Genomic DNA, 72,089 nt, shown 5'->3' with positions numbered 1-72,089 from the left:
TTCATTGTACCATATTTCATAAGCACAAAGACACAGTTTTTTTATTTTCTTTAGTTTATATCTTTTTTTATCCCCTTTTTCAATACAGCTCCATCGACCGCTGTCTTTTTAATAAACAGCCATAAGATAAAACTCCCCAAAAATATATATTTTTGTGTCCAGTGAGGTTATTTACAGCCACCCGGCTACAAGTTTAATTCGCAAATGATTGTGCCAGTACATTATGTTCGTTCACAAACGACATGACCGACTAGTTCGGTGAAGGGGTGTATTCACTCAGTGGGTCAGACCAATGATATGCTCCTCTACAGCCTGCGCTCGAATGCTATTGGCTCGTGCAAAAGCCAGTCTTTAAAAGCAGTACAAGCAATACAAATGGAATTTTGGACATTTGGACTTTTTCTAAATAGTTTAATCACTATAACCATTTTCACCACAAATGACAGGTCTTATTTTCTCTATATTTTGTCAAAAGCTGGGCTTAATTTTGACCAAGACAAAGAAAAGGTTTAAGAAAAACCTAAATATCATAAACTGTGCATCAAAGCACAACTTTTCCATCCGTAATTCACGTCATTTTAACTGTATATCTTTTTTACACATTCATACATTGGGGAATAAACTTGTCTCAAGTGCATTTCACCCCTTTCTCTCCTTGAAAGCGATTGACTCACATGCTAAACTTAACAAACGACATGTCTCCTCTCGTTCAGTTGTTCAGCAGATCCTCATTCACGAACAAGATGACTGAGTGAGTCATTCATTTTGTTCGTGAATGAGTTTATCAGTAAATTCAGTATATTCATAAATGAGACATCTCTTCTCAACTGGTTGAGTGAAGGGTGTATTCGTTCAACGGGTCAAACCAATGATATGCTCCTTCACAGATTGGGCTATCTGTTTAAGTGGACAATGGTAGATGGATGGATTGCTTGGGGAAACCTATTTGAAAAGTTAGGGTTTAGGTTAGGTTAGTGTTAGGGTTAATTGCAATTGCATTGGTGCTGTTAATGGTGCAAAAATTAAACACTTTGCCTTAATATAATGAAGTGCTCTGTCAAATATCCCAAGGTGACATATGACAGGTGGCAGGGAGAGGAAAGAACAGGCTCCAGTGCAATACTTGAGGCCAGAAAGCATCTAAGTCTTCAAAAGGTAAAAGGTGATAGATATACATAAGATGTACTTGTGTTCACCAGAAACGTTCATATATTCCTTTCCTTTTTCATCTGCTCAGTCGCTACCATGACCCAGGGCTGCTGCTTAAATTCACAGGGCCTGGGACAATTTTTATTTTTATTTTTTATTTTTTATGGGTGGGCCCTTTCCTCCTCTGGGCCCAATGAATAAGCTGCACCATAGAGATCTTTTATGAGCCCCTCCTTGCACAGGGCCCAGGACAGCATTCTCCATTTTCTCCCCAGCTCTAACCACTCAAAGTATGAAGCATTCAGTTTACATGTACCTAGATAGAATGAAATCTGAAGAAATTTGAAAGGTCTATGCCTGAAAAGGGCTTAATCAAAAACAATGTGAACACATGCATAAAACTCACAGATTTGAAAAGGTTGGTGACCTCTTGCAGGTTTGTTTTAGTAAAGATTTACTTTAGGTACTTGCAATAGGATCTATGTTATCCACAGATGTGATATTCTTTAGTTTCTTTCCCACTGTTTCACTACCCCAGAGCCTGGCGTTCCTGAGAGACGTTTCCTTTTGAAGGTCTGTTCATTGACTTTGATGTCTTTTGATGATATCTGGTCTGTTTATTATGACACTCCCTCTTGAGAGAACAAACAGCTGTTAAAGTGTGATGGACAGGATGAAAAATAGCTCCCTTCACAAACACACTCATGCACACAATGATAAATAGTGTAAAACTTGTAAACAGAATGAAAGCAGCATCATAGCAGTGTACTTTCCAGGTATCAAGACTGCTGTTGTGTCCACAAATGGAAGGAAAGGAAGGAAAATGTCTACATGAGCAATGATACCCTCCGGATGCTTCATTGTGAAAAACAATACTTCCCTGCTTCTGGAACCAAGCTGTGGCTTCAAGCTTTGGTGAACTTTGAGACTTATTGATCAAAAGATTTATATGGCTCATTGGTAGAGGAATCTGACTAGTTTGGCGACAGTCAACAGAAAGTGAAAAGACCTTGGGGAGAATTCACTACGAATGAATTGTGTCCAGTAAAAGTGACGGTTATTTGCATGCACTGACTGCGCTGGTTCAGCGCCTGGTTCACTAAAGGAATTATGCAGATCCGGAAAACACACCCACAAAATTTCTGATGAAAGCAATTTGTATGGTGCAATTCCAATCTTGTGGTCCGGTTCTGAGCACTAAATAGCAGAGGATGCGGCAGACCACCGCAATCTAGCTCACTCTGCCAGGACTGTACAGCATCACGAGTTGCAGCACTATTTCAGCGCTGATTGTGCCAGCTTTAATTAGATTGCGGGTGGTTGGTGAACAAGCCGTAGCTCTTTGTGCTGAAATACCATGTGCAAAGGTGGCACAACTGTTTAGTGTAATTCACTCTGTCATCTTGGTCAAGGCTAATAAGAATATCTGGATAGTGGTCTTGTCTTCCATTAAAGTTAATATTTAAATAAAGTTAAACGTGAGAGGGAATTGCAAATTTTGACACTTGTGCACGTGTGCGCTGTATATCATGCAGTTAGTTGTGTATTCTAAAATTATGCCAATGGATTTGAATTTTTACCTGGCTAAGTGCGCTATATGGGACTCCAAAAGCATTTATGTGTATGATTTACTGACAGTGTTTGCCTGATGTGTTCTAACTATTTATGTGAGTGATATAGGTAAACAGGTTTGTCTTGCTAATAATGGACAGAAAGTAGATGAGATGGTAGAGGGATGCCAGAGGAATTTTCAGCGGAGTGAGCTAAGACAGACTGATCACATTATGAATTTCATTAGCATAACTAGAATCATATGGGTCCCAGTGCAAAAAAACTTGATGGGGCTCCCCGCCACCCAAACCCACCCGTAGCCTACAAGAATAAACTTAAAAATAAAATATATGACATTATAATTTGCTCTATATTGCTATTATATGTCTCAATCAAGTTAATCCTCTTAAGGCACCCTTTCAGAAACTATGAGAAGTGTCTTATAAATGTCTTCCTGGGATTATTAAAATGGAATTTCACAAATGATTAACGCTATTAATTCTGAAAGGCTGCATTTTAAATAAAACCAATTATTCCACTAATCCAGCTGATCATAGGCACATCTTTAGGAACAGATTGATTTAGTATCAGTTTATTTATCACACTATTATCAGCTTTCTCCTGAGTTTCTCTAACAAAATGACAGGTCACCTCATGTTTACCTGACATTACAGACATAGTTTGATTCATCTGAACTTTTATGGTGGAGATGCCTGATATGTGAATTGGTTTCACTGTTGCTTCATGCAGTTTCTCGGCACAATTTTTCTGCTTCTTTCTACCATCATTTAACATACAGTATTATGTATTTGACAGTGTCACTGCATCGGCACTCAGCAGCTGTTTACTCACATAATGCAAGGTTGAAATGGAAGTTTCTCTGTGAGGGAGAAATATGTTCAGGTCTGCAGAAAAAAAATGCAGCGGTAGCCATGAAAGCTGAGGGTTGACGTTCCATTTGGACTAAGTAATGATATCAGATGCACAACACTAGCTCAGTAAGATTTAGCAAAAAACCCTATGGTATCATTTGAAAATGTATAATACAGCTATAAATATGAAGCAGCACTTAGCAAACAACTCACTGTTGCTTAGAAAAATTCAAATCACGGCCCCACAGTGGTCTAAGCTGAAAATGTTGAATGAATGGGCACTTGTGGGCTTCAGTTTCCTAGTGAAATTTCCATAGAGTGGTGCCAAAAGTGAGTTGTTTTTGTAGTTGTAAATTATGTGATACAGTCAACAGGAATGTGTATTTTATTAACCATATGCCCTAACACATACCCCAAACACTAATCCAACTATCATTGGAGTAAACATTTTTGAAGTAAATTTTAGAGTGAAAATGTAACCTCTGAATCACTCTCACCATTGTTTATGGGAATGCAATTATTTCCTAGTGGGACTAGAACTCATGTCTCGGATGTTGATTGTGCAACACTATCAGTAGCGACAGAGGAAAAGTGATCACTGTAGAAATTATGCAGACATTTTGGCAGTATGTTTTTTTTTTTTTTAGGGCGCATGAACTTTTGAAAGCAACATATTGATTTCTCATGTGATCATGTTAGCTAAGAAGACTGTCTATACACAATATTTTATACTTTTGCTATGTGATTAGCTTGAATTAAATTAACATGCTCCTCCCAAACTTTAATCTGGAATAACATCTAATTCTTTGTGTTAAGGGACATGCCTTTTTGGGCGTCATTTATCATTTGTTTCAAAGTTTCCTCCTTATAAATAGTGACAAAGACATCCAACAAGTAACTCAAATGGGTCAACTTTCTTGTTGAAGGGGTCTTCCATGACTTCTGTGCAGAGGCGGACATCCATAAATACCATTTTCCCTTTACACACCATTGCTACTGTCCTTATAAATTACGACTTTGAATTCTCACACACATGGATTTTTTCTCATCAGTATTTAATATGACTACAAAATGTCTGAAATTACATATTTCATTTGTATTGTTTGAGAATTTGGTTGTGCATGCTGCCAAACTCATTGATCATTGATGCAATCCCTCTTGCCCTCTGACTTTCCCTGGTGGTCTTTGTAACAGGGTGGTGACAAGGTTCGCATGTACTCTCCAGTGCAATAAGAGCAGGTCACATGAGCTCTCCATTGTAACACTGACCTGTTGCAGAGAGCAAAATAAGAAGTTATCAGGCTCAAGATATCAAATGTTTTTGGGTAACGTTGCCTCATTCCATTTATACTGCATTCATCAACAAACCGCAGGACTATCAAAACAAAACCAGAAGGCAGTCATACCTTTCACAAACACAAATTACTCAAAGTTAAAGTAACATTCTAATCAAATATAAGAGATGACTGATCTCAGTATGGAGAGGCAGAGCAGGAAGTCCATTCATCCATAGGTAATTACATTACATCATAAGCCTACAAACCGCAAGGCCGCACTTGGTTATGTAACCATCAGTGATCTTTTTCCTGTCTGCATCCACAAATGAGAACCATGCATGCCTCAGGTTTGTCCGCACTCCCATGGATTTCATACAATAATGAATTATGTGGATCAGCATGGGAAGGTGGGTTGTGAAAAGAGGACAGCATTGAAATCCGGGCCAAGGTAAGCATGTACTTGTTGGAGGGCTAATTAATGCTTGCATGTTACAATGCCTCAGAGTGAATTGTTTCAGTCTTGTACAGTGACAGAGAATCCTTGATGATAGAGTGTATTCATTTTGTCTTTAATTTCAGTGTGCTGTTTTGGAAATCTTGTTGGAATAACTTTTCCCAACTGACAGGACTTCTGCAGCATAATTGGATCGGCAGACAGCCATCTCATGTTCGTAGTCGGACCATACCTTCATAATTGATGTACAATTGAACGGGACCAGTGTACCACAAGTTAACAACTGTTTTCTTTACTGGTAGAATGCTCGGAAACAAACAAGCTGGTAAATAAAGCCAAAATCTCAACCACAAGTGCAGAGACCCTCACCAGGACCAAGGCCTTTCTGCAACCACCATCCAACTACACCAATGGCGAATGGTAATTTTAAGTATAAATTCCTGACTCGTGCCAAGAGTCAAGATTGCAGTTGCTCAGAGGACTCATTGCCTGATTGTATGACAGCCAGTCTGGCGGGCATAACAATGACCTGCAACTGCAGAGCTCATCAGGTGGGAGATATTTGTAGGATTTGTTCTTCTCTTCTTTTGTCTGTTTGAACAATTATAGCCTGGACATGACAGAGAGTTGGACGCATGTCCCCTCTGTGTCCCTGGCGTAAGATCCTGCTCCAGCCATGATTAAGTGATGTCTTTTGGAGCCTGTGCTGGTTTAGTTATTTCTTTTGTTTTAGGCTCCAATGAAAATCTCCACCAGAGCAGATGTTGGGTAGGCAAGAGTGAAAGGGAGATGAAGAGAACACGAGGTGACACATTTCTCCCTTGAAACCTCTGAGGGCACATCATGAACTGCTGATTTTCCAACTGCTTAAAACTATTTTATTGGTATTCCTTCTTTGTGCAATCTAAGAAACACTCGCGGGATTGCAGTATAGATCATCAGCGTGCTTTGCAAGACCAATAATAATAATAATAATAATTTTTGTCATTTATTATTTCAGGTTTCCCAAAATGCTTAAACAGTACTGGGGACTCAAAAGCCAAGTGATTTAGATAATTTATTCATTTGTCAATATAAAATGACTCATAAATTTGATGAGTATTAGACTAATAAATTAAGGCTTTGTTGTCATAATATCGCAAATGTTCAAACACTGTAATAAAACAGAATGTACTTGAAAGCGCATCTTAAAATGTTCCCTTAGAGAGAAACTATGCAGTGACGTTTATCGGCAAAACTTATGCATTTGAATTTGGGAGTTGGATTATATAACTTTCCTTTACTCTTTCAGAACCTACTCCCACTGCTTTTGTGAGTCTCTCCATGACATTTGTGTAATGTAACCCATCTTTGTGCTCTTTCCTCCTTGCTCCTTCCTGGCTCTAGAGGTCCTCTACAGAGAATTGCAGTCCACTTCTGGCCTTCAACTCCAACTGCTTTTCTTTTGCTTTAGCTCTCTGCATATTCAAAAACGAGCCATGTGGAATGCAGAGCTACACTTGAAAGTGAAGGGAGGGCTTGGTCAACATGCCACAGGATGGAGAGTCTATGGTCTCATGCAGAAGAAAAAAAATCACTTGATACAAAGCCTGGTCTTAAAAACAGTTGCTACATTTCTCTCCCTTTCTAACCTTTTTTGTGATTTTTCCATGCGATATGTTTCTTTTTACATAGAGACTGAAACTCAATGCCCTCTTTTATCATTTATAGCGTCATTCGCCAACAGGACTGACCTTTTCACAGTACTGAACTTTGCAGTTACTGAAGGCCATTCCATTCTTTCTAAACCATATGAACACACATGATGGTAATTGACAGCGTATGTTCTTGCTTAAGTGCAATATGGAAACTATTCTGTCGCTTAAATGTAATTTTAAATCACAGGTGTCCAAACACATGAATGTACTTTGGATTGTTCTTTCATTCCAATTGATAGGGTCAAACGAATAAAGAGGGGGGAAGGACATTCACAGTTCCAGAAATTACTCCCTTAGAGTACAGTGGGGTGGATGTATTGCCTTCAAGACATAAAGTCTAATTTGCCAAGCATGCAAAAAAAAAAAAAAAAAAAAAGAAGAAAAGAAGAAAAGAAAAGTGGACAACCATAGCGCTCCAGTACTAGGCTGATGAATTTAACTCAATTACTTTTGTTGAAAAGATGTATTTCTTAAAGGGGACATGTCATGAGTTACCTGATTGTCCTTGCTCTTTGAAATAAGTTTAATGTACTCTATACACATATTCTAATGTTCATGCAAAGCTTAACAAGTGTTCTTTTTAGGCCTGCAGAAGACTTTAGTGATGACAAGTTGAAAAAAGCTATAATTCACTGCAGTATTTGTGTGCATAACAATGACATGTTAGGTGGTCTGGAGGAAAGATAGTTTCCAGAGAGAAGGTACAAGAGATTTTGTTTAGTCAAATTAGCCTGTTTTCTTTCAGACTGAGAGATTTGTTCTTATTTGTTCTCATTTTAAACCATGTGTGGACTTTTTGAATCCTTAACCCTAAACCAGATTAGAGTGGAAAATGATTAGCAAAAAATCATTTCATGTCACTTTTTATATAATTTGGACTTCCTGTTTTTTTTAGTTGGTAACATGCATTGGCCAAAATTGAAGTCACATTGTCATAACTCCACAGTCAGCGAAACAGAAGTGTATGAGGACCAAACTGTGAATCAGTTTTCATTGCTTTCACACAAAATGCGTTCAATGACCACATTCTCCAAAATCCATGAACTCTTTTCTCATTCATACTCCACCACCTGTAAAACTAGGGTTATGTGCAGCACGTTTTCAAATGCTAACACACTGTTTCCACAACTGATAAAAACATATTCAAAACAGAATGATGGCAATTGTCATGCATTTCTGCAGTAACCATATTGAAATATATAGAAAATCTTATAGTTAATTCCAAATACAGATGATTGCAATTTCAGCTGAAAGCCTACCCAAGTGTCCTGTTTTAAGTCTCGTTAACAAACAGACAAAAGAGGACAGCTTTGGAATTATTTAGTTTGGAAACATGGATCAAGGAAGACCAGGTTTGTGGGGAAAGAAGAGTGGCAGGGAGAGGGAGAATGTGTGTAGGACAAAGGAGAGGAAGACCAAGAGCAGTGGTCTCTGATGAGATAAGGGCCACAATTATGACCACCATCCACATGACCAGATGACTTTACTGGATGCCATGAATGTGGGGTGTGGAGACACTTCTCCTGAAGGCTGCCAGGGTTGGATTAGACATTCCAGAAGATACTTTCCAAGATGCATCGCCAGAGAAGACATAAGATGTGATGTTGATGAGAACTTGTGACCAAATGCAGGAGAGGGAGAACTAGAACTCTCACAGTACTGTACAGGATGAGTGATTACACTATACATGTTGTTGATGTTGTTTTTGTAATTATTTTGTTTCTTTTTGTTTCAGCTAGTAAATTACTATATGCAAAGATATAGAAGGAATATGCTCTTTTGTTTTTTTAGGTCAGTGTGTTCTGAGTGACAATGTATGCTTTCTGAGTGAGAATTGTTGCCAGTGTTATGGTCGAGCAAGTTTATGTTGAGACATGTATGAAGTGTTTTGGTGGTTTGAGTGAGTTTTAGAAGTGAGATTAGCTGTTTGGCCAAGATGCATGTTGGTAGTGCAGATTGTATGAAAAGTTTTGAAAAAGTGGCTTCAGTATTGACGATACTTGTTAGCAGTTGAAAAAAACTGTAAGTAACCGATAGCTAAAATTTTCATAGATTTTATATATTTTGGATTTTATGAGTTGTATCTCCCAGGATACGTTGCCCTGTTAAGGTGCAAAAAAATTCAAAGTCATCAATATTTTTGTGTTTTATTTGATGCAAGAATTATGAGTTTCTGACTACCCCTCTTATTTTAAAACATATCAGAGAGAGAGAGAGAGAGAGAGAGAGAGAGAGAGAGAAATGTTTAGCTTTAAGGTTGCATGTATGACATGTGTGAGCGTAATAAATGTGTAATAATGTGGATTAACCCTTTTTCTTCCCTTAATCTGGCAACATATTTTAGGGGATACGCACACTTCAAAATGCGTTAAATAAAAGCATGAACAACAAATGACTTAATTTTCTTCTTCCACATCTTAAGACAATGTTCACAATTAATATTAGCAGTTTTATTTTATTTTGTTTTGTTTTTTTACTGAAGAAAAGTAAGATTAATATATAATAATTATCACAAAGTCAGCATGTCCTGCACCATGGGCGGCCATGTTGGTTTTAGGTCAGTCTGACTTAATGATCACAGAAAATTTGAACCAAGTCATGTGACCCACATACTCAAAACAGACCGAACTATGATGAATGATAACAAGATTGGGTGAGAAACTCTTTGTCATACCCCCTATAAGACACTAAAAAGTATGTATCTTGTGCACGTTGCCTGTTTTAGGGTTAAAGCAAGAACTTGCCTTAAACTTTAAGGGTTCTTCCTTGACCCAGTCTGCTTTGTTTCTCTGAGTCCATCTCACACACTGGACTGCATTAAGATGAACAAAGTTTATCCTTCTGTGGGGAAAAAAAACAGTTACATATATAAGATTTATATTTACAGCAGTGGAAAGCTATTTATTTTTACTGGTAGAAGGATTGGTGAACAGTTTACACACCTTTTAGCCATAGTTTTTATTGTGTTTTTAGTTTATACATTCATTTCCTGATTAGAAACCAGAGGTTTAGAGTGTAATTTTGGCATGTTGAGGGACCAGTCTAGCCAGAATGCTGTTGTTCAGGGTGCCTGTTGATTTCCATGTTGTTTGTAATTGCTCAGGTTTTGTTGTGTTGGAGAGCTGGCTTCTTCAAGCCTGTCATCACAGCTTATATAGTCCACTCTTAACGCTTGTCTCTCTGTCTCTGACTACAATCTTCAGCCTCAGTTGACAATGCAAGTAATACTTCAATAGGCGTTCTATGCACTGTAAACAATAAGACTGTAAAATGAAAACACAAAAGTGGATTCAACAATTATGGGCATTAAATATACTTATAAAATAAAATATGGGCATATAAATATGCAATATAACAATGAATGAACAGTTTCTTTAATATTTTAAGATCTTATCACAAGTTCTGCATATGGATATAAGACATTATCAAATACATTTACAAAACTATCACTATTTTTGTCAAAGTTTAGCATTTTTATTTTGGTTTGAGGTTTTTTGAAGTGTCTGTTTTTGCAGTGATGCCATATTATGATTACAAACCATAGTGTTACAAAGAGAAGACTTAGAGTTAAATTTTTGTTACCTATCGTTTATTTCAAACATTCCAATTCAATAAAACAATAGAATAAATTAATAAAAAATTTCAGTAAAACCAACAGCAATAAACAGAAATGAACAGGTATGAACAGTGATAATTAATTTTGTGAACAAACATAAGACTTAGAATAAACATTTGCTCCCATTCCTAAGTGTAAATGTTCTCACAGTGGAAAAAAAATCAATTGTCTAAAACTCAGCCTTTGATCTCTGTGTGTGTACGCATCTGTGTGTGCATGTCTGTGTGTGTGTGTGTGTGTGTGTGTGTGTGTGTGTGTCTGTGTGCGTGTGTGTCTCTGTGTGTGTTGGTGTGCATGCATGTATGTAAGCAAGCATTATTGCCTCACCCTTTCATTTGTGTGTGTGTATGTGTGTGAGTGTGTGTTTGTTCTCCATTCTGGATATGTTATGGTCTCACCCCTTCATTTCTGTGTGTGTTCTGCATTGTGGCTGATTTTATTGGAAATTCTATAAGAAATGCTCTCGTTTATAGTCTCACCTTTTCATTCCTGTGTGTGTGTGTGTGTGTGTGTGTGTGTGTGCGTGTGTATGAAAGAGAGAGAGAGAGCATGTGCATTATGCATTGTGTATATGTTATAGTATCACCCCTTCAGTTCTGTGTGTGTGTGTGTGTTCTGCATTGTGGCTGATTTATTGATTTAATTTGACAAATAATAATAATAATAAAAAATTTAAAAATGCTTGTTTTATCCTCTTACCCATTAATTTCCAATGTGGGGTCATATTTGACCCCGAACATCACGAGTGTGTTTTTTTTTGTTGTTTTTTTTTTTTATCACACCACAACACAACCTCAATCCAGCTTCATTTGTGTGTGTGTGTATGGATAGCAAATGAAGGAAAAGTCACCAAATCTCATCAGTGAGATGAAGGAAACCATGTTTTTTAAAAAGAAGCAAGGTTCAAAAGTGGTCATTTTTGACCCAAAAGCTACATAAGGGTTAAAGCATGACAACTAATATAAGATTCAACAACTCTACCAGAAAACATACCCAAGCATTATGGCATGTAAACCACTTTGCCAAACATTTAAGTTAAAAATCCATCTGGAAACTGATGACCTGCCGCTGCTGTCCTGAACAGCGTGATACATGACACAGTAGTCTGGTCTTCTTCTCTATGCTTACGGACATGACGTAAACATGCAAGGGCGAATGATGTAAGCCTGTGATTTTGCGCCAAATCCGACATGACAGTTCAAAATATAAATAATTAAAGTAGGCTTACCATAGTGAATCATCGCAAGACAAGGACAGCGTTTTGAACATGAATATTTTGTGTACTCAATAATGGACTTTTGTTAATTGTAACCAAATAAATCTTACATAGTGAAGCTTAATATACCTTGTCCTAAAAAACATGGTAAAACTAAAGTACTTTTTGTAAGTGGAGGGAAACATTAATCTAGTGGTTCTGAGGCCAATAGACGCAAAGTGCAGAGCTAGAATATGGCATCACTCATCTGAGGTGACATAGAGAGAGAGAGAGAGAGAGAGAGAGAGAGAGAGAGAGAGAGAGAGAGAGAGGAAGAGAATGCTTTACTGAATGTATCTTGTTTTTCTCTCTTATATGATCAATGTGCTATTGGAGTATGAGCACTGGCTTACTGTAAACAAATCATTTGCTCTGACAGGTTTGATGAGTTTGTGTTGAAAATCAAATAACTGTTTGTACCATTTCACCATTGGAGAGAAAAGCACTGTGTTTGAACACTCACTCATGTTTTGGAAATACTGACTCGTATTTTCATTATTCATTTTTCTTTCTGTTGACATGCCTTTCCTGCTGAGTTGAGACTTGACAAATCACATGGAATGCTGTGGAGGAAATACCCCAATTCTCTCCATGTCAGGATTCCCTAAATGAACTTGGTGGAGAGATGGCCTCCATGGAGAAGGTGCTTGGCTCCCAAGAAAGCAGAAGTAAGTAATCTAAGTAAAGTTAGCAAGCAAGCTTAGTAGAAGAAGTAATTAAAGAAAGTTAAGTAAATAAGTAAGCTACAGTAATTACAGGATTACAGGATGTGTTCTCTCCCCACTACTCCATGTACACAAATGACTGTACCGCCAAGGACCCCTCTGTCAAGCTTCTGAAATTTGCATGCAACACTACTGTCATCGGCCTCATCCAAGATGACGATGAGTCTGTATACAGAAGTTGAGGTTGAACGTCTGGTTTACTGGTGCATTCAACCTGGAGCTGAACACGCTCAAAACAGTGGAGATGATAGTGGACTTTAGGAGGAACACCTCAACATTGGGGTCACCATTCTGAACAGTACTGTGGCAGCAGTGGAGTCATTCAGGTTCCTGGGCACTACTATCTCACTTGACCTGAAGTGGGAGACCCACATTGACTCCGTTGTGCAAAAGGCCCAGCAGAGGTTGTACTTCCTTTGCCAGCTGACGAAGTTCAACCTGCCACAGGCGCTGCTGATACAGTTCTACTCAGCAGTCTTGAGTCTATCCTCTGCACTTCAATAACTGTCTGATTTGGTTCAACTATGAAATCAGATATCAGAAGACTACAAAGGACAGTTTGGACTGCTGAGAGGATTATTGGTTGCCCCCTGCCCTCCCTTCAAGAACTGTACACTTCCAGAGTGAGGAAAAGGGCTGGAAAATTAATTCTGGACCCCACTCACCCAGCCCATTACCTTTTGAACAGTTGTCTTCTGGACGGTGCTACAGAGCACTGAGCACCAGAACTGTCAGTCACAGGAACAGTTATTTTCCCTCACGCTATCCATCTTATGAACAGTTAAAATTGCCCCATTGAGCAATAATAATGTGCAATACACAGCTTAGTCTATTTATATTATCCAATATACCCTACCGCTTCTCCCATACATTCCCTTGCATCTGTATATAACAGATTTGTAATTGTACATAAGTGCGTGTGTGTATATATATATATATATATATATATATATATATATATATATATATATATATATATATATATACACTATATTGCCAAAAGTATTCGCTCACCCATCCAAATAATTGAATTCAGGTGTTCCAATCACTTCCATGCCACAGGTGTATAAAATGAAGCACCTAGGCATGCAGACTGCTTCTACAAACATTTGTGAAAGAATGGGCCGCTCCCAGGAGCTCAGTGAATTCCAGCGTGGTACTGTGATAGGATGCCACCTGTGCAACAAGTCCAGTCGTGAAATTTCCTCGCTACTAAATATTCCACAGTCAACTGTCAGTGGTATTATAACAAAGTGGAAGCGATTGGGAATGACAGCAACTCAGCCACGAAGTGGTAGGCCACGTAAAATGACAGAGCGGGGTCAGCGGATGCTGAGGCGCATAGTGCGCAGAGGTCGTCAACTTTCTGCAGAGTCAATCGCTACAGACCTCCAAAGTTCATGTGGCCTTTAGATTAGCTCAAGAACAGTGCGTAGAGCGCTTCATGGAATGGGTTTCCATGGCCGAGCAGCTGCATCCAAGCCATACATCACCAAGTGCAATGCAAAGCGTCGGATGCAGTGGTGTAAAGCACGCCGCCACTGGACTCTAGAGCAGTGGAGTCGCGTTCTCTGGAGTGACGAATCACGCTTCTCCATCTGGCAATCTGATGGACGAGTCTGGGTTTGGCGGTTGCCAGGAGAACGGTACTTGTCTGACTGCATTGTGCCAACTGTGAAGTTTGGTGGAGGGGGATTATGGTGTGGGGTTGTTTTTCAGGAGCTGGGCTTGGCCCCTTAGTTCCAGTGAAAGGAACTCTGAATGCTTCAGCATACCAAGAGATTTTGGACAATTCCATGCTCCCAACTTTGTGGGAACAGTTTGGGGATGGCCCCTTCCTGTTCCAACATGACTGCGCACCAGTGCACAAAGCAAGGTCCATAAAGACATGGATGAGCAAGTTTGGTGTGGAAGAACTTGACTGGCCTGCACAGAGTCCTGACCTCAACCCGACAGAGCACCTTTGGGATGAATTAGAGCGAAGACTGCGAGCCAGGCCTTCTCGTCCAACATCAGTGTCTGACCTCACAAATGCGCTTCTGGAAGAATGGTGAAAAATTCCCATAAACACACTCCTAAACCTTGTGGAAAGCCTTCCCAGAAGAGTTGAAGTTGTTATAGCTGCAAAGGGTGGGCCGACGTCATATTAAACCCTATGGATTAAGAATGGGATGTCACTTAAGTTCATATGCGTCTAAAGGCAGATGAGCGAATACTTTTGGCAATATAGTGTATATATATAATTAAAAAACATTGGTCTTATTGTGTATTTCTATATATACTTATATTTTCTTTCACTTATTATCTCTATCTTGTTGTTGTATTGTTTGTGCACTGGAAGCTTCTGTCACCAAGACAAATCCCTTGTATGTGTAAGCATACTTGGCAATAAAGCTCATTCTGATTCTGATTCTTCTAAGTTCAATTATTAGGTACGTAAACTAAGTATATACTAAGCTAAGTATGAGAGTAATTTTAAATTAAGTAATTAGGTAAGTTAGTAAAGTGAATAAAGTACATAAGTAATTTAAGTTAAATAAGTAGTTAGGTAAGTAAATTATGTGAAATAAGCTAACAAGGTAAGAAAAGGAATGCAAGCAAACAAATGAGGTAGGTATAAAGTAAGTATGTTAAGTAAATTATGTAAACTAAGTAGATCAATAAAGTAATTGCCTGCCGCACCTCCAGCAGTGCCTTCATTCTAGCTGCGGGGTCATCAGCTGGGAGATACCCATCATAGATGTTTTTGCCCTATTAATCCTGGAACATTTAATGGTGTTGGGCAACGGTCAGGTATGTCTCCCTGCCACCCCACATAGCTAGACACTGGATTCTTTCCATTGCCTCTAATTCTTCCCTTCCCATCAAAAAATTCCTCCTTTACAGGTCCTAACAAGGAGACAAAGTTCAATGACTCCCCCATGAAAGACCTACATCCCAAGGCCTCTGCCATGCTGACATCTGCTGCACATACTATACCATACCCACCGTGCAGCATATAACCTCCCATGCGACCATATGCACCAACCCGGTTGCTAAGGCTGTGCTAGCCCCACTGACACTGTTAATCCATGCTCAGTGCCCCCAGTTCCGTACAGCATAACTTCCCATACGACCGTATGCACAACCCAGTGGCTAAGGCGGTACTAGCCTCACTGGCACTGTTAATACATACTTGGTGCCCCCGTTTCCATATGGCATACTACCTCACCTCCCAATACTACCTACCAACCTCTCGAATAAACCTAGTTATCATTCTAGACAGACAACAGTCCTAGTATTCCTTCCCCCAAAGTAATTGTACCACACATAATCACAAACATCACAAATGTTCCCTATCCCTACTTTCTCCCTACTGCCTATCTCACTTCTGCACACCACACTATTACCCTTCTTACCATAGCCAAAAGCTCCCTTTCTCAGCTTCCACTGCCATTTCCTTCAGAGACTACTTTAATGACGATCCGGTGATACCAATGCCTTTCAACAGGTGGATTCAACACTGATATTCCATGAATCCTTGATACCTGACCTCCACAGGGTACGTGGCAGTCCTCCATCCATTTTCCCTGCACTCAGCAGCCAGATTAGCGTATTTTAACTTCTTTCTCTCATGGGCTGCCACCAAGACCTATTCCCATGGGATAGCTGATGAAATTTCAGTTGCTGATTGAGGTCGACATCCATTGTCCAGTCACTTCCGGTCACCAGGACTGATCTGGCTTCCCTCCGTGCAATGTCTTGCACGGCCCCTCCCATTTTAACAAAATCAATGAACTGCCTCTAAGGAGCATGATGACCTTTTTTGCCTTTATTGTACACATCTCTAGAATCTCTGCTAGCTTACATAGGGCTTGATCATTCCACCACCTATACAGTCCTTGTGCCAAGGCAGTCTTGCAACCAGCCAACATATGCTACACATTCGCACTTTGGGGCCTCACAGAGGGTACAACTGTCCTCTGTGCCATATAACTGAGACAAATTTCTAGGGCTTGGAAGGGTGTCATACATGGATCTTATTAAAAAGCTTAGCCTGGACTGGGGAACCACCCACAGGTCAGCCCTCCTTAACAGATGTACTTGTCAGATGTACCCTCCCATTTTGTCCAGTGCCCTTGTTGCTTCTGGCTGCCTGCTCTAATCATATACCGTTCCTCTTCCATCCTAGACACTTCTGTAACCACCATTGCTTTCTGGAGGCTGTCCAAGGCCTGATTCACTTGACTGGGTGTAACAAAACTTCATACAGGGAGGGAAGGAGGACACAGGGAACTGGGTTTCTTCAGGCTCAGGTAAGGCTTTTTAATTGTCAACTCTTCTGAGCTTACAGCTTCATAATTACTCAATAGCTTCACAATAACTCATTAGCTTCACATTAACACTTCAACTACTCAGCGGGACTCTAGATCTCTGGCTCTCTCTCCCCTTCTTGTCGGTGGCGTGGTCCTTTTATACCGCTCTCCCCAAGCTCACTGCAACTAGAGACAGGTGTTAATCATAATCTGGCTCAGGTGTATGCACCCTCACCGCTTTCTCTCTCTCCGGGCGGACGCTCGACCATGCCCCTGCTGCCACATATCCCCACCGCCTGACTCAGGCCTGTCTACCACTCTCCCCCATTTCTGGAAAGGATTTCGGTGACAGCCATCTGCGCTCCCGGTCTGTAGACCACTTTGAACTTAAACAACTGAAGAGCCAGATACCAATGGGTGATTCGTGTGTTGTTATCCTTCATGCGGTAGAGCCATTGGAGCGGGGCGTGGTCTGAACAGAGAGTGAGGACCGCCCATTTGATGGCAAGACACTCCTTTTCAATGCTGTTGTACTTAGTCTCCCTCAGCGAGAGCTTGTGACTAATGTACAGCACCGGGCGCTCCTCCCCCTCCACCATCTGCAAGAGTACTGCCCCAGCCCCCTGTCTGAAGCATCCGTCTGTAAGACAAAAGGGAGAGAGAAATCGGGTGAATGTAAAAGTGGCCCCCCACAAAGTGCGGATTTCACTTGCCTGTTGACACTGCTCTGTCCACTGGACCGGGTCTGGAGCTCCCTTTTTAGTGAGATCAGTCAGCGGGCTGGTGATATCCGAATAATTAGGTACAAATCTCGTATAATAGCCAGCCAGCCCCAGGAACTGTCTCACCCCCTTTTTGGTCTTGGACCTCGGGCAGGTCGCAATCGACACAGTCTTGTCAATTTGGGGACGCACATGCCCGTCGCCCAAGTGGAACCCCAGATACTGTACCTCCACCCGTCCAATCGCGCACTTATCGGGGTTTGCTGTGAGTCCCGCTCATCGTAGCGATCTCAGAACAGCCCTCAGATGCTGCATGTGCCGCTGCCAATCATTGCTGTAAATGATGATGTAATCTAAATAGGCAGCAGCGTAAGCCGAATGCAGTCTGAGGATTCGGTCCATGTGATGCTGAAACGTAACCGGGGCCCCAAACAAATCAAACGGAAGTGTCACAAATTGGTGTAATCCAAACGGTGTGGAGAAGGCTGTTTTTTCACGGGAAATTGTTGTCAAGGGGATCTGCCAATAACCCTTTATCAAATCCAGTGTCGAATAAAATTGAGCAGTGCCCAACTGGTTGAGCAACACATCAACGCAAGGCATTGGGTGGGCATCAAATTTAAACACCGCGTTGACTTTTCTATAATCCACACAGAACCGTACAGACCCGTCTCTCTTAGGAACTAGAACAACCGGGCTGCACCAATTACTGTGGGATTCCTCTATTACCCCCATATTGAGCATTGCATCCAGTTCTTCTTGGACAATTTTCTTTTTGTGCTCAGGCAATCAGTAGGGATGGCTACATACCACCACCCCTGGCTCGGTCTCGATGTGGTGCTGGATGAGGTTTGTATGACCCGGTAGAGGGGAAGACATGTCTGCAAACTCCTGTTGCAACTTGGCCATCTCTGCGAGTTGATACGGTGAGAGGTGGTCTCCGCAAGTGACCGGGGTGATATGATTGTGTTTTGTATTCACCTCCGACCCGAGCTCCGCCCTCACGGAACATCCATAGCCAACGTCACAGGGACTGCCTCCCTCCATAATTTCAGGAGGTTGAGGTGATATATTTGACGTGCGCCCCCTCTATCAGTTCGCTTTACCTCATAATCGAGATCCCCCACTCGTTGTGTGACCTCAAAGGGTCCTTGCCACTTGGCATGTAATTTGGAGCCTGATGTGGGAAGTAACACGAGTACCTTATCTCCCGGTGCAAATTCCCACAGCCGAGTTCCCCTGTTTTACAGTCGGCTCTGTTATTCTTGAGCTTGGAACAAATTCTCCAGTGTTAGTTGCCCCAAAGTGTGGAGTTTTGCTCTAAGATCAAGAACGTATTGAATTTCATTCTTACTGTTTGAGGTTCCCTCCTCCCAAGCTTCACGTATGACAGCAAGCGCGCTGCACAGGCGCCACCTATACAGCAGCTCAAATGGTGAAAACCCAGTGGAGGCTTGCGGGACCTCTTGTACTGCGAATAACAGGGGATCGAGCCATTTGCCCCATTTTCTAGCATCCTCGTGCACGAACTTACGAATCATATTTTTAAGGATTTTATTAAATCGCTCCACCAGGCCATCTGTTTGTGGATGGTAAACGCTGGTGCGAATTGACTTATTGCCCAATAATTCGTAAAGCTCACGTAATGTCCGTGACATAAAGGTTGTGCCCTGATCGGTGAGGATATCTTTCGGAATCCCCACCCGGGAGATTATTTTGAAGAGTGCTCAACACTACATGCTGAGATGCTGCGTAGTGGTACTGCTTCTGGATATCGCATTGCATAGTCCACTAGAACCAATACAAAGCGATGTCCATGTGCTGACCACTCTAATGGCCCGAAGGGGGCCTCGATCAGTGGATCGCTCCAACTAGAAACAGGTGTTAATCATAATCTGGCTCAGGTGTATGCACACTTACCGCTTTCTCTCTCTCCGGGCAGATGCTCGACCACGCCCCGCTGCCACACTGGGTTATTCCAACAATCTCTTGATGCTTCAGCCTTGAAACCACCTGATTTACATCCTCTGCCGCCTTCCAAGTGCGGCCTGTTCTGACCTGGGCTTGACTAGCCCTCACAGACTGGTCTGTCAATTCCCATGGCTATAAGATCAGCCTGGTTTTTTCCTGATTGCAACCCAGGGTGATGGATTTTATTGGCTGATTTAAGGCATTCCTTCCATACAATGATACCTCCTGATGTAACTGTTGGCCTTGCTGTCCATCTTTGCCACTGAAGCAGTGATCTAACACATTTTTTAGTGGCCACATCAGGCGATGGTAAAGTGTAAATTGGTAACACCAGACCTTGAATTTGCCTGGGAAATGACAATGATCTATCCTGTCCAGGCCCTCTTTCAGCTGCTTTAGGACAACCATGCCATGTGTTTGTCTGAAAGATCTGCAGTGTATTCTCTCCCTAAACTTCAAATAGGCTACATTGCAAGCACTGGGATTCTTTCCCCCATCTCAAATGACATTTGGTCATTCCTAACTCTGTCATGAATAAGAAGAAATTAATAAATGAATAAACAGGCAACATGATTTTATTAGCTTAATCTTCATCCTGGCCCATTCCAATAGTTCTTCCAGCCTTTTCAAGAGTTGTTGTGTACATGAAGCTGTCTGGACGATGGTTGTGATATTATCCATATAGCTGCGCAGAGCTGTGAATCTCACCCCAAACTGGAAAGACTCCAGTGCATAGCTGACAAGCTGGTATGGAACCAGTCCATCAGACTGTGTGGAGGTATTTCATGTCTCTCTTTGCAAATTGGATCTGCTTCCAAATTATTGATGCATGCTCCACACACTCAGGGAAAACTGGGACAACTGCCTTATGGCAGCTTGTGTCTGTGTACCTATTCTTTAGAAGGTAGTCAGACATCCTCCTTGCTACCACTGAAAAGAAAATCTTTCCCTCCACATTAAGTCAAACAATACTCCAAACGGACTAATGTTGGTTGATATCTGTTCCTTTGGTGTAAAGATGGCCACTACCCTTCACCACTCCAAGGGCCATCCTTCTCATGCTCCTCTGCCCTTCTCCATGCCTTTCAAAGCTGCCTCTGCTCTTTCACCAGATGGAGTATCTCCTTTTCTTTCCTACTCATTTCCTCAGACCACCCTTCCTCACTAATCCTCATAAACAATGTCACTAAACATGTTAAGCTTGGCCTCCACCCTCCCACTAAGTGAGTTCTCCAAGGTGGAGCCCAGGTCCTGATCTAGCTTGCTCCATGCATCATTATAATTAGATCTTGGCCAGTTCATTTGCATAAAGTAAATTAAGCACTTAAGTTGAGTAACTGAAGTTAAATAAGTAATTAGGTAAGTAAAGTTAATAAAGTTAGCTAATTACATGATTTAAGTTAAATAGGTAATTAGGTAAGTAAATGATGTAAACTAAATAAAGTTAAGCTAAGAAAGTATAAATTATGTTAAGTAAATTATGCAAATGAAGTAAACTTAGTACTTAAGTATATTATGTGAAATAAGTAATTAGGTAAGTAAAGTATGTAAATAAGTATTTTAAGTAAACAAAGTCTGTTAATTGAGTGAAGTACTTAAATTTAAGGTAAGTAAGAAAGAAAAAAATGAAATTCCGCTTCACTATGGTGATTGGCTCAATGGTTGATGAGTTGAGCTCATCAGGATGTTAATGGTAAAAGCAGTTTCTTTGTCTCTCTTCTCATGTGTTCCTCTGTTCCAGCTCTCTGTTCATTTAGCATCACCAGTCCTTTGGTGTATTTAATTATGATAAGTCATATTACTCTTCAATATGAAAAACTGATATAATAGCCTAACACAGATCAACCTCTGAGCGCCAGATACAGAATCACACTGCATTCATTGTCACAATTTAGTTTAATTTCTACAGTGCAGTTGTGTATCACCCAGTGCAGTCAATGTGTATTGCCTATTTAGTTTTCAATTATATGCCCTTATTTATTATGTGAACATCTTTGTTTACATGTGTGTGTGTTGCTTGGACATGAGATAATATTTCCAGATGTTTCGAACTCTGTTGCTTTTCTCTGAACCCTCTGGACTTTTCTCTTGTATTCCATTAGCCTTTGGTTACATTTAACAAAGGGAATCATTTGATCTTTGAATAGAAGGAAATCAGTGAGAGAATTAATCAAATACTATGTCCGATACAGCTGTCCAACACATCTTTTCCTCTAACTTCAGAATATTTCTGAAATTACTTCTCATATTCAGTTCCAAGGTGGATTAACAGCATATTTTTTTGCTGCTTATGAGTGAGAAACATGGTTATTGAAACGTTTAAAGTGTTTATAAAGAACATTCTCACTGGCTTTCAAAATTTCCATTTTGATTTTTTAAGCATCTTGTGAACATAATGCATTTGCACATCTGGTTGCCGTATTTGGAAAAAGAAAGAAGAAAACAAACAAACAGCCACTGGACCTTTCAGAATGCAAAAAGGGTGAAGGGTATGCCCGTGAATCCACTTTTTTCATGAGAGTTGCACACCCACCCTTGTCTAAAATGATGATAGGAATAACAGTAGTTCAAAAGATGTTGTTTATTTTATTGAAATGATAGAAAATGATGTACAGTGTAGTTGGTGTTCGGGATGTCAAAAGTACCAAATCAGTGCTAAAATTAAAAAGATGTAACAATACTAGACTGTCTGCAGTACAGGTAGTACCAAATACAAACTAATTTCGGTACCCAAGCACTTTGACTGACAGTCAGTTTCTTTCTATTTGGGCATATGAGCACATGTGAGCACTCGCTGTATTGACTCAGTCAAATACACTTCAAAATGTATTCAAAATACCCACCCACTCAAAACCACAGTCTTGGCTGGATAACTTCAGTAGCTTTGACAATGTATGTATTATATATAATAATCATACAGTGATGACTATACCAGTTAGGGATGCACTGACTGATTGGCCTCCGAAAGCGATCAACCAATATTAGTGTTAAATCTGTGATCGGCGATTGATTGAATGTGCCTAGATTAAGGGCCAATTTATTTTATTTTTTATTGCAGCATGCACAATCTTAACTCACATATGAATGTGCACTTGTTTAGCCCTCAAAGCATTACATTGCATCCACTGTAGGGTGAATTATTGGCCATTTTAAACATTTCCAAATGTCCACTTTCAGATATGTTTATAATTCCGATGAAGATGCAGGCTTGTTTTAAAAATAGCCTATAATATTACATGTGTATGAATTGTAAGGTGCCTATTTTTAAGTCATTACGGTAGTAATTCTGACTCACTGTACAGTTATAGATGGAGAGGAGAAAGATACTGCAAAAGGATTTAAAATGGTCAGAGTCAGTGTGTGGAGCGATTATGTGCTCTTCAGGTGCCCTCAGTGTCTCATCAGTCACTCATCCCAGCAGTATTTTGAGAACCCTGGTTTAAATCAGAGATAAATGTTTGTCACAATACCACTGATAACAGAAATAACAGTTTAACATTCAGGAACAGCACACCGTCTTCATGCCTTACAACAAAATGCCAAATGTTTAATGTTGTAAACATGTCATAGATACTAATGATAGCTCACTGGAGTAGTTTTGGAGCTTGTAATGGATATACAGTATCTCTCTTATTTTTGAACATATCTCTGCTATGTGTAATGCACTTATGGTGTTTAATGGTTGTCAGTATGTCTGAATGAGCTTGGACAGTGACAACATAACTATTCATAACTGTTTTCAATTCAAATAAATGTTAGCATTTCACAATTAGTGAATACTGAATGTAATTTGACAGTGTGAGGCATTAACATATAACTGCAGCATATTACTTGCAAAAGTGTGGCTAGGGGCACTTTTAAAATAAATATTAGTGATCGAATCAGTATTGGCCGATCACATGCTGAGTTTGAATATTCATACTTCCCTAATATATGGTATACCAAAACAGTATTTCAGTGGAGTAGGATGTCTGAATCCTCAGTGTTCATAAAACAGTAAGCAAGAAAAACCCTGATGACCTTCTATTTCCGGCAAGTTCTGAAGTATGGATCGAATGGACACTTTACGATCCATCAATCCTTTGGGAGCTGAGGCGATGTCATGTTCAAAATGCTGGATTTAAAGGAATGTCTGTGAACTATGAGTCGGGCAGCTCTTTTAAACTGTAAATGATATATATACCAGGAAAGTTGTTCCTTGTACTTAAATGGTTCTTGTTTAACAAAACCAGAGTAGATTTGTCACATTTATGCATTTTGTTCTTGTTTTCATGTCTTATGTTTAAGTTTAGTTCCTGTTCCTGTCATGTCATGTGATTTCCTGTTCCCTCATGTGATCTTGTCATGTGTTTCCCCTGTTCATGTGTCTTGTTTTCATTGGTTCATTGTTTGATTACTTTATTAGTCTTGTCTTTTCATTGGTTTAAGTTCATTCAGTCTTGTTATCTTGTTTATAGTCTTGTGATTGGTTGTCTTGTTTACCTGTTACACATGTCCTTGTATTTAAGCCCTCATGTTTGCCATTGTCTAGTGTCAGGTATTGTAAATGTAACTTTGTTGTATCATTTGAAGTCAGGTCAGGTCAAGTCAAGTCAAGTCAAGTCAAGTCAAGTCAAGCTTAAGTCAAGCTTAAGTCAAGTCAAGCTTAAGTCAAGTCATGCTTAAGTCATGTCTAGTTTATGTTTAGTTCACGTTTATAGTTAGGGTTACTGGATTCCATGTTTGAAAAATAAACGTTGCCAGCCTCGTCCGTCCCAGAGCCAGCGTTGTCAACTTTGGCCATCCGGAGGAGGAGCAGAAAGACTTTTGTTCCCGAGTCTCCACGACCACGGAGGTCGTTTCCAAGTCTCTGTCCGTGTTCACGACCACGGAGGTCATATCCAAGTCTCTGTCAGTGTTCACAACCACGGAGGTCATTTCCAAGTCTCTGTTCATGTTCACGATCACGGAGGTCGTTTCCGAGTCTCTGTCCATGTACACGACCACAGAGGTCGATCCTGAGTCTCTGTCTACGCCCACGACCACAGAGGTTGTCTCTGAGTCTCTGCCCATGTATACGACCACGGAGATCGTTTCCAAGTCTCTGTCCATGTTCACGACCACAGAGGTTGTACCCGAGTCTCTGTCTACGTCCACGACCACAGAGGTCGCTCCCACGACTCTGCCCATGTTCATGACCACTGAGGTCTTTTCCCAGTCATCCCTGACTCTTAGTCTCAAGCCTACCATGGCTCTGCCTTCTATGGCTTTGCTCCCCGAGCCTACCACGGATCCACCTGCCCCGGCTTCGTCCCTTGAGCCTGCCATGGCTCCGCCTTCCACGACTTTGCTCCACGTCATGGCCGCCAAGCCCGAGTTCCACGTCTTGGCCACCAAGCCCGAGTTCCACGTCATGGCCGCCAAGCCCGAGTTCCATGTCATGGCTGCCAAACCAGAGTTCTATGTCATGGTCACTGAGCTTGCACCACCTTCTGCCCCAGATCCTCAGTGTGCTCCAGGCCATGTCACAGCCACGCCAGAGTCAGCTGCAGGCCATGTCACAGCCACGCCAGAGTCAGCTGCAGGCCATGTCACAGCCACGCCAGAGTCAGCTGCAGGCCATGTCACAGCCACGCCAGGGTCAGCTGCAGGCCATGTCACAGCCACGCCAGGGTCAGCTGCAGGCCATGTCACAGCCACGCCAGGGTCAGCTGCAGGCCATGTCACAGACACGCCTCAGCCTGCTCCATGCCATGTCACAGCCACGCCTCAGCCTGCTCCATGCTATGTCACAGCAACACCTCAGCCTGCTCCACGCCATGTCACAGCAACGCCTCAGCCTGCTCCATGCCATGTCACAGCAACGCCTCAGCCTGCTCCATGCCATGTCACAGCAACGCCTCAGCCTTCTCCATGCCATGTCACAGCAACGCCTCAGCCTGCTTCATGACATGTCACAGCCAAGCTTCAGTCTGCTCCATGCCAAAACCCAGACTGCTCCATGCCATGTTGCAAGCAAGCCCTGCTCTATGAGGTTAGGGGGATATGTCACGTTTATGTGTTTTGTTCTTGTTTTCATGTCTTATTTTTAAGTTTAGTTCCTGTTCCTTTCATGTCATGTGATTTCCTGTTCCTTCATGTGACCTTGTCATGTGTTTCCCCTGTTCATGTGTCTTGTTTTCATTGGTTCATTGTTTGATTACTTTATTAGTCTTGTCTTTTCATTGGTTTAAGTTAATTTAGTCTTGTTATCTTGTTTATAGTTTAGTCTTGTGATTGGTTGTCTTGTTGAACTGTTACCCATGTCCTTGTATTTAAGCCCTCATGTTTGTCATTGTCTAGTGTCAGGTATTGTAAATGTAACTTTGTTGTATCATTTGAAGTCAAATCAGGTCAAGTTATGTCATGTTATGCTTAAGTCAAGTCTAGATCATGTTTATGTTTAGTTCACATTTATAGTTAGGGTTACTGGATTCCACATTTGAAAAATAAAACTGCACTTGAGTTCATCACGTCATCGTCATCATCTCTTCGTTTACCTCATCATTACAATATTATTTTCACGGTTTTTCTTACGTTATATATTTGGGTCAAGGGTCAGTACCTGCGTGCCCAGATTAAGTATGTCCAGAATCTATTCATACTGCTCGCATGCATACCTTAAGAAGGGACTGCTTAATTACTGGCTGAGAAGTGCGTCCTTCATCAAATACAGTGACTTTACACAATTTTGGACACAGTACAGTGAGTACAGTGTTCAAATTTCGGTGATCATAACAGCAATTTCCTAGGTAGGATGCTAGGGAGCTGTAGCAAGTGCTTTACATGGCAACCAGATACATTGCAAGCTGATTTGCTGAAAGATGTTCTAGTATGTAAACATTAGCAAATCAATTTGCAATGGCAAAAAAAACAACTTTCCTTTTCTGAAATTTCATCCTATTGAGAACTACAAAAGATACCAGAGATGGTAACTTGAAGGACATTGAGTATTCTTCATTTTCAAAGAGTCATTTATCTTACATCTAAAACTAGGACATATATCAATTTTTTGTTACTTATCTGGACTTGGGACATCAGGATGCACCTTGTGATTCCAGGACATATGGTCCCCCTGTTCTAGTGAAAACAGGACCAGAAAAATGACACGGCTCTGAAGGATTATTCTGTTTTTGCAGACTGAAGCATTTCAGTGCTCATCAGTTTTTGGTGAGAAACATTTTTCCTGCTTAGACAAGAAATTGCTACAGCTCTGAGGGAAGATGTATGAAATGTCCCTATTGATTGTCAGGGCCGAGTTTCTTTGATGCTATCCGGGTAGTTTGTTTATTGTCAGCTTGTTTTGGTGGATATGGTATGGTATTCTTAATTCCACCTGGCTAATTTGCAAACTGGATTGTGACCATGTTCTCATTCTCAGCTACCAGGGTGGATATGCTTACCAGCACGTGCTTGCTCGGAGCAACAACAGTTCTCTGGCTCTCTGTGTGTCCAGATATCAGCAAAATGCTGAAAAATATGCTGAGTTGGTCTTTGTGTGGATGTTCACTTGTGTCTTTGTGGTTGCTGGTCTAATATGTCAGAAAGTCTCCAATAAAGTCTTGTCTAATTAGGGTGAAGTAATTGGATGTTTTGAATCTGTCTCACCACAACTGATCAAGGCCATTTCGACTATACTTACATGCACACATGTCTAAAATGAGAGCAATTCCACAGTACTCCACTGACCTCTGAAAATTACCACAGCAGGTTTTCACACTTCCTGTGGGGTTTGTTTTGGTTTTGTTTGATAGTCAGCAGATCCATTTGTCTTCCCCATCCAACTTTCATCTCCAGAAAACTATTTGGTTTATGCGCACAGACTTGTATCCAGATACTCTTAAATTCCCATTGCGGCTTAGCACACCCACACACTTTTATTTGGATTTTATTTGTCAAAAGCTCAGCAACACATTTTAAATAACCAAAACAGTTTTCTGCCAGATTGTGTTTGTCACCCCATTGCCTGGCTGTAAATATTTTAACCCTGTAACTCGATGGGCTTATATTGAACAAACAATTATATACATATCTACTGATGCTCAGACTTCCTACCCTAGTTTTTGTACACATTTTGGCTAGTTAACCCATAGTCCTTTTAATAAAAAATCGATGTGGATTTTAGAAGTTTGTTTAGGTCCTCCCAGCACGTGTTGGGACTAAATCGCACACTGGAATTGCCACTGATTTGCCACCAGGAGGCTTAATATGCCATGGCTGTATTCTTGCTGGCATGCCAGGAATCGACAATGCAGTGGCTACTTTGATTCATGGCCATGAACATAGCTGTGTGAATAGAGAGTAGTAGTAAAGCTAGCAGTGAAGTCTCCAGGGAGGGAGCTGCTGATTTCTGTGTATGCTTTTCTGCTGAATATTTTAAAAAGTTGTGTGGGTGGCCTGCACTTATAAATGAACTTTAGTTTCATCAAAGAGGAATTAAGGAAAAACTTCTCATACTCTCATACATTTATATCAATGCCCTTTACTTCCTTTTGTTATATTGACAACACTCAAAGCTGTTCAAGACTCAGTCACCCCATTTAAAATAATTTCACCAGCTTACTGGTTCATATAGTCCTAGAGCACATTAAAGAGCACTTATTATAGTTTTTAAATGTGCCTAATTTTGTTTTAAAGGTCTCATACAATAGATTTACATGCATCCAAGGTCAAAAAACACTTTAATTTGCAGCATTACCTTTTTCCCAGCGTCAAAAACGACTTGTTCAATGATCTGTTCTAAAGGATTCATTCTAAACTCCTCCTTTCAGAGAGCCTACTCTGCTCTTATTGGTCAGATGTCCCAGTCTGTTGTGATTGGTCTACTGCTTAGTGTAGTGTTTGAGGGCGGGTCAAAGCTGTTTGCGAGCAGCCAATGAAGACCAGAGACAGGTTTTTTGTTACCAAATTACGTAGGTTAGTACAGGAAGTAAGTCTGGAATTACTAACGACTCGTTTCAGGTGTTCGGAATCGGTTCTTTCTTTTGGGAGTCAATAACAACATTTATCGTGCACTTTGATTTTTGAAACTTTGCAGATTTTTTAAATTCACAAACAGCTATATAACACACTACATGAAAGGTAATATATGAAAAACCACAACAGGTGCTCTAAGTTATTTTGCGTGCTGTCCAAAACAGAGTCTAGAAAACAAACAGCTGGTCCTTGGTCAAGGAGACCAAGTGTTATCTTTACCAGAAAACCCACATGTGCAATAGGTTACACAATAGGCAATGAGACCCATGGTACTGGGTTTTTATTGTATTCTTTAAAAATCAATAAAAATATATTTAAAAAAAGATTTTCTTAAAAAAAAAAAAATAAAAGAAATAAACAATGTCTGGTATTTATTATTGTAAAATACATACAGAAACTGAGGAAACATGTCCAAACAACATCAACATCATCTTACAAACAAACTCCATGAAAATACGGATAAGCCAGATACCCTCTGCCAAGGGGATTGGCAGGGACAAAACTGTACAAAATATGGAACCCATACAAGCTGTACTTTACATGTTAAGATCTTCAAGATTCCTTGAATATCTCTAAATTAACACTCATAGAAGTAGGATTTTTTGGTAGAAAGGCCAAAGCGGTGTGACTTGAATTGTGTTTCACAAGTTTTAGGGGGAATATTTTAATTCTTTTATAGGTTTCCTGAAAAAAATACTCTCTCCATATACATATAAATACATTTGTGCTGTGCAAATTGCAAGTGTAAGGTCTTCCTTACAATCTAGAACCAACAAATAGTCTACACCAGGGCTTACAATGGAAGACTATAGCCATGGTACAAAGTGTGTGTGTGTGTGTGTGTGTGTGTGTGTGTGTAAAGAAAACATTAATTTTAATTCCAACCTGTTGTAAACATAGATATGTGGTCACCTTGTTTCCATTCTTTCTATGTTAGTGTAGATAACCTGACTTGTTGAGCCTTTTGCCAGTACAATGTGTTTGTAAAACCAACATCGCAAAGAGTCCCAGCTATACATACGAGTTTTAGTTTACATCTGACATCAGAAACCTACAATATCAGTACTAAACTAATACAGCTGCCTCTGGTGGGAGACAAAAGTCCAAGCTGTCTTTACTATTAAAGCGCATAATCAAAGCCTGGCCCTTCCTCACTGAAAAGTCATTACCAAGAAACATGGCACCACAAATTTTGATAAATAATATTATACAAAATATCAAAATAGTTTCAGGGAGCCAGCTTCCCAATATTGAAACAGGTATTTTTTTCCTTTCTTTTTTATGTTCATCACTTCAATGTTTTTGAAGTAGTTTTGCTCATGATGAATTATTTCGTTTGCCCTAGTAACGTACGATAAATAAAGAGATGAGGCATTGTTTTGCTATTACATATCACAAATGTGCTCAAAAGAATTCCCTGACTCTTTGATCCTGTACACTATTATAAATGGTATGATCTTTGATGATGTAGGCTGAGGAGTGACCAATCTCACCATCATTTGCAGAGAAAACAGTAAAAAAGCCTGTCATGTCAACCTAGGCAGTCACCACTCCCAACCAATGAGAGTTGCTCTTCAGGATTCTGTGTGGACAGATGCTTGAGTCCTACCATTTCCCTGGGATTGGCGTACCACATTCATACCATGCAACATAGGTTATGTGGGAGTTCCCACCAATCTGACCAAAGTTGACTGGCTCTTGTCTCATTGCTCTGAAGTAGCCTGAAAGACATCAAGAAATGCATTAGTCTTTGACCCAGGTACGACAATTAAAATAAGTAAATGCACAAAACTGAAGTGTAAATTATGCGGCACCAAACAGAATCGCAAAAATAATGATTGTTTTCAAACAGCTTTCCTGAACACTCCCCCCATCTGCCATTGGTCAGAAACAAAAATTCCTGCCCCAAACTCACACCACTGGTTAGGTTAACATTGCTATTTTAGGCCGGTCAGGACACTCAAACAATAGACAATATTTTTATTGTGCCACAAAGTCACAGTGTTACACTTCTTGGGAAATTCAACCAATGCAGTTGTCTCTGCATATTAAGCTGGGATAGGATCAAGTATTTTAACATTATTTTAACAAATGCAAAATGACAAATGGTTAAATTGTGTGGTGGAAGGAATATTTGACTGGCCTCTTTCACATTTTAACTAAAGTCATAATACTAAGCAGTATTATATTTGTGCTTCTTTGTAGTTTATCCTGGGCTACCTGGCCTGGCTGGCAGCTGGTCTGCTGGTAGTTGAGTGCCTGTTCTTCCATCTAAGAATGAGTCCACAAACTGGCAGTGGTCCTCACCATGACCTGTCTGGTCTCCAATGTTGTAGAATTTACCTGTAGGGACAAGGAAAGGAGAGAGTTGTCAATTTAAAGGTAGCCCTACCATAAAACGAACACAAAAATGAAAACAGATCAGTGTGAATAATAGTTTTTGTCAGACTTACCATTGAGGGAGTCGCTCAGGTAGATCTTGTACCGTAGGGAGTTACAGAGCTGGATGCCAACAAATTTGCGGTACCACGTCCTCTTCACGTATTGCTTCCCATTGCACTCAGAGTAAGAGTCGGTTTTGAAGGGGAACTGGGTCCAAATGGCATCTTTACCTGAATGCAATGGTGAAAAACACCAAGATGTTATTTTATGAACTAATCAGCACAGATATTATGTGCTGGAACGTATTGTGCAGAACATTGAGACATCATTGTTTAATTTTGTGGTCTTTTCAAAAGATCATTGGAGTGCAGACCCCATTTTTGTTTATACATGTGTTAGCAAAGCCCTGCTGGACAAAAAGTTGAGGGGCTGTTCCATTAGTTCCACTCAGTTTCCATTGGCTCCTGTCAATCTCTTTTAACTATTGGCTTACTTTATTTTTTTATATTCATTGTTCCATTACACTGTCAATTTAGGCTTGAATGGAATTAAATATCCAATACACAGGAAGAACTCATGGAAGCTGAATATCAGACTGGCCCTTTGGCCAACAACTGCAAGAAGGTAACTGGGGACCTTGTTGCAGAGTGGGATTTGTCAGTTGCATGAAGGATGGAGTTATCCATTAAACACTCTTGGGTAAATGTTTTCTTTGGCTGCAAAATTAGTGTGGAAGATGTCGACTCATATGAAGTCTATACAGCTTTCCTTTGAATTCTCATTTTTGCTTCTTCTGTCTGTCTACTTTTCTCAACCTCATATTTGCAGTTTTTTTCCCTTTACAAGGACTGTCCATTACATTATCCATTTATTCAATAGATCGGAATTTGTCACCTGTGAGAATTAGTATTGCAAAGAAGAAACATACCTGAGACGTTTTCGCTCACTCGTGGATCCGCTGCAAGAGAAAGCAGGCAGAAAATTAGGAGGAATCAGAAATTATGGCTTTGTTTTACAGCCACCTGGTCATAGAGACAATCAAAATGATCTGTAGACTATAGGAAAGTTACTGACACAAATCGGCCAATTCTGTATTGGCTATACATGGGTGGGCAGATTGCCTTGAGCAAAAAGTAGAATAAATTCCAAAAAGCATAAAATAATGTGTTTTTCCAACAGATCTTATTCTCTTTTGTGAAGAGAGATCAGCTGGCATGAACTAACCTGCTGGGTCTGCCAAAGCTATAGGGGAGAAACATTAAGCCTCAGGGACTTTGGCAGTAAAATCTCATCACTCAGTTTTCCTCTATTGCTCTCCCATCATTGCACATATGGACTCTCTTTCCTTCTTAGTTGCCTTTGCCCTCGTTTCCATTCGCTACTCCCTTTCTTTCTCCTAGTCCCTTTCTTCTGTGGGCCAGACGATGTTTAAAGCTAATGCCCCCTCCCATAAACGTGTGTAAAAGATTATGTGGGTCTTTATTTGTTCTTTATTTATGATATGTTGTTAGTGAGCATGTAAGACAGGCAAACACTGGCAGGGTAAGAGCACTCCAGGGGTGCATCTGTATGCTTTGATGGGGCCAAAAGTTATGACAGTACAGGGACATGCTGGAGTCATTAAGGTAACAATGAGCAACTCATTACATACATCTCTAAGATATAAAGAAGAAAAAAAAGAATAAGAAAAAATATGGCTGACTTATGCAGACAGCAGGGCCATACGTAAAGCCCTGGCAAAGCAATTTGCTGCTCTTCCCTGGGGATATTTGCATTTTATGCCACTTTTAAAACATATTTCATGTTAAAAATGGGATTTGGGTGATTCAACCCACCTCTTAGTACAATGACTCATGAGTAAACCATGACTAAGACTAACAAATATGCTTATAGCTCCAGGACGTCTGTTATTAAAACGGCATATGTTTAAAACATGTCTATAACAAGATAAAATAAAAAACAATTCTTATAAATAACTGTTATATACATATAACCAAATGTATATAGATCAATAATAAATGTGTCATAGGTATATAACCATTTGAATATCTGCTTATTCACAATGCATGTGCTCAAGTTTGAAAGCATTACCAGACTCTGTACTGAAAGACACCGGTTCACTGGACGGCCCCTCCCCGAGCTCATTCTTGGGCTTCACCTTGAATTCATAACTGCAAGGTAAGACAAAGAGAGGTCATGTGGCATTACGTTGCCGCTTTGGTCCAGTAAAACCATTAGGTATATTCATTTTGGATCAAAATGTACGCTGCTGACAGTGCAGGAAGTCTGTTTAATCCCAAATTATTAAAACGGACGCTGTCTGAATTGGAACACTGGTGGGTTGTTTTCAAATTCCACGCAAAATGAGGTTCTTATTTTCTCGTCTTCTGAGCCCTGACACTTGATATATTTATTTTGCAGAGTCTGAGGACTGAAAGCCTGTGGCCACCCCTTTAATGGATCCTCCATGTGTGATGTAGAGCCATTACCAAGGGCCACGTGCCTCAAAACGCAGTCCATAGGAAGCCCTGGTTTAGATTGTGGCACCAGATCATGAGTCTATGTTCAGCCTCATTAAAAAGCCAGCAAGCGTGGCGGCTCCCCTTCAGCCAGACCACAGCGCACATGTCCAACACCTTGTGCAGACCTCAGGCTGCATGCAAGGACTAACACCTATGGTATTTGACACCCACATCAAACAAAATACATCTACCAAATCCACCAGGGTGCCTTGTATGGAGAGGTTGAAGATATTGTAATGAAGCTGTACCTGCTCTCTGGTTTGAGGTTCTCCACTGCTGTGTGCGTCTGGTTTGTGGTCAGGATGGAAACTTGTTTACCATCAGGTCCTTTGGTAGTTGAGATAACCTCATATTCTGTAGGAAGAGGCAAATAAAAATAAGGAAATACAAAATAAAATAAAATGTGAACAAGGTACGGAAAGTGTTTAGGTTTGACTGACCAAAGTCAAGGGTTAGGGTTTGACTCCTCAAAGTCAAGGGTTAGGGTTTGACTCCTCAAAGTCAAGGGTTAGAGTTGGACTCCTCAAAGTCAATGGCTTGGGTTTAACTCCTCAAAGTCAAGGGTTAGAGTTTGGCTCCTTAAGTCAATATTTAGGATTTGACTCCTCAAAGATAAGGATAGGGTTTGTCTTATCAAAGTAAAGGATTGGGGTTAGTGAGTGTTAAGGTCCTCAGATACAACTGAGCTCAAACCAATAGACATTTGGCCATGGTTATCATTTGATCCATCTCTCAATCTCACCTGTGGTCTCATTATCTGTTTTCTCCCAGTCTAGAATGATGAAGGAGGGGCATCCTTCCACGGTCACTACAGTGAGATTGGATGGTGCTGTTCTTGGTGGATTGGTGACATTTTGTTCTGCACCCTCTTCTTCAGGAAAGTAACTCAGAGACGTGGTGATGGAGCATGGTTCATCTGGCTTCTTATCCGTTTTATAGACCACATGCGGAGCTACACAACATCACATTTGTGTTTAAATTGAGATGTCAGTGCTTTGGCCCCAAAACACTCAAATTAACTTTAAGACTGATTGCATTTATGATGTGAAGATTGCTTGGCATGCAAGGGTAGTTAAGAGTGAGAAGTCTCTTTACCAATGTAGCGTTCTTTGCCCATGGCATCGACTTTAGAGGCAGGTACAGAGCTGAACACTGAAGAGTTCTCCCATGTCTCAAAGCGGGGTGCTAGGATTCAAATTAAGTGTCAATCAATGTCATTTTCAAAATAACTGTAGTTGACAGATTGTTTCTACCTGCATATTTCTACACACCAATTGAAAATGCAGTTTATGGGCACATTTGGGCACACCTTCAGCAGACTATAGTACTTTAAGTAGAATTTCTAAACACTTCCATAATCATTTTCAGAATAGGAGACAATTACAGAGAGGTAAGCCAAATTACACATACCTGTAACAGTAGGAGCAGATGTTGACTTTGGTTTGGTTGGTTTTGCCGTAACAGGTGTCTGCGCTAGTTTCAAGATGGAGGTTTTGTCCTGATTCAGGTCTGTCATCTTGTCTGCTGTGTACACAAATACATTTATGCAAATTTGTAATGACTTTTAAATAGTTGTTTAGTGATACTTGAAACAAAAAATACTGTTTTCTTTTTTTTATTTATTTTTTTTTAAAGATATTTCATTATAGGTCTTTAAGATCAGTGTATTAGTTTCTTAGTCCTTTAAAGTAGGGGTTTTCTACTTATACCGACCCAGGGATATCCCCGCCATATAATAAACCATATTTAAAAATAAATACATTGAATATTTTTAGATTATTCAAGAAAATTTATGTTTTCACATAACTGTCCAAGGACCTCCTGGAGCTTCACGGATGCCTGGTTGAAAGCTCCTGCTTTAAATTCCCAGTGCATAGAGGTTTTTTAAAATATATATATATATATATATATATATATATATATATATATATATATATATATATATATATATATATATATATAAAGAACTAGAGAATATAAAGTTCTTTGATGAACAGCATAAGGTTATAAACCCTTTTGTGTTCTAAACGATATCTGTTTTTTAGAAACATCTATTTTGTTACTTACCCAATCCTCCAGGTTTGCCCACAAGATTAGGCTTTTTTGCTGGAATAGGTAGACGTGCAGCTGGAGAGCCTATGATGACATGAGAGTTGAAATCACTGTTATTCAAGCCAGAATCAAGAGTACTTCTCTCCTTTTTCTCTCATCTATATCCAGTAATAATTAACTTAAGATGAGGATGCGGTCATTCGACAATGGCCCAAAAAATAAAAAACCACTGCAGCAATAGGTTAGATGTAGCCCTTCCCTCTAATCACTGCAAATCATCCTTACATCCACACATCCTCCTAACATTCTCTTAACTCTTGAAAAAAGAGTGGAACACATCACTACCACCCTCAGCTCAACGGCTTTTCTACAAAATGATTAGGGTTAAATGAGTTTGACTCCTCTTTGAGTTTTAATGGATTATTTTTTGCAAGCTTTCAGTTTTTTAAATATTTGCGGAAATAAAAGCCCTGATTCAATAACCAGATATATATGAAAATATTTTCATCTTTAATCCACTGTCTATATCAAGACAAAGCTCAATAATCAAGCAAAATCACATACATAAATCAATGTGACAAAAATTGTCCTGCATTGAAAATTCGTCAAACTTAATGCATATTCTAAAATTTGTCTCACTAAATTGCTAACACCTGTTGTCAATTATCCTTGTCTGTGATGGATCCAAATATCTAACAATCAAGCAAAGAGTGTCTATTCCAAAATCATTAAATAAAAATAAATTTTAATAATAATTTTTGAGCCACAATGTGGACAAACAAGAAAAATTAAGGTTGAAAAATCGATTTGAAATGCTTTCTCTCAATCTTTGTTAACTGGAGTATGTCACACTATAAATGGAAAACTGAATATGGTTAAGTGCTCAAATGATCTTTTTACACATGTATAATGTTTGTTTGCTTTCTTTGTGAATCTGCGATTTGGATGCTTTGCATAGGAGTAGCAAATTGAGAGGTCAAACTCACTTGTGAAGTTAATTGCAAATGAAAGAAAATTCCCTTGACTGTTTTCTTTCTGATTGCTTGGATGAAGTCTAAAAATTGGCACTTCAACTGCCTTTCAAGCCTTCAGTACTCCATGCCATCTTGCAGCACAGCCAAAAGCAAAAAGGCTAGATAGAGCACATGGACCCTTCCCAGGAAAACTCATTAAATTCACATCCGAGGCACCATGTTGAAACCCTCAGTTCATCACAGGGTAATCAAATAGAGCTCAACTCCCTAAAGCCTGTGGTACAAGTAAATATCGAAAAGCTGGGTGGCAAAAAGCCGAAAATAAAACTGAAGACCAACAGATGTCATACTTTTGCAGGGGGAAAAGTATTTTTTTGGTGGTAGTGACCAATGTTTTAGTCTCATGCTGTCTGTGGTTAAGTGCTTTCAAGGTGCTAGTCACAAGAGGGCAGTCGCTGTTAAATTAATCAGCTGATGATATCATCATAGAGTGTCTCATTAGTGGTAGACACCAATTGGCATTGAACAACGCAGATGGGATTGGAATTGTTGCAAACAAATAATGCTAATTAAAGCATATTACTCAGGTGCCAATGGGATCTTCACAAATGATCGGTTGATTTGTTGTTTTCCACTGTTTTTGCACAAGTTATAACTCATAAGATGTGACACTCCTAAATACACTCCTCAGCAGGCTATTTACATAATTAGGTGTTTATAGCCTGACAGATGTTACATTAGGGGTTCAAACTTTGTTTCTATTTCTGAGCAGAAACTTAACCCAAAAACTCAACTGTATTTTAGCCTGTAGTATAAAAAGGATGTAAACTAAGAGTGCATGGATTGTCTAATACCATGATTTTCTAATCAAAATTTTCTGCTTTTTTTTTTCTTTCTTTTTTTTTTAGACAAATGGACATATAATATGGCAGACTTTTAAAAAAATCTTCATACCACATGAAGCTTGTGACTACAACAAAGCATGCAAGTAGTCATGCACACCATGAACTTCAACCAGAATCTCAATCCTCTGCAGAAGGGAGTATCAAACAGTATTGCTAAAATGCACAAATAAAAAAGCCACAGGATGTTACAAGGTGGTTTACGACAATGTGGTGGGTTTTTGTGTCACACAGAAAACAGATTTCATGTTTTCTCTAGAAAATAAATACTGTACGCCACCATTTTAAAAGTACCACATTGATGGTGTTGGTTTACAAATGAAAGAAACATCTCAGCCTTTGACAATCTGGGAAAAAGCTTTTGACAATTACACCACAGAGCTTGCAGCAGCACAGGATCTGCAGAAGCTTGCAAAACAACAACAAAGGTTGAAGACAACATGACAGATTTGCGAGCAAATGGGTTGATTGGTGAATGAATGAACAAATGGATAGACAGGGACAAGTTCACAGGAGATGGATGGTAAGGACACCAACATGGGCTGCGTCACAAAACAATGTTTCTGCGGGTTAATGATGGATAACACAGACAAAGAACGAATTGGCTCTTTTTACCCATTCTTGCTCTGGACCACATGACTGGTTTGGGAAGAGAGAGTCCCTTATGATGCTCACCATTAGCTGTTGGAGGGGAGAAGAGTGGATGTTATGGAGAAAATGAAAGCTAGGGCAGCATCATATTTTTTTTTTTTTATTATTTTAGGTGCACAGCAGCTGAGCATAATTGTGGTTTACAGAGATCCGCAGATGGAAGTTAAGTGGAATTATAGGTGGCCGCTCAACTGCCTGAGGGGAAGAGAGGCCCTTTAAGATAAGATTAGTACACCAGCCATCTATATGCCTGTCAGGCTTAAACACATATTTCACTGACAGTAAAACTGTCAAAAGTGACGAAGTATGATGGCTGGTTTGCATACACACAGTGGCAAAAGTCTCTCTGAAGAGAGACTAAGGGACCTACTATGCCAATCTGTGGTGCTGGAAGATAAATGCAACCAAAATAACTTGGTGCTGCTGTTAGTGGAGAACGTAGAGCAACTCAATGTGAAAGTTCTCCACAGAGGGAAGATTATAACAGGACTGTACAAGGGGCTGCAAGAAAAAAAAAAGACAGCAGAGTAGGGCCCTACTTGAATAATCCAACTTAAACTGCTAGCTGTGTTTTGGAACATAGTAGCTGGTTTACAGCTGGTCCAAGCTGTTCTTTTGCCGGTCGACAAGCCACCATGTTCCAAAAAAAAAAAACAGTTTGGCCAGCTGGTAGCTTCTTTGTCTTTTTTTTCTTTGCTGGTCCAAGATGGTCTACCAGCTTAGACCAGCTTGGACAAACTAGAAACCAGCTACCATATTCCAAAATTCTGCTTCCAGGTCAAGCTAGGTTTTTCAATAGGGGATGGGGTAGGAATAGTTTCTTTTACCCCCATATCTTCGTAAGGAGTCACCGAGCCTGGGGGAAGAAGGTCTCATGCCATTAGAGAGAGGAGAGAAAGGGTATCTGCCAAGTGATGACTGGTTCCTTCTAGTCACTGTTAGGATTGAATCATTGGGTTTGGCTGGAAGAGAAGAGATCGGGCTTGTCCGGATACTCTTACCTAGATGAAAAGAAAAAACAATAGCAGCTTTGGTTACACCATGTCAGCTTTGGGGAGTGAATTGCATGCTGAGGCATGTACAACCATGTGAGGGCTGCTTTGTGTCAGAACTATTTGCCAGTACTATTTGCTGGTGAGAGATGTCTACATTTAACATAATAAGCTAGCCCTGTTTCAGTAAACCTACTACAAAGTGATTTGATTTTTCTTCTAATAGTGCTTAATTGGATAGCAGTAACATTACTGCTTCATGTAGTGTGTTTTTTTAATCAGTTGTCTAATTAGCATGTACTATTAATCACATTTTCTGCCATGATTGTGGGGGAAACATCTGTGGAATTCTGTGAAATAAATGTAATTATGTTAAAATTGGTTGTACAGAGCTAAAAGTACTACATTCTTATTGGGAGCTGAAAGCTTTTTTCAAATTAGCCAAGAATTTTAGTAAATTAACACATAAGGATCATAGTATGTGTAGAACTTTGGCGGAAATTCCATGAAGACCTAATCAAGAGAAAAGTAACCAGTACATTCTTTCAAATGATAATGACATTATCTCTGTTCCAAAATCTATTGAGCTGCATTGCTGTCTACTGCTTACATACTGTCTACAAACACTGCCTAGTGCATTCTAACTGAAAAAGAACCTCATAACAGATTTGGAATGCTCTACTACTCAAGGCAGCAATTCCATGTATCTTACAAATAGCGCTCCTCAAGCGAAGCACACTGGAGACTTGGCATTAGCATGTTGCTAAAGTGACAAAGGAATACTCCAGTAAGCTTACAAAATACGCACCACACAAATATTGGGTTCATTGGTTCATTAAATGTAACTATTTTTTTTTTTTTTTTAATCAATCCTTGTTGGTATTGAACATATGTGTCTTGTTGGTATTGAACATACAGTATGTGCTCCATTAAAATGAATCCTAAGTCACAAAAGGCCATTTTTGGAGAAACACAAATTTGTCAAAAACTTTAGTTTTTTTGTTTTTTCTTGTTTTGGATAAAAGTCTTACATAGCATTTCTCCTTCGATCAGCCCCACTCAAAATGACAGCACAAAAAACACATGAATGAACATCAGAAGGAATTTTGTAAGACACAATGCCATTGACTGTAATGACCATCGTTGTCATTTATCTCAGGCAAATTATGCGATGTCCATAGTTTGTTAGCTGATAAAATTAAATGTAGAGAAGAGCAAATTGCTCAATTTTTTAATATTATAATTGTCGGGGCCTAGGTAGCTCAGCGAGTAAAGACGCTGACTACCACCCCTGGAGTCGCAAGTTTGAATCCAGGGCATGCTGAATGACTCCAGCCAGGTCTCCTAAGCAACCAAATTGGCCCGGTTGCTAGGGAAGGTAGAGTCACATGGGGTAACCTCCTCATGGTCGCTATAATGTGTGGTTCTTGCTCTCGGTTGGGTGCATGGTGAGTTGTGCATGGATGCCACAGAGAATAGTGCGAAGCCTCCATGCGTGCTACATCTCTGCGGTAACGTGCTCAACAAGCCACGTGATAAGATGTGGATTGGTGTCTCAGACGCGGAGGCAACTGAGATTCGTCCTCTGCCACCCGGATTGAGGCGAGTCACTATGCCACCATGAGGACTTAGAGTACACTGGGAATTTGGCATTCCAAATTGGGGAGAAAAGGGGATAAAAAATAAATAAATAAATAAATTATAATTGTCAGAGATGTGACAACAGATATGGAATGGATTTAACTAATTTCAGAGAATTTAACTGCTTCAGTGCAGGAAGGTGGCCATCTCTATGTGAATGTGCGAATGGAATCTTTAGAGCCCCTTTCTCAAAAACAATGTTTTATGACAGCCATTATTCAAACTATTATATCTCTGCAACTGCCTGTGATTGAAACATAAAAGTTAAATCAATAGAAAGCAGCGACCTACATTTTACTTTAGTGCATGCAACTCAAAATATGATTTTTGGTCAGTGAGACTCAAATTATGGAGCAGGTCAAATATAATCAGAATTCTCTTTCAATCACCCCAACCCCCCCATCTTGGATGGATTTTTTACTAAGCTTGCATCACAGTGCAATATGAGAGTCACTTTTCTGCAAAGGATATATGCAATGCTGCTTTAGAATTTGGCCAAACAAAGGTATCTTAGAAAGCATCATAATCATGTTACCTAACGTTTGGAACAGCTTTCGAATCAAGGGCAGCTCACCTTATCGCTAACACAATAAAGAGTTACCTTATCGCTAACACAATAAATCAAGTAAAATTTAGAAACTACTATTAAATGGACTATGTACTGTAAATGACTTGTGAATTTTACATTAATAACATATGTATATGTTTGGCTACAGTGAGGCTAAATCTGTGTGTTGGTGGTTGCAGTAAAGTGCAGCAGTGCATTCCTGTGAAGACAAGACATGGTGTATGGGAGGAAATAGGAAAGCTGTGATTTCAGACAATAACAGACATAATATACACCGATGGGACAGTTGTAACAGTCTGCCTGACAGCGCAAACAAATGAGGGGATTATGGAAGCTGATGTCACCACGGTTCATGCTGTTTATATTGGCCCTCTCACTCACATAAGCTAGAGGCAGCTCTTCATATGATCCATAGAGCTGGAGTGTGAAAAATTGTCTATCTGTTAGAAGCTGAAGTTACAGAATTACTGTGTTTGATTGAAATGTGGTTTGTACATCCATTAATTTCCTGTGTCTGCGTATCATTTTCCTCCGAAACTGTCCAAACAAGAGGAGAATGAATGGAATAATATCTTTGAAGTCTGATATTCTGGTTTTTAGTGTAAACTCTGCTGTGGTAGAATGCATATGATGGTTGATGGATAGACAAGCTTGCACCAAAATAAATTCACCAAGTATATTTGTGGAAAATAATGAATTATTGAGGGAATATGTTATTTACACATTACCTGTCAGCCATCAAACCCTGAAAGTCATATTTTGTAAAATAAGTTAGAAAAAAATAAAATAACAAGAACAAAATTTGGGAATTACCAGTGGAACTATTTGGCATCTGAGTGGCACTAGGTGCCCTGGTTTGGGGGTGTCCGTGCTGTGTCCGTGCACCATTGGGTAGGAAATTAGGGGTGGGGGTGACAGAAGGGTGGGAGGGTTTAGTAGGTAGAAGTTGGGGGAGGATGGGAGGGATCTCCACCAGCAGAGAGGAGGCATTTCTAACATGGTTGTCTGAATCTGTTTAGGAGAAAGGAGCAGATGAGCACTCCCAACTGGAAAATCCAGTCATGCCAGATTAAGGTGGTCGAGTTGCTCAACCAATTCAATAGATGTTTTAGCATATGGTTAACAAGCTCAACCTTGTCCCCACCAGCTTAGCAAGATGGACCAAGAAGGCCTATGAGGCCAGCCTTGGCCCCATCAGCTGGTAGTCCAGCTGATCTACCATCTTCCAGACCAGTGATTCCTAACTAGTGGTACCTAACAGGTACTTAAGTAGGTTGTAGTAGGTGCTTTCAAAATTTGTCTCATTAAAGGAAGACAAAGCTATTTACTTGGTAAGTCTGTTTTCACCCATAGTTTCAATTGTTTTTATATATAAATTATTGTAATCAAAGAATGACGATGCAGTATATTATCAGTTAAAAGGAACACTGCTCTGATTTGGTGCTGATGAGGGGGAACTTGGGGCTGACTGATGAGGCAGTGGGTGTACATAAGACAAAAAAGTTGGGAAACACTGATGTAGACCAGCTTAGACCAGGTGATGGCCAGTTAAACCATATAAAAGTGTGAGCCACTTTAAGTAAATTTGAGCTAGATTTTCCAATAGGACTGACTACTGAGACCATAAATCCCAAATGAACTTGTTGACTTTGGTCTCATAATCAGTTTGGCTCTAAGTGGAAAAACACAGAGATAGTTGTATTGCTATCTTATCCAGAGTTCGGAGACAGAGGAAGACAGGAAAGGGTGGGACTCCCAAAGTTCTGCCTTTCCCTGCTGGAACTGAAAACATGTTACTGATTCTTTCTCTGCATGCACTGACTTCATGCAGACTGAACATAGGCCAGTGGCTCAAGATGCAAAACTCTGCAAACGAGGAATCCTTGAACTGAGGAATGAAGGAGTTGATGAGGTCAGAGAAAGAGATGGTTCAGTTGCTCAGAAGATGGGAAAACAAGATGAGCTTCAGACAAGGAGGCTAAAGCTGTTCCAGTCTAAGAAGTTCACTATGACCCTTACAAAAACTACTCTACTATTACCATGGTACAGTGATGGGATCAGATGGTAATACTATGGTACTTTGATACACAGTAGCCCCAAAAAGTATTTGGGTACTTTTGGACAATGATAGCAAGATATCAAAGTGGCATCTGCTTTCTTTTTTCTATTACTTTTAACCAACTGGTACCAAGGTAATTTTTAGTGGATGAATGAAGCCAGTTCCACTCAATTTCACACAGGTGTCTTAGCAGAGTAACCACAAGTGAAGTACATCACATGAACTATGGACATAGTTTGGCAACCAGAAAGTGGCCAAATAATTTTTAGTTTGATATTTTGTTATATAATTCAATGACATTCCAACAGTGTTAAGTGTGGCTCGAGTGTCAAAATACTTTTTGGGGCCACTACATTATATACCATGGTACTGACTGATTGCCATATTCATACTATGGTATCTACATGGTTCTTTGAGTGTACTTCAAAGAACACCATGGTATTATGATAGTACATTTCCAAACATCCACCACAGTACTTTTTAATTTGTAACTTTTTATTTTGTTTGATATTTTATTTTATTTTTTATTTATTTTTTTAGGGGAAAATTGTATGTTACCACATAAGTGGAATAATTCATTTATAATTTATTTTGAATTATGACCACTTAATGGATATTATATTTGGAGAGTAAATACTAATTATATGTGCGGAATCCTGTCTGTTCACAGAGGGAAAAAAAGAGAGAGAAAAGAATGAATGGAATTTATGGTCACAGGCTCACAGTTATGAAACAGCTGGAGGACTGAAGAGACCAGACATTTATAAGTCATGATGTGATTGGAAAGTGATGAATTAATAGGGGGCTGAATGGGCAGAGAGGAGTGTGACAGGGAAAGAGCTGATTGGTTGACTCAGTGTTGGACTGGTGCTGATGTGTACAGCGTGAGCAGGCTTAATGAGACTGCGTGAATGCGTGAACATGCATGACCACAAAGGGGCTTTCGTTGCAGAGCACTCTGGGAAAACTTACTCTCATACTTTTTCCACAGTGTGGAGGTGACCGGCCAGAAATCCTCATCACGGTGGGACTGAGACTTTCTAACTCAACGTTCTTACAAGTCATGCCAGCATGCAGCCAATCATAACAGCAGATGTCTTTAAAGGAATAGTTTGCCCAAAAATTAAAGTTCTATTATCATTTACTCACCCCTATGTTGTTGCAAACCCATGTGACTTGCTAACAGTACTTCTGCAGGACATACTGTATGAGGAAATATTGGTAAAGAATGTTGCGATCCCTGATTTCCAATTGACAGTGATTCACTTAAATCTTAAAAAAGCTCCAAAAAGTGTAAATAAATAAATTATATATATATATATATATATATATATGAGTCTTCTAAAGGCATGCAATAGGTTTTGGTGAGAACCAATATTTTTTCTTCTTAACTAAGCTATTTTACAGTAAAAATCTTGATTTCCACCATAGTGCATGTTAGAGAAGCTAGTTTACATTAAACTGCACTGAAACCATGCAAAAGCAAAAACTGTGCAAGTTTTCGGGGTAAATAATGCATGTCGTCATGTAAACGTTGCAAGTTGTTTCATTAACACCTCAAGTTGTTGCGTGCAAAATGCAAGTTGTCGCATAAACACCGCAAGTTGTCACGTGAACAATTCATCTAAAGACCAATAATATTTTTTTCTAAGGCATAATCTACAATTACATTTTTCATAAACCACACAATAATAAAGACATTACAGACATTACAGCTTCAGCATAATTTTCTGTAAAGCTGCTTTAAAATGATGTGTGTTGTGAAAAGTGCAATCCAAATAAAAATGACGACTTAGGACACTTTTGTGAGCTTTTTAAGGATTTAAAGTAAGTTACTGTGAGCTACCACTGTATGGAAATCAGGGATTGCAACATTCTTTAAATTATATCCTTTTGTATTCTGCTGAAGAAAGTCAATCATATGTGTTTGGAACATCATGAGAAAATTATGAATTTTTATTTTTGGGTGAACTATTCCTATAATCCCGCCTACACCCAGCAATAAGTCTGACAGCAAAGCGATGACCGACTGACTGCTCATTAGCAGTGATTCAAAACAGAACTTCTCTCGGTTACCCAATGGGAGCTGAGACCATTTTGGCTCATTGGCTCTGGGAGCAGCAACGGTTCCTTGTTGGTCCATTGGTGGCGCTGTGGGAAATAACGCAATGTTTTATAAAAGGAAAAAACAAAGAGATAGAAAGTGAGTAGGCTTCTCCAACAAGGCTCTTGAGAGGGAGAGAGTATTAAATGTTGAAGTCTATACTGAGTTTTGTGACGTAAAGTGTCAGTTTAAAGGGTATGACAAAAATAAATCAAGGGTGAAAGAAAGAGTGCAAAAAGAAAGAATGAGAGAAAACAAGAGGAAAAATTACCAAAAGATGTCCTTGGAGCTCCATTAAAGCCTGGGTTTTTGAACAGTCCTGGCTGGGTTTTGTTGTGGAGTGCTAGGGAGGAGATTGCGAATGAAAAAAGCAACACAAAACACACTTTCAAATGGACAGAGAATTGTACAGTATTACACACTCAGTTTGTCCCATTTTACACATGGACTGAAACACAGATTAAAGGTTCAACCAAAATGAACATTCCGTCACCATTCACTCAAATACTCACTCATTTACTCACTGGATGTTACAGTAACCATACAGCATACTGTAACTCCAAAAGATCCATAAAAGTATCATAACAGTTGTCCATAAGACTTGCGCAGTATATACTGAGTCTTCAGAAGTCATACTGTATGATAGCTTTGTGTTAGCAACAGACTGAATTGAACATTAATACATCTTTATCACAGCTCTCATATCTCATTGGTACTTGACGTGAAACTTGGTGCAGTGTGTCTTCATGCCCCATGTTTGAGCAGAAGGTTTTTAGTGAATGACTTATAATCATTTTATAATTTAATGACTTATATTTCAGTCTGTTCCTCACGCAAAGCTATCGCATGGCTTCAGAAACCTTGCAATGCAGCTCATGATTCATATGAATTACTTTTATTGTACTTTTATAGTGCATTTTATTTTATTTTTTGTCATTTTTGGAACATGACAGCCCCTGGTTTCCCCTTCTATGTACAATATGTCTACTTTTTCGTTCCGCTGAAGAAACAAAGTCATATTGGTTTGGAAAAACATAAGTGAGTAAGTAATGACAGAATTGTCATTTTTGCATGAACTATCCCTTTAAAAAAGAGCAAGTTTTGCTTTATTTACTACACCTGGGCCAATTCTTAAAAGTAGTAGTTGATGATCTTACCATGTCGAGGTGGGAACAGACTGCCGTGGGGTCCAGCCTGTAAAAAGAGGGTTGCACACATTTATTTTCACATTTATTAAGGCAAGGTAGAAGAGGTTGGTGAAGAAAATGTAAATGGTGCTTGCCTATAGAAAACATGCCTCCACAATGATAGGGTGTTCTTGGTGGTTTCTAGGATATTACTAGATAGTTGCTAGGTGGTTACTTACTGGCCTATGTCAAAAAAACCCATCCATGTCACTTTGATATTCTGGTCCCTTCTTCAATGTAAGTATATTGGATTGTATATGGGAGTTATGTACTTAAGTTTAATGCTTAGGGAAGGATAAGCAATGATCATTCAGATGCTAGCCTTAGCAGGCACCACTAAAAAGAGGAACAAGACATAAGTACTGCAGCATGGATGATGAAAGATGCAAACTACTTAAGAGAGTCAAATCAACCCTTTTAGTATTGTATTGCCAAACCAGAATCTAGAAATCCAGAAACAACCAGATCAATGGAAGAAAGTTACTGATTCTCTCTCATCGTGTCCCTCTCAATGTGAACATGTTTTGAATCAAATCACAACAACATTTCAAGCACCAAAAGCTGTGCATGGGGTGTTTTTAAGTGGTTTTGCCTGTTCAAGTCATTATGTGGACAGCCAAACAAGTCATAATTATCTGTAGCCCAATGTGACAAGCATCAACATTACATACCAACGTCTTGGCAAAAGGGGGTCGGTTGGGCTTGTAGGTTATCTGCATGTTTTTGTCTGAAAAATAATTAAAAAAAAACATTAGGGGTGTGATTTACACTTGATCAATGTTCAGATTTCCATGCAAAAATAACTTTGAATGGATTGTAAGGGTTTCTTCTACCTCCCATGTTGGTGTTGTGGATAACTGGCTTGCTCCATACTCCACTGCGTTCGTCTTTGTTGGGTCTGACGCCAAACTCATAGGGTGTGTTGGGCTTGAGGTTGTCGATTACAGTATCGGAGGTAGGGCAGGTCTGGTAGATCCACTTCCTGTTTCTCTCTCTGTAGCGAATGGTGTAATGCCTGTATGGGTTTCAAAGACAGACCATACAAAGGTTATTTGAATATCTATAAACAGTAGAACCCAAATGGACCCAGAGTCATTTTAAGACCTTGGTTTTGAAGTAACATAGCCAGTTATATATGTTAATGCTGTCAAATATAGTCAAATACAGTAAATGTAGCCTGTTGGAGTCAAGCAATGACCCTGTTGAAAAGAGCGTAACAGCACAACAGCTGAATTGCTTTTTTATTACAAGGCTCTCTAGAATACTCGATTCTGATTGGTCAATGGCGCCATCCAGCGGTCAGATATTGCTCTGTAACAACCGCACATCCGGGGATTTAGATGTATCAGACCACTCATCCGGGGTCTGCGAGCCAGCTTCTCAGATAACTATGCGATCTCTACAAGTAAGCTAATAAAAGAATTTCAACTCAAATCAGTGTTTCATGTACATTTATTTATTTATTTGGCAAGTAGTCTTGTAATAGGCTGAATAATGAGAAGTCAGACGGTCATTTTTACGAAGTAAACACCAACAGAACTCCGACGCAAACCAGAGGGTGATTCCAGCTGTTCAGTGATTTATTTCTTCTCACATAATTACATAAATTTAGCGCAAATTTATGTTTCATGTCCATTTATTTGTTTATTTGGCAAGCAGTCTTGTAATAGGCTAAAAATTGAAGAGTCAGATGGTCATTTTTACAAATTAAACCCGAATAGAACTCAGACGCAAACTGGAGGTTGATTTCTTTAACCTCAAATTACATAATTTCAATGCAAATCAATATTTTATGGCCATGTATTAATTTATTTGGTTAGTAGCCATGTAATAGGCTGGATAATGTACTGTCAGCTGGTTGTTATTGCAAAATAAACCCCTTTAGGGTGATACAAGACCCTTCCGCTTTGCGTTGTTGTCCTGATCACCCTGTCAGGGTTTATTGTGTGATAACAACCGACTGTACATTATCCCTTAAATACAACAGTTCAACAAACAAGTATCTAATATTGAATTACTTACGTTTTAGTCCGAAACTGGCCAATTCGTTTGTACATTTCTCCTCGGCCATGGAAAATAGTTTCAAAAGAAGCAAATGCATTCCAACTCACTCTCTGCACTGCTCTCATCCTCTGATTTGTTCACGAATGAAACTCTAGTTTGAAACTAGTATTTTTTAATGAATATTTTTAGTAAACAAACCTTTCTAGTTCACTTCCATTGTTTCGGTTGTAAGTGACTTAGTGATTTTTAACAAATCAGTCGAGTCCATGATTTAAAGACTCACTCGAAACATAAAAGACGCTCATCTGTCGCCACCTATTGGTGTAAATATGAAATCAGCAGGAACGGTCACTGATAGTACCAAAAGATCTGGAAAGCCTCAAACACTGACAAGTGGAGTGATACAGTGAAACAAACAGCACCAAAACCAGCACTAAGCGACATAACCAGCCTAGACCCACATGGAATCTGATGGTGGTCTAAGCTGGTCTTTTCAACAGGGGAGGTCTCTGTCTCTTAGTAACGTGGTTTTCTGTCACCGTAGCAATGATGTAGCAATAAAACGGAGGAGCTGACATTAGGTTTATTGAGAGCAGTGCTGGTACAAGACTTTAGCTCCCAATTCTTTTGGCCCAGGTCAACATTTCCAGTGGCCTTTCCAAAAGTCTCCCCTTAAAAAGCATTCACATGAGGGAGGTAAAGAACATGTCAGTGTGTCCCAACAGTGCCTGTATCCTCAAAAAGCATTTTAACATGTAGACACACACCTGCAGCGGCAGGGATCCATACTCCACAATTTTTTTTCTTTCTCATTGTAGAATAACATCACACTCGTTGAATCACTCTCTATTGAACGGTTACGTGACATAAATCCAGTCTCATGTCAGTGCAGTGAGAACATTGAATAAAAACCTGGAAACTCTAAAAAACCTGAGGCTTTTTTGCATGCACTGTATATTCTTCTAGGATGGGCCCCATAACCATTGGAGACAGACCAGCTAACATATGTTCTTAAAACATTTTCCAAACGTTACATTGTGGTTGTGGGAACTGTTGAAATGTCTAGTTTTCCTAACATGAGTAGAACATTACAGAACATTGTTATAAAGGTTAGTTTAACATTTTAGAAAACTTAATTTGCCAACTTCTTTATTAGTTTTCGCTAATAATTTTTTAAATTATAGAAATCTAGTTTAATATGTACAATGTTGCATTAAGAATGTTTTGTCCTAACACTGTGTGAACATTTATCGAATACTAATAACATCATACGGAGGTTCCATCTACATTTGTTCCTAACCTTTACAAAATGTTATTCAAGGTTTATTTCATTAACATATTTTTCCATGTTGTGTAGGTTAAATGGCCCCTAAATATGAAGTGAAGTGAATTAAGTCTTCCTCTGGGATTTGAGGCACTCATGTGGAACACTTTGTTGGATGAAAAAGTAAAATCCAGATGTTGTGTGAGTAACTCACCCATCCTCCAAGCAGTCGTTCATGATGTTTCCCTCATAGGGTGTCTTTAAGTAGGTTCCCCAGGATAGGAGCACGGATGTCGGTGTGACGGAATCTATCACCAGGTGGAGAGGTTTGTCCAAGTTCACCTTACCTGTTTAATGCCCACATTTAATAATAATTAGCAATGGAATGTGTGTTCTATCTAATGTTTATTGGAGGTTTTCAAACCTCAGGTTGCACCTGTTGACTCAATAGCACATCTGTTGCATATTTTCCACTGAATATACCCTGTCATGGACTATTTGGATTCTTAATCCATTGCAAATGCTTAATGAATGTTTTTGTTAAAAGTACAGCTAGCTGTGCTGGTACACTAAAACCGCTAATGTATGCATCATGTACCTGTACATTGCTTCTTCACATCATTGGTTGGGATAGGTTGAACAGCCACTAGGTACTTGGGCTCAGCATCTATGAAGACAAAGATCTCTAGTTAATCAAGATAGATTTCATGGTGCTACAAAAGACTCTTTCTTAAATGTTTGACTAACTTGAATTTAAGAACAAAGCAAAGAGGCAGCAACATGCATCAACAAAAATCCTGAGGAAATAATGGCTCAATATTTCTGTGGGGGAATAATAGAGTTCTGAAAGATTCTGGTGGACTTTTGTTTGGTAAAACATCTTGAGTTGTATAATGTGAAGCTTTTCACATGATTTATAGCCCTGTGACGACAAGAGTTTGTTAAACATCCATGTTTCCACTGTATCCCAGAATAAAACTGCACATTTGCCAAAATTTGATTTGTTAGGGTGCTACAATTATTCTTTATGCCTTTGTAATAGTTCTGAATATAAAAACTGGAAAAGTTATTTAGACATAAAGCCCATTTGTGTGATACAAAATTTGCCAGTATCAAAGTTTGCAACAATATGGACATTTGTGAGCATGTATGTGTGTGGCGTTTAAGGATGGAAAGATGCCATTAACTGTGTTATGACCATCTGCTGTGCACGTGTACCAAATTCAAATCTCAGCACACACTGTAAATTCTGAAACAATGATCCTTTAGCCTGCAGCCAATATTGAATAATGATGTGACTGTGTGTTACTGCGCTAAATTTGCAAAGGTAAAGAAGCAGAATCTAGGCCAAAAACTTAGGTTAAGAGGCTGTTCGGACCAAATGCATTCTTGCACTTAAAAAGCTAGGAGTGGCAGGGCTGCATGATTATGACAAAAATAATAATTGTTGATTATTTTCCTTGATGTTGTTATTTCGCTGCATGCCATATTTTTGATGTTGTCTACATGTCCAAAATAAGATGAAAGCTCTGTTCCTAAATGGTCAACTTTACATTGGCCCTCTTAGAAGCATAAAAACAAGGCTGTTTATTAAATTTGGAATAAATTAAAGACAGAAGCGAGCAACAGACTTGTCTGTGATTGGTTACAATGCTCAACCACTGCAAAAACAGGCATTAAATGAAAATTAAATAGAACATTTTGATGCAACATGAGCAGATATACATGGACTGCTATAACTGACACTTTTTATGATTAGTTAGTTGATTGTGCCAGCTGCAATTGTAACCTTGATTATTTATTCGATTAACTATGCAGCCTTAAGATGTAGTGCAAATCATGGAAAAGAACACGTGTCTCAAGGCACGTTTTAAAAGTTAAAGTTCTTTTAAACTTGACACAGTGTCTAAAAAGTACTCTGCAGTACTCTAGTGTGAAACGCTGAAAAAACAGCAAGACACAGGACAACACTCAAAGACGTCCGTCTAGCGATTGCTGTGGTGTACATGATCCCTAACTCCTAAGGCCTTGTCCACTAGAGACCCTAGCATCACCTTCCACCTTCTGTTTAAGTAGTCTGACATTGTGAAGTGTATGAGTTGGCAAAAACCACAGAATCCCAAAGCCACTTCAGTCTGTTATACCTTTAGAAACAAAATAAACCACCTGGTGTTGTTGGCCCATTATGTAAAGACTAACATTATCTTTAGGGTACAGGGAATTTATCCTAACCATAACCTTCTCAGACTGAACTTTGGGATTGGAGTTCCTGGGTGAATTGGAGTTAATGAAAATGAATGGAGAACAGGAAATTATTTTACAAGGAAAAATAAACATGGCTAGTGTTACTGGAAGTAATATGTGACCTTTTATCCTTGTCAAAAGTGATCTGCTGTGGCTTGAAGGAAGTGTTATAGTGGACTTTCTTCTGCATATTTTTGTGATTACATAAATACAGGGGTTGCAAAAGCTGCAACAAACACCATTCATTTTGGGTTCAATTACAGTTTAAGTTTTAAAATAATGGAACATTTGGCCAATTGTAGGTGCCCAAATCAAGATGGTGGTTTAAATGGATCGAGTGATCAACCTTTTGTGGTTACTCCTCCAAGCCTGTGCTAACCTACAAACCACTAATGTTGTTTTGTGGGTTTCATTCACATTATAGAGGGAAGACTTTTGCCTCTGTGGTTAAACTCGAACTTACCAATTTCAGTCTCGTAGGGTTCTCCGTTTTCTGGGAGCTGGATGAACTGTTTGGAGAACATGCTGGAACCATAGCCTAGGATGTAGCCCTCAAGCTTGATGTCAGGGTTGGGTCGAACAAACTTCAGAACTATGGTATCTCCAGTAGCGTTGATGCGAACCTTCATATTTTGTCTTCTTACTGGAAAGAGAAAATAAATAGTATCGAAATCACTTTTAATTGGCTCTTTAAAAAAAAGAAACAAGCGCTGTAGCTCCTCAGATGTTCTCAGCATATTCATGTTTGACATTCAGTAGCAGTAAAGAGGAATTTCCTAAAAAAGTGACTTTCAGAGTGCTGCAATGAATAAATGATTAATTACTTAAAGAGTAAATTCAGAGAAAATAGCAGGACTTTATGTTTCCCATGTGTTGGATGAGGATTGAGAATTTATGGGGTTTATTGATTTATGAGGCCAAGGGGGGATGGAGGAGAGCTCTTCCGAGGAGCGCAAAACGTGTGTGCCATGAAAATCATCATCGAGGTAAATCAAGGACAATCGTTTTCACAGTTTGCAGCTCCTCATCGCTCCGTGCAAAGCACAGTAGCATATGGACCTCCAATATTTTGCCTCCGTTACGCCACACTATATTATAAGGAATTATGAGCCATTGAGGATTTGTATTATTTTGAGAATTTGACACAGTCACATATCAAACGTCACATTTAAAGTGATCGGATCATTATCTCTCTAATCCTGCGCCAAGCAATTCATTATAAATGACCTCCTTTTATACCAGCAAAGTCTTTCACTGTCATTTCAAAGAATAATTTTCATCATGGAAAATGTCTCGAGTCCATTTCAGGTTTACTCTAAATCCAAAAAGCCATCAGATTTTTCCGCTTACACCTTGCTATCAATAAAAAGTGTTTAACGATTACACTGGGTTAAAGAGGCCACGGAAAGTCCTCCTTAAACTGATTTCAACTGGCTCGGTGTGGGCTTTTGGAAAGCGGTGTGTATCCAACATTTACAAATAATTACAAGCTTGATAGTTTTGGCTTATTAGCATCATCTCTCAAAGTCACAATGGAGCATCATCTTAAAACACAACTGGTCCTACGATGAAACAGAGGATTGGAAAGGCTAATTCAGTAACTCTTCTCATCCATGGCTTCTTAATCTTTTGAATCAGTTAAACAAACAAGAGGAACTGTGTGTGGTCAGAGAAGCTGCTGGATTTGTACATGGGAAAAAGGGCATACTTCAGAATTACGGAGATTGTTGTAAAATAAACTCCTCAGTGGAGGGCATACAAAGCAATTGGTAGGTGACCTCTGTTTGAGGTCTTCTCTAATATTCAACAGAAATGTACTTTATCACTTTGATTGACTATAATTAAAGGGCACGTGCAGTCTTTTTTCTTTATTTATTCTTTCAAATGTATTTTTTGATTTCTAAAGTGTGTCAGTGTTGTTTTAGACTGGGGCCAAGGCTCTGAGTCACGTGGTGGGCATGATTCTTGTGGTTGAGAGGTATGATTGGTTTACCTGTGCTCACCAGCTTGTCACCACAGCGCTTTTAAATGTTGCAGCTGAGGGATGTGTTCCATTCCCAAAATCTGATTCTTTAACATCTGACAAGAGTCATAAAAAAGTCATGTTGGAATTACAAGAGTTTTACAATGCCAGTGGAGAAGGACTGGACTGTGGTTTGGCCTCTATGGTCAGAGGCGAAAAAAAAGGGGAATATTTTTCAAGAAAATCATGGAGTATATTGTTGGCAATGGAAAATCCATTAATTTTCTGGTTTTGTAAATACTTCATTATGTTTTTTGGGTTATATATATTTTGACTTGGCAAGGCCAGCATACTGTTCTTCTACAGAAATGGTTTAGGGATTTTTCAAAACACGTAAACAAAGACCAAAACTTCTGACGGTAACTTGTCCTGGAGCTTTCAAAATACATCCACCAAACTTGGCACAGTCCTTCAGTCTATTCTGACTCGGGATACTAGAACTGATCATACTAACAGTTTTCTCATAGTAAAATTATGTAAAATCTGAAAAATGTTCAAACGAACCAATGTGTTGGTGAATCTAAACTCCTACTGTCTAAAAATTAAAATGTAAACAAACACACAAGCTTTTTTTTCTGCTTTGTCTCTCTTGCCTTTGTTCAAATGAGCCAACGTAATGTTGGTGAATTCAAACTTCAGCTGTCAAAAAATTTAAATGTAAACAAACACACAAGGCATTTTTATGCTCTCTATCTCTTGCCTTTGTCCATCCATTCATCCATCAATCTATAGAATCTTTCAGACAAGGCTTTGTCAAGCCAACATCAAAGTTTGTCAAGACAAACTTTACCTATATAGTATAATCTACAGTCATGGCCGCTCAGCAGTACAATGGAATCCACAGGTGGAACATTAGAAACTGTTATGTAAAATAATAGAATATTTCCAGCATTCATTATTACCATTGACCAAAATTTGCTCTAGAAGTTTTACCTGAGGACATAATCATGCATATCACAAAATCAACAATCCAAAACTGGATATCACATCTCTGCTTCGAGAGAAAAACACTTCCTATCCCTCAGAGTATCCAACAGATCAACTGATTATAAGTGGTCAGCCAAGTCACGTTGCACACTTCACTTGGCAAAGTAAATACTATTACAGGTGGAAATGTGCTATAATTTGAGCAATTAATGGTATTTTGCTCCCCTAAAAGTATTTCGAAAGATTTGTTTCCAGTCAAATGGACTGTGTCAGACCTAGATGCAAAAGAAAATTGATACATACAACAACAATTATTCTTTCCTGTGTTTTTTAGAACACAGAGATTTGATGCAGTGCCCTAAAACACTAGAAACGCAGAGGGTGGGCCAAAGACATGGATGTGGGGGAAGCACAAGGGGAGAGGTATATCTCATTTGACACCACTGACAAGCATAAGCATGCATGTTCTTTTCTGGCGCTTAAATTGAATGATTTCCAGACCGAGGCTGATCAACCAGCATCCAAAGCCCTGCCCCAAGGAGTATTCTGTAAGATACAATACTTTTTTTAGCATTTGCATGAATACGGTCCAGTTTTTATTGTACTGTGCTTCGTCTGGCACTTGTTCCACTTAAAACATAATTTTAAAAAAACACAGTGATTTTTCAAAGGGTCTGTTTGATTCACAGCAATCCCTTTGGACAGAGGCCACCCTATGCAAGGTACTCGCCAAGTCTGAATTTGTTCACTTTATCAAATTAAGTGATTTATTTTGAAAATAAGTTCTCTTTTTTTCAGTTGTTCATAAGTCTTCATGTTCAAGTCTTTCAATAACCAACTTAAAGAAATTTTAATTCATGTTTAATTAATAGAGAACAGCCACCTGTGCACTTTACTTGGAATAAACTAGAATTCCAGTCTTAATGTAGTACTCCAGACTATTTTGCACCACATTGTGACCCAAATATTCATGAAGATGATTTAAAAATGGTACTAAACTTCAGAATAAGTGAATCACCTGAGGGCCCAGAAGGCGTGTAAATCTACCATTTTCACAGACTTCAGCAAATCATTCATCTTCCAGGCACATTTACAACAGAATTGATCTCTGCACTCAACAGCTGCTCTCCTCGCCCCTTCACCCCCCAAATCCTTTCATCCTTTCTGTCTTGTTCTGACTCTTCAGAGGTGCTCATCCAGACATGCTTTAATATAAACTTGTTTTAGTAGCACTCAGGCAACCCTTTATCACTAACACAGTATCCAAAGTGTCCCAAACTCTCACTCAAGGACACTCATCCCCTAGTTAATCTCCCAGGCAGTCCAGCTAAAAAGAGCCCCAAACCATTTTAAAACCAGGTGACCAAGCTGGGAGACCAGCTAAGACCATCTAACCAGCTTTTGTTGGTTTTAACTGTTTTTTTTTTCTTTTTCTTTTTCTTTTTTTCTTCTTCTTCAGCAGGGTTGACAGACACTTTAATCCAAAGCAAAATACAGTGCATCCAAGGTATTCTTTGTAACTCGAACACATGTCCTTTGCGTTGTTAATGCTATGCTCTACCACGAACAAATCTTTCTTTCAGATAGTGTATAGATTCAGTACTCCGGGGTGCATTTTCAACTCCCAATGCTTGCATTTACAATACAGCTGCCTGCACATGTTTTGTTGAGCCATGTTTGTCCACAGCAACTGGAAGTACAGTAACAAGTATAAGCTTCGTCTGAGCCAGGTGAGAAAGCAGACAGCTCAGACTAAAGTTTCCCTCTATGGGGTCAATTATCAAATCAAATTCACGAGATGATTCGATTTCAACATGTCTAATGCACAACAACGGGCAAGTATCCGTAAAGAAACAGAACTGGCCAATAAAATATAAACACAGAATGCTGCTTGGCTGATTGACTAGATGTGCTGAGTGATGCCGGTACAGGAGAGAGGGCACTGAGCCAAAGCAGGCTTTCTCCCCTCTGGAGATGGAGGTGGTTTTTAATAGCTGATGAACAGAATGCTGATAGCGAGCCGAGAGCTTGTATTTCTAATGTTGTAGCTAATCTGAGCACACAGAGACGCTAGGAGCATGAGATCTTGCAAAGATATGGTGTTGCCCACCCAACAGGAAACGTTCCAACAACTTTAACTAATGTTATGTAAAGGTTAGGAACACACATTAATTAGTATTGGATAAAAGTTCTCACAATGTTAGGCCAAAACTTTCTTGGTACAAGATTTTTCTATAAAATAGATTTCTTTACATTTTTAAATAAAAAGTGATAAAGAAGTCAGCAAATTTAAGTGTTCATTCATTGAGTTATGCTTACCAAAATTACATTCTACTCAGGTTAAGAAAACTGGATATTGTTCTAGAACCCAAATGTAACGTTTATAAACGTCTTACCAACATAAATTTGCTTGTTTGCTTAAACGTATACACACATTCCCATAAACCTACTTTGGACTGCCGTTTTCAGCACTCACAAGCACTCACAAGCACTCACACACACACACACACACACACACACACACACACACACACACATATACTATGTTTTTATATCATTGTGGAGACTCTCCATAGACTTCCACGCATTTTTTGGATTTTATACAGATCTAATGATAATTTCTATCCCCTAACCCTAACCCCACCCTTAAACCTAACCCTCATAGAAACCTTTTTGCATTTTTACATTTTCAAAAAAACGTAGTTTAGTATGATAAATAAGCCATTTCCCTCGTGGAGACCGCTGGCTGGTGCCCACAATGTAGGTGTTCTCAGGTTTTACTATCCTTGTGGGGACATTTGGTCCCCACAATGTAGTATAAACATGCACACACACACACACACACACACATTAGAACACACACAATCAAGCTCCCTCATGGAATATACATACACACACACACACACACACACGCTGTGGTGCACATTCTAGCATGTTACACACTCAACTGCACAAAAGAAACATTGATTTTGGCCAGCTGCATATGCCATGAGGTAACCATTACTGCTCTATTGTTCTAAGCCTGTGTTTGAAATTTTAGTTCATCAAAATAAAATTTGTCACTTTGCCTAACTAGCACAAAGGGAGAAATTAAGGTCTCTGGCTAGTTTCTGAAGTCAGTGCTGGACTCATACTCCAGCACTGTAAAGATTCAGCAAATTGCATATGCCTGATTTTCCAGCACTTTTCAGGATCCATTCATCCAAATGTTTTCCTTTGCATAGTTTGGCTTTGGCCCAACTATAATCATAAATAGACACAGTATACAGTACATAATTCCCCTAATACATGCTATATTCTATAACAAGCAGCACATGCACTCCCAAACGCACCTGCAGGTGTCTCTTTTGAAAATCAATGAAAACAAAACTGATGCATGTGAAGCCAGGACACCTTGCCATGCAAATGCAACAGGTTAATAGAACTAATAGGTACTAAAATTGTATATTGTCCTAGTTAAGGCTCAACACTTTCATCTCAGTTGTAACAACTGAACTTCAAATCAATATGTTATTGCATCACACCACAATCTTAAATATACTAACTATTGCACAATGCACCTGCAACTCCATTGGCATTAAACTATTTCTTTGCATCACATCACAATCATAAATATACCAGAACTATTGAACTTAGTATCTTGTTCTAGTTGATGCTTAACACCTGCAACTATAATCTTTTTTGTACCATATGTGCTCTTGTACTGCAAGGCATCACACTGCAAGCATGCAGCAACATGGTGCTGAACTTGCCTCTGACCCTCTGCGCGGAGCTGCATGCAAGGAGGAGAATTCCTGTGAGCGTCAGTAGGAGGCTCAGGTGGAGAACAGTGCTGCCTGCCATGGTGCTCTGCTCCAGTCAGTGGAGGATGCTGCCCGACTTTAATAAAAATGCTGGTTTTGCTGGTTCTTCTGCTGGTGCTGGTGTTAGTTCAGGACTTCTTCAGCTCTCTATGTGCAGCTGCTGAGTGATAGACAGTGTGAGGAGTCCTCCAGGATGTATAGTGACTGGGGAGGGAGGAGATTGCTGATGCAAGCCTCAATCACACCCACCCACAGTGATCTACATACACACACTTGTCAGGGGTGAGCATGGCTTTCATTTTCTCTCTCTCTCCTTCACACACTCTCTCTCTCTCTCTCTCTCTCTCTCTCTCTCTCTCACACACACACTTTTTCTTCCATCAAGGAAATTCCCTGCAGCTGAGGGTGTGTGCTTATATTTTTGTACTCTAACAAATTGTTTGGACCGAGTACATGGACATGGGGCACACCTCCCATTACCCAAAAAGCACAAAGGGAATATGGGTTCCAAAAGGACAGTAAAAGAGAAAGCACAACAGTAGGGCATGAGGCCAGAAATGTACTTTATACAAGTACACAAATGCAGATGTGAGTGCTTGGCCAACGCAGTGCCAAGATGGGGTCCTATTTCACCTACAGGTCTAATGTGTGCTTTTTCATGGGTTTGGTGACAACCAACCAGAGTACACAAGGGGGCGATAGAGTTGCCGTCAAAATTTGTGCCATTAAACAGAATGTGTTATTATTCAGGTAAAGGCTGAATTACACTACTTACTTTAACACTGATTTTGGCCCCAATTTTCAGTTTGGCTGAATCTGTGCCAGTCGCCGGTAGTCAACAATTGTCGGCTCCAGGCTGCAGATTTTCAGGCCAGCCAGGGTTTAAAGATATCATAGAAAATCTAGTCAGAGTATTTCAAACATGTATGATAATTTAGAGCTGACTACCCACGACTACAGAGGACATCTCATAGTGTATGATGTTCCACAACTCAAATCTGAAGTCACGTTGAGCAGTCAATGGAAATCGAGTGCGTGAGGCCGCAATTTCTTTTCTCATTTAAATGTCTTACTCCTACAGAAATTAATTGTAATTTTGAAACAAATAAAAACAAAAACACTTGTATAAGATGAAGACTTATATCAGTAACCTTAAGTCAAATCAGTAACCTTATAAAACCTGTTTTATTCTACACTGAGTGGGTCCTCTCATTGGGGCTGCCATTTTAGGATCACATGATCTGAATACTACTCGCATAATCTCTGTAACCACCTTATTATTGAACACTTCCAATCATGGATTAAAGGGGTCATGTCATGAGGAATTAAATAAGAGGTCATTGTAATAAAAAATATATACTGTAAGTTTTAGAACTCAAAATTTTTTCTCTATGGATTCTTTTGAGAACCATGATTCAGACTTTGCAAAGAAACATGTATTGAAAGATGGAGCAGTGCCAACTATACTGGACATGGCAGTAATGCCGGTAAGTAACAAATGTAATTCTAATGTTTAATTTGCCTGAGTTTGTTTGATATGAATTATATAGTCAGCCATTTTTATTGCACTATAACCCATGATCAGAACTTTAATGCAGAGTGGATCGTGCCTATTACACGGTTACTCACTAAAGAAATACATAATTCCTAACAAAGTGTTGATTTGAGATTAAATAATTTATTATTTTAGAAGAATGCAAAGCGCAATGAAAGGCAGTTGAGATGTATATGCAAGTAAGGCTGCCAGCTGTCTCAACTGTCTCGTGTTAGCAATAACGTCCTGTATTTTGACCGAAATGAATTTGTCAGGAAGCCCTTTGTCCTGTGAATAAGTGGCTATTCAATCGAGGGAGACCCTCTCCCTCATTCGGAAGGCAAATTGACTGCCTGAGGGAATCCCCACCCGGCGAACATCTCGTATTTGTCAACATGGGAAGCAAATCCACAGTTTTCCTGAGCAACCACTGGGCAGCGCAATGATGATTCTAATTGCTTGTTTTCTGTTTGTGGTCTTGAGATGCAATGACTACCAAAATGAGCGATTCAGACAAAGAACAACAACTATTTAAGCTATTGTTGGCTGTCATAACAACTCAAAGTCAAAACACTTGATGCATCATGATGGCGCCGCGGATGGCCGCCTCGGTGTGGAGCGCTTCTATTGTTTCGTTGTTTTTGTTTGTTTGTCCTGTGTTTAGTAATCTTTTTTCAGTCAGTTTTACCAGAGACGAACTGCTGAACATTCAACAGCATACACCAGTCATCTTTTCCCGGATTTTGATATTCGGACGTTTTGTTTGACATTTTAGTCGGAGGCGCGGCTGTGTTGTTTAAACGCACTATGAGACGCAGGCGAGGGAGACGAGCAGGTGCGCTGGTCAAACTCCGTCGGCGGGGCTTTCGAACAACGCTGCCGAGCATTCATCTAGCGAATCTCCGCTCTCTCCCTAACAAAACGGATGAACTACATCTCCTCACCCGCACAAACAAGGACTTTTCAAACTCTACTGCCTTGTGCTTCACTGAATGGCTGAGTGAAGCCATTCCGGACAGCGCGTTACATCTGCTGGGCTTTCAGCTGTTCAGAGCGGATCGCATCGTGGAGTTAACGGGGAAAACGAGAGGCAGTGGAACATGCTTTTACATCAATGAAAGTTGGTGTACAGATGTAACAACGTTAAAGAAGATGTGCTGTCCTAATTTGGAAGTGCTCTTTATTAACTATAAGCCTTTCTACTCGGCACGGGAGTTTTCCTTGTTTATTCTGGTGAGTGTGTATATTGCACCAAATGCGTGTTTGAATGTCGCGCTGCAACAGCTGGCTGATCAAATCACAGACACAGAACAACAATACCCGGACTCAGATATTATTATTATTGAGGATTTTAACAAAGCAAACCTCACACGTGAACTGCCCAAATACAAACAACACATTACATGCCCAACCAGAGACAAATATACTGGATCACTGCTACACAACAATAAAGGATGCACATCGTTCTGTCCCTAGAGCAGCTTTGGGACTATCTGATCACTGTCTGCTTCATCTTCTTCCAACCTACAGATAGAAATTAGAATCTGCTTAGCCTGTATTAAGGACTGTAAAGAGATGGACCAACAAAGCAGAGCTGGAACTACAAGCCTGCTTTGATTGCACGGATTGGAGTGTTTTTGAGGCTGCAGACACCAATCTGGACAAGCTCACAGATACTGTTACATCATATATCAGTTTTTGTGAGGATATGTGCATTCCTACTAGGACTTATTTAACATTTAACAACAACAAACCATGGTTTACAGCGGAACTCAGGCAGCTTCGTCAGGCCAAAGAGGATGCTTACAGAGTTGGGGATAAAGTCTTGTACAATCCGGCCAGGAACACACTGAATAAGGGAATCAGAGTGGTTAAAGGAAGATACTCTGAGAAGCTGAAAAACAAGTTTTCAGCTAACGACCCTGCATCAGTGTGGAGTGGCATGAAACAAATTAAGAATTACAGAAATCCTGCCCCCAACCCTGTGGTGGACCAACAACTGGCTGATGACCTGAATGTGTTCAACTGTAGATTTGAAAGGCCCAATCTCACACCCTACACCCATTCTGACCTTCACTTCACACAAACACCAACACCTCCTGCAACCCCCCTCCTCCCCCCTCCTGCTACTCAACCTGCACTTAAGATCTGTGAAGATGATGTGAGCCACATCTTTCGACAACAAAGGATAAGGAAAGCACAGGGCCCAGATGGTGATTCACCTGCATATCTTAGATCCTGTGCTAACCAGCTGGCCCCCATCTTCACACAGATCTTCGATAGATCACTGGAGCAGTGTGAAGTCCCATGCTGCTTCAAACGTTCCACTATCATCCCCATCCCAAAGAAACCCAAAATCACAGGACTTAATGACTACAGACCTGTCACCCTGCCATCTGTGGTCATGAAATCATTTGAGAGACTGGTGTTGGCCCACCTGAAGAACATCACTGGACCCTTTCTAGATCCCCTTCAATTTGCATATTGAGCAAACAGGTCTGTGGATGATGCAGTCAACATGGGATTGCATCATATCCTGCAACATCTGGACAGACCAGGGACATATGCAAGGATCCTTTTTGTGGACCTCAGTTCGGCTTTCAATACCATCATCCCAGCTGTACTCCAGAATAAATTACACCTCTCTGTTCCCATGTCTATCTGTCAGTGGATTACCAGCTTTCTGACGGACAGGCAGCAGCTTGTGAGACAGGGCAAACTCACTTCCAGCACCTGTACAATCAGCACTGGTGCCCCCCAGGGATGTGTGCTCTCCCCACTACTCTTCTTCCTCTACACCAATGACTGCATCACCAAGGACCCCTCTGTCAAGCTCCTAAAGTTTGCAGATGACACCACTGTCATAGGCCTCATCCGAGATGATGATGAGTCTGCATACAGAAGGGAGGTTAAACAGCTGGCTGTCTGGTGCAGTCAAAACAACCTTGAGTTGAACTTGCTCAAAATGGTGGAGATGATTGTAGACTTTAGGAGGAACACCCCAACACTGACCCCCCTCACCATTCTAAACAGCACTGTGGCAGCAGTGGAGTCATTCAGGTTCCTGGGCACTACCATCTCACAGGACCTGAAGTGGGAGACCCACATTGACTCCATTGTGAAAAAGGCCCAGCAGAGGTTGTACTTCCTTCGCCAGCTGAGGAAATTCAACCTGCCACAGGCGCTGCTGATACAGTTCTACTTGAGTCTGTCCTCTGCACTTCAATAACTGTCTGGTTTGGTTCAGCTATGAAATCAGACATCAGAAGACTACAAAGGACAGTTCGGACTGCTGAGAGGATTATTGGTTGCCCCCTGCCCCCCCTTCATGAACTATACACTTCCAGAGTGAGGAAAAAGGCTGGAAAAATCACTCTGGACCCCACTCACCCTGCCCACTACCTTTTTGAACTGTTGCCTTCTGGCCGACACTTCAGAGCTCTGAGCACCAGAACCGTCAGGCACAGGAACAGTATTTTCCCTCAGGTTATCCATCTCATGAACAGTTAAATTGCCCCACTGAGCAATAACTATGGGCAATACACAGTTTAGTTTTTCTTATATTTATTCAACACATCCAACCTCTTCTGCCATTTCATTCCTCTGAAAAAAACAAAACAACATTTGCATTGTACAAAACAGATTTGTATTTACACTGTACATAACAGATTGTATTAGATTTGCACTTCCAGTGTTTATGTGTGTATGTATGTATGTGTGTGTCTGTACGTATGTGTATAATTAGTTTTTATTTTTATTTTTTATTATTATCTATGTCTTGCTGCTTTTTTTGTATTGTTTTTGTATTGTTGTACACTGGAATCTCCTGTCACCAAGACAAATTCCTTGTATGTGTAAACATACGTGGCAATAAAGCTCATTCTGATTCAAAGTAGTTAATGATGTCAACATACCTCAGACCATCGCTTCATAACATCCACACACTCAGGTGAGGCACTGTCAATAAACAAAAAAAGTCATCTGGACTCTTTGAAGTATTGGCACTATACAGCCATATGTTTTTTGATTTTTTTTACAAATGCAATACTTTAAACATCACATTACCGATATATCACATCACCGACACATATATGCTGATGTAAGTGAAAACACTGGAGACCGTAAATTGAAAACGGTTGAATCATGGAAAACTTCAGCATTCAGGAAAAAGGTGGATAAATGCGGAAAGAGACAGGGGAAACCAGCAAGCCCACCATCTCTTATAACTCTCTTTACAGCTTAAAACAGATTTATTAACCTTTCACATTCACAGCTTATTCAGTCGAACAAATGTTGTAATTGAATTGTGTGCTTCACATATATTGGGACATATAGCTATCAATGATTGTCTGGAGTGAGTGCTTTTTAGTGGATTCCGTAAACTGCTTGCATGTTTTCATTCTTTCATTTTTGGCAAATACAGTTTCACACAGTATGTGTGTATGGATGTAAATGGGGGGAGGGCATTCACAGAATAGTGGCCATGTCTTAAAGCTGCACTACGGGCAAAACTACAGTTTTTCACTTATGCCGCTACAGCGCCCCTTGTGGAAATGCTGGTGGAGAGTAGTTTCCCTCTGTCATCTGTCTTCCATCACATGCAGACAAAGTACTTGTATGTCTGTGCCCTGTGAAATGCTCATTGCAAACCATTGCACATTACGTTTAGTCTAGAAGGACATCCAGCCTCACACACCCTGCCAAGCAGCCTCACCTCCAGGGAAGAAATTGGAAAGTGATTATAATGACAAACTTCCAACACGTGCCACCGCATGCGACGTGAAAAGGGGAGCACTCGCTCCAGTGAGTGTCGTCTGACCCACAGGATGTTAACAAAGACATATTCATGAATCACGCCGCCCACCACTTTTTGTTTTGGTAGAAACTGCCACCTAGCATGTGTCTCCCACTACATCATCTGCACAGAGGATCATAAAATGAGCGATCAAACTCCAGAACGTCCCGTGCTTTGAGAAAAGTTATTTTTTAAGAAATGTACGCACAACAAACAGAAAAAAAGGAAAAGACTTAGAAAATCACTTCTTATTATGACTCAACTGAAATGTCCCTTGTAAGGTTTTTAAAACCGTGTCTAGATCAGCTTGCTTTACCAACATCATTTTTTACAGCCAAGTGAGTTGCCAGAATCAACTCAAAAAGCCATGCAGTGTTTTTAGCAAGCTCTTTAACTTTACGAAACGTCTTCTCTGCTGCAAATATAAATATGGTCTCTACAGCTGGTACCACTCTGTGCATCTCTGTGATTGTCTTGTAAATTCTTACTTCAAAAGACAGAACTGGATGGTACTGAATTTTGGACAAATTAGAGAAGACTCTGTACACCAGAATCAGGTCATTACTGCTTTGTTTTCTTACCTGAAAACATGTTGACCCTTAACCCTCCGTAGGGGCAAGCCTCAAATAGGTATGCTCCTTTTTAACTGCCTAACCCTTACCCTGAGTTCAAGTGGCTCACCTTTCAACTAAGCAACATTTTGCAATGTTTCATTTTAAACCATGGTATGCCAACACCTCTCCAATTAAAGATTAGTAAAGTCGTCCTCCACTAATTCCAGTAAAATCCCAGCTCACGAGGTGTCAGAACTTAGATGACTGGGTATTTGCAGCTGCCTGCCCAAAGTTTCCATGACTTACCCCTACTGTAAAGGGCTGGGTTTCCCAATATCCAATGTTGCAGCTTATGCTTTTGAGATCAACTTTACTAAAGTCATTTGGTAATTTGCGATAGCATAACACCTGTTTACCAAACCAGCATGTAGACTGCTCATTATTAGGTGTTATCATTAAAAACTTTTGCCAATATATCTAGGATTTAGTCTCGAAACTAGTGTGGAAATTAAAATAGTGTAGAAATACTGTCAAACTTAGAAAATGTTCCTTTGTTTCTGATTGACTTAAGACTGGTTTGAGGTTCCTGATAATTTACAAATGTTTTTATGTATTACTTTTATAAAGATGCTTTTGGGAATCATGCCATAGTGATTAAGTTCTACTAACGTATGACTAACGTTCTACCTACTGCTTCGGGAAACCTAGCCAAGACCAGCTTCCACCAGTATGAGGCAATGGCTGGATTATTGCCATGCTGTTTGCCAGCAAAACTTGTCTGGTTAACTCTGCCTTTCTAGTGATGCTGGTTGACCAAGGAAGTCTTGCTGGTTAAGCTAGTAAAGAAGCCTGGTTGGAACACCAGCACACCAGCATTTAATGCTGAAGACCAGCATCCAAAACTCAACATATGCTGACTAACAATGCTTAACTTTTCAACAGGGAAATCTACTTTGTTTTTTTGTTTTATTATCAGGCCACAACGGGATTGCTTTTCCATGTTCATTAAAGCAACATGGCAGCATAAATACATAGAATATACTGTATGTTGCAGAAGCGAAGGGTTTGGGAGGGTACAAATATTATGATTCTAGGAATAAGGAGAAGAGAACAAGGACCTGGTTGGACAAGTTGTTATGGATGGATAAAAGTCTCCACACCACTATAGAAACACACACACAATACGATACACAGACTGCTCATGGCCTCTAAGTCAAATAAGCACCTGCTACATATCAAGATGATGAGTGTTGAAACTACAAGAAAAACATGGTGGACTTTATGCACTGTGTGTGAATGTATGTGTGTCAGAGAAATCACGGCTTATATAACCACTTCTCCATGGCTTGCAAATTGAGCCTCTTAGAAGGGAAAATCATTCTCTACTTTACAATGCAGCCATTGTCTTCTAGCCTTGAGCAAATGGCATCAGTTGGAGGAGTATGACATGGATCTATGGACTTTTTCTAAAAAGGAAACAAACATTTAAAGCCTCCCCTCCAGCATACCCCCAGCTATATATACTGTATATGCCAGATTATATAAATGAGACATTCCATAATCTAACTGTCAGGATGAATTGCCTTCCTCACGGGTATCGCTGACATGGGCAATATTACTATAATGCTTCAGGTTTGAGCTTGTTCAATTTTATTCTGAATGGATGCTAAATTAAGGCTGGTTTTGCTCTGATAAAAGTATGACTTGCAGTATATTAATGAGGAAACTACAGATTAAACCAACCTAAAATGGTTTGCTGGTTTTAGCTGGTCTCCAGACCTGGTCAGGCCTGTCGTCTTGCTGGTTTTAGAGGGTTTTTTGGCACTTGATAGCTGGCCAGACTGGAAAACCAACTAGACCAACTGAAGACCAGCTTTGCCAGTCTGAGGGACCAGTTTAAACTAGCTAAAACCAGCCAAATTAGGCTGGTTTAAGATGTAAAGGTAATTTCTGATTCAAACAATCTATTCTAACTCTCAGAATGGCTTTAGGTTTGCACACTATGATATATATAGATGTGTACATAGAAGTATTGTTAGCTGCATCTGTAAGACATTTCATGGTCAAATTAACCCCAGCTCAAAGTAGCACTGAATTACTCAGACCAGCCTTCAACAACACTCCATGCTGACTTTCGTCAAACTCCAGACGCTTGATTTACCAGGATATACGTTCAACTTGAGAAAATAGAGTGCAGAACCACCTTTTAAATGCTAAATATACTTCAAAGACAAGTAATTTGGGTCCGACTCTAAGGTTGGCAGAAGTTGCCCACTTTGTGTAGTTCATAGAACAGTTTCTACAGTGCTTGCAAGGCAAAAGAGTAGTGATATTCCTTAAAAATTCTGGTTTGGGTTTGTTTTAAAGTCCGGAGGAGTTGAACATTAAAGAAATAGTTCACCCAAAAATGAAAATTCTCTCATTATTTACTCACACTCATGCCATCCCACATGTGTATGACTTTTGTTTCATCTGCTGAACACAAACAAATATTTTTAGAAGAATTTCTCAGCTCTGTAGGTCCATACAATGCAAGTGAATAGGTGCCAAAATTTTGAAGCTCCAAAATCCACATAAAGGCAAAATAAAAGTACTCCAGACGACTTCAGTGGTTAAATCCATATCTTTTGAAGTGGTATGATAGGTGTGGGTGAGAAAAAGATCAATATTTAAGTCCTTTTTTACTATAAATTCTCCTCCCTGCTAAGTCAATCTCCACTTCAGTTTTACTTTCCCATTCTTCTTCTTCTGTTTTTGGCGATTCACAGTCTTAATGCATATCGCCCCCTACTGGGCAGAGAGGAGCATTTATGATAAAAAACAAAATTACTTAAATATTGATCTGTTTCTGACCCACACCGATCATATCATGTCTGAACTCATGGATTTAACCACTGGAGCCATATTGTTTACACTACCCATGTGTATGTGTGTATGTATGTATGTCTGTGTCTGTGCACATGTGTATAATTATTTTTTATTTTTTATTATTATCTATGTCTTGCTGCTGTTTTTGTATTGTTTTTGTATGGTTGTACACTGGAAGCTCCTGTCACCAAGACAAATTCCTTGTATGTGTAAGCATACATGGCAATAAAGCTCATTCTGATTCTGATTCTGATTCTGATTACTTTTATGTTCCCTTTATGTTTATGTTCCAGGAAATGCAAATCTAGTTAGTTTCACTTTCTCTTATTTTGGATTTGTGAGGGAAAGTTTTTATTGTATATGAGTGTAATGATTTCAACCTTTGATGACAAAACATGGGAACATTTCTGTTACAATTTGCAATGGTTTTATTGCACGTGTGTGCGTTTGACTGTTTACATCCTTAAAACAGAAAAATCCTCTGAAATTCCCTGCTGAGTCAGCCACAAGCCATAATTCTCCCATCCTCTGAGGATAATACCTACATGCTTTCTGACATTCATTAATCATCCATCCATTCTTACCCTCCAGTGGTGTATTTCCCTCACTGACCCATAAGAGGCACATTGACCTTAAAGATCTCCAGCATATGCTCATGATCATTAACCTCTATACTTTGAACATCAATCATTGTTCTCTATTCCCAACAACCTCCTATCTAGTCATCTTCTGGAATGAACCACTGAGCAAGTTCTCCAACATAAAACACAGCTGTTACATTCAGGATCACCCCAGGCAATTGCTATTTGAATTAGGACTTTTAGGAACATATCGTACAGCATGTTACATCGTTCTGACGGAAGCCGAAGTAAATAAATTAGCGTGTGCGAGTGGATGGTGGTCACGACTGAATGATGAAGAGTCTTTATGTTTGATGTAAGATAAGAGGGGACCAGCCCTTGTTTTTGCAGGGACCAGCTGCACATCTGGAATAGGCTAAAGCCCCTGTTCAGGAACGGCATGGTCTGCATGTATTTTCCAAATCTTTATTTGTATGTCTGGGGGGGAAGTAGATCATTGGGGGAATGTAGGACAGAGTGTCTTCTCACTCTGTTTTAGTGATCCAGATGAGAATGAAGGCCACAACCAATTAATGCTCTGAACAGCTTGTGCATAAATGTGTGGATGTTATATGTTCCACATGTTCATGGTAGAAGAGGCTGTAATGAGTCACACAGTATTCTCTCTAGCTGTGAGGCACTGCTGACAATGAACTGAGGGTCAAACCTTTCATAGTGCATTTACGACTATAGATACAGTCATGGGCGGACTGGGAAGAGAAATCGGCCCTGAATTTTACATAGAAACCGGCCCATAATTGTTGAGTGTTGGGGGGGGGGGGGGTTGAGTGTTTTCTGCATACTGCGGCCCCCTTCAGCATATCACAGCGCCATTTTGCGGCCCTCTTCAGCCAGTCATTTTTATTTTTATTTTTTTTTATTTTATACAAAGCCAAAAACCAGGAATTGAATTTTTAATCGCCTGCCAACCAGAGATATTAAGAAGCCAAAAGCTGTGGCTGCAAGCAATTTGTTGAGATGTGAAGAGGCACTGTGAAACCCCACAGCTGCATGTGTATGTCGCCTGCAGACATATTATTACAGGTAAAAATAAATAAATAATCAAATAGATGAGTACATTTCACAAAATCATGCTAAAATGGAAGCAACCAATACACTCTCACTGCGAAATCATCAGGATTCGTATGACTAAATTTGGCTAATTCGTATGATATCATGCGACTGCACTCGTTTGAATTCCTATGACTTTCACTACAGCCAATGACGTCGCTGGACATGAGATGCGCGGATTGATGGTCTCAGAAGCGGAGGCAACTGAGACTTGTCCTCTGCCACCCAGATTGAGGTGATTAACCGCGCCACCACTGGGACCTACTAAGTAGTGGTAATTGGGCATTCCAAATTGGGAGAAAAGGGGACAAAAAAAAAATTATGTCCCTAACGCCTCGTGCGCAGAACTCGCACTTCCGCATTAGACATCCGGGAATTTGCACGTGATGAAGTCGTACGAGTTTATGCAAACAAAATTGTGTGAGACCAAATGAAATAGCCAACTCGTAAATTATGTACGACTTTTCATGAGATCGGGTTGAAAGCAACAGCTTTTTGGTATTTTTTTTTTTATTTTTATTAAATAAACTAAATAAATAAAAAATCTTGCACACTTGAAATATTTTAGGTATGTGCGTAAGACATCAGTTATGTATTAGGACAATATAAAAAATCCTGCACACTACCATAGCTTGCAAAGACGATCAAAATTAATTGCGATGTTTCGGTCACACGACTTCCATCAGGCAATTAAAAAAATAAAAATATAAAAATTAAATACCTGATGAAGGTCGTGTGACCGAAATGTTCCTATGGTGATGTGCAGGGTTTTTTCTTTTGTCTTTATATTTTTCATTGTTAACAATCTCCCCATTTTCCTCATAAGCATAAATGGATAACTAATGTCACCGGGATTTGCGGTCATAAGAGCTGCTTGCATAACTATTAAAAAGAAATTAATAAAGTGCTGTTTTAGATGGAGTAGAACATGTCACACCGCAGGACATGCCAACTTCCCAAAGGTATTTCATGTCAAATACCCACATAATTTTTACATTTCCCCTTATGGATATATAATCCTGATTAGAAACTTGAGAAGCAGCATTAGATATGAATATTCTGACTATTGCTGAAAACAAAAATTTGGACTAGAAAATATTTCTAATGTCACAGATTCTTTTGCAAGTCATTAATGGATACAATCCAAAGGTAGCCTATTTGAGTATGAATGTGCCATGTTCGGTGTGATCCTCAGGCAGATGGGTTGCATTCTTGGATTTTACTCCTTGTAGTCATAGAGATAATGTCCTGACAGGACCTGCTCTAAACTGGCAGATAGAGGTGATTTTGTGATCAGCCATGCTGATGCATGATTTATGAACTTTATGAAGTCATTTACAAGAAAATAACCCTATATTGAGTGGAAAAAATGGCATACATGACAAAACCCAAAAATGAAAGAAAAAAGGTCAAGCCAAATATCTCCAGATATTAGATCTGAAAATCTTGCCTTTTCTTGGTCAGCAGGTATTGTGATATTTTTATTTTTTAGTGTGTGAAAAAAACAAAACAAAAAAAACTTGCAGTTGTAACCCATAAGGGCCAGTCTTAAATAATTTGGTCAAATCTGCTCCTCAGGTTCGACCATTTACCATTTTGAAAAGTGAGGGGATATATTTTCATTTTCCCCATGAAATATTGTTTACTCATTTGTAAGCTTCTGGAGTAAAATCAATTCCTTGTGCTCTTTGGTGGATAGACTGACTTTTATTGAAGGTTGAAGTTGGTTATGCTAAAACTGGAGAACCAAATTGTTTGTTTGCTTAAAAA

General features: G+C 39.7%; 1 protein-coding gene across 9 annotated transcripts; it reads right to left on the bottom strand.

The window, feature by feature from the left end:
- Nucleotides 1-28,932: 28,932 nt before the first annotated feature.
- Nucleotides 28,933-59,030, bottom strand: LOC127438937 (target of Nesh-SH3-like). 9 transcript variants are annotated; one of them, XM_051694853.1, is made up of 22 exons: nucleotides 58,823-59,030; nucleotides 52,588-52,763; nucleotides 50,479-50,547; nucleotides 50,095-50,227; nucleotides 47,446-47,627; nucleotides 47,284-47,339; nucleotides 46,583-46,619; nucleotides 45,697-45,768; nucleotides 45,398-45,472; nucleotides 42,076-42,273; nucleotides 38,889-39,062; nucleotides 38,026-38,091; nucleotides 35,550-35,618; nucleotides 34,893-35,006; nucleotides 34,578-34,667; nucleotides 34,225-34,434; nucleotides 33,731-33,836; nucleotides 33,052-33,131; nucleotides 31,889-31,918; nucleotides 31,032-31,190; nucleotides 30,799-30,921; nucleotides 28,933-30,299 (listed from the first exon to the last, which is right to left on the bottom strand). In XM_051694853.1, exons 1-22 carry the CDS (start codon nucleotides 58,915-58,917, stop codon nucleotides 30,184-30,186), a joined length of 2,430 nt encoding a protein of 809 aa, XP_051550813.1. In that variant the 5' UTR covers nucleotides 58,918-59,030; the 3' UTR covers nucleotides 28,933-30,183. The 9 variants fall into 9 exon arrangements, with proteins under 9 accessions (XP_051550813.1, XP_051550814.1, XP_051550815.1 ...); XM_051694854.1 differs by having other exon boundaries at nucleotides 34,893-35,003; XM_051694855.1 differs by lacking the exon at nucleotides 38,026-38,091.
- Between the last annotated feature and the right edge of the window lie 13,059 nt (nucleotides 59,031-72,089).

The sequence above is a fragment of the Myxocyprinus asiaticus genome, chromosome 50 (genome assembly GCF_019703515.2).
Source record: "Myxocyprinus asiaticus isolate MX2 ecotype Aquarium Trade chromosome 50, UBuf_Myxa_2, whole genome shotgun sequence".
Classification (NCBI taxonomy): domain Eukaryota; kingdom Metazoa; phylum Chordata; class Actinopteri; order Cypriniformes; family Catostomidae; genus Myxocyprinus; species Myxocyprinus asiaticus.
Note: the sequence above shows the minus strand (reverse complement) of the source record. Positions and strands in the feature narration are given on the sequence as shown.

What these genes read in the sequence shown, in the direction of transcription:
- LOC127438937 (XM_051694853.1), bottom strand. Translation starts at nt 58,917, where the DNA reads ATGGCAGGCAGCACTGTTCTCCACCTGAGCCTCCTACTGACGCTCACA. An exon ending in GGGCAAACCTGGAGGATTGG is followed by an intron (nt 35,007 to 35,549) that starts GTAAGTAACAAA and finishes TTGTGTACACAG; the next exon opens with CAGACAAGATGACAGACCTG. An exon ending in CCAGCTGCCAGCCAGGCCAG is followed by an intron (nt 30,300 to 30,798) that starts GTAGCCCAGGAT and finishes GATGTCTTTCAG; the next exon opens with GCTACTTCAGAGCAATGAGA.